This window comes from Oxyura jamaicensis, chromosome 8 (assembly GCF_011077185.1).
Source record: "Oxyura jamaicensis isolate SHBP4307 breed ruddy duck chromosome 8, BPBGC_Ojam_1.0, whole genome shotgun sequence".
NCBI classification, from domain to species: Eukaryota; Metazoa; Chordata; class Aves; order Anseriformes; family Anatidae; genus Oxyura; species Oxyura jamaicensis.
Window position 1 is genome coordinate 17,948,418 of NC_048900.1, and position 72,089 is coordinate 18,020,506.

The following is a 72,089-nucleotide window of genomic DNA, read 5'->3' on the forward strand; positions in this document are numbered from 1 at the left end:
CAGATTTTATGAGCCTCTACTCAAAATAACTTTAGCAATGTCAATACTTGAAAAGAATAATATGATTTTTGATGATAGAAGACACAGGCTGCATGTAACAACCCATCTTGTGCTTTCTCTATTTCTACATTCAGTACACTAGCAAGTCTTGTAGATCTCAGCAGGTTTTAACTTGAAAATTTTTAATGATGTGATTGGTTTCTAGTCACTTTCTCTATATTGCAAGATGGTGTGGAAATAGCTGCTGGAAGAAGAATCTTGGTAATGAGAAAGGTATTAAATTGTGAGAGTTGTACAGGACAATGTCATTTTCTGGGATGATGGAAGTCATGACTCTAAGTGTAAGCTTCTATTCTTGATAAAGGGGGCAAGGAATCCTCAAAAGGATGGTGTCTGCCTTTCTCAGAGAAGATGGTTTTAGAAATGAATTATAGTGCATCATCTGGTTTTGCTGAATAATCTAATGGTGTTTTTAAAAAAGTGTCTCATTAGAGCCTACATTTCCATAAAACAATATGAGATGAGATGAAAGAAATGTTCTTTTTTTCATGTTTTGTTTTAACTATGGCATATGTGCAGAACAAAGGTCAGGTTGCCCTTGGCCATGAACAGAAGTTTGGTTTTGGTTGTATTTGTTAATTCAAACCTTCTTGTAGGGCATGTATGAGAGAGCTCTTGTATTAAAGCCTTAAACAAGGCTTTAAAGACATTTTTGACTGTTAATTTTGATTGGTCAGAAAATGAATCAGAGAGAAGATGGACATGGGATTTCTCTTTTTTTTTTTTTTTTTTTTTTTTTCCCTTTTCTAATATTCTCCTTTATTTCCAATCATGTTCTGCAAGAAAAAGAACATCCTGCCTTGTGACTTCTTCTCACAGATACATCTGTAGCTCATCAGACACTGCTCAGTATTTAATCACTTGGAGGTGGACAAAGAAAATGTCACGAGTAAAATTAATATCTTCTGGCCTAAATGAATTTTAGCTCCATGTCTATGCCAAGTCACAGTGAGAGAAGCCTGTCTAGCTCCAGAGCATCAATCCTTTACTTTCAAGGGTAGCATCATGTGAAATTCTAGCAGTCTGTTAAGGAAATGCCTGTTTTTACATCTTTATCTAAAGTTTCAAAGCAGAAGTCCTGCTACAGACTGAACAGTACTTCTAAAGACATTTCTTTTCCTTTTCTGTCTTTCTAGTCTGGTGAACTAACTTGTTTTTTTAAAAAACATTTCCAGCCTCATGAAAAAAAAATAAAAATCCTGTGCAGCTGAATTATAGGAGGTTCACCTAATGAAAAGTTGCTGCAAGAAAAAACAAACAAACAAACAACAAAAAAAAACATGCAGCTAAGCTCTTTTTTCCAGAAATATTTACAGATACCTGTCAAAGATTGGAATTGTGAGGGAATGAAGAAGGGGAGAGCTAACAGCTCCCACTCCAATACTGCAATTCACTTCATGGCTCAAGAACTCTCATGCAGCTGAAGAGTATCTTTATCCAGCTCAGGGATGGCCCTACTGTCATCCAACTTAATAGGCTATTGAAATATTTTGTAGTAATTTAATGAAAATATTATATATCTTCATATGTGTTTGAAGTATGCATTTAAAAAAAATCCATGCAGTAGTTTCCAAAACATTCTTACTTTTAGGAATATGATTCCCAGATTTCCTGCCAAGACAAAGCATTGCAATAATAGGCCAACAGAGCTATTGGTAAACTGTGCTAAGCCTTTTGCATGAATACTAATTTCTGTTTGACTCAGGCTGCAGAAAAGCATCTGCTTTCTTTGCGATGTCCTGGAATATTTTTCTCTTTAAGCCTGAAGGCCTCTTTTCCCAGAGGAGGGGAGAGAGGGATTTTGTAAACATGTGGCATCTTTAATTCTGTATTTCCTATTTGCTTTAGGTATTTTAACACCTTCTGTAAAATTTTAATGTAGACTCTTTTCCCCTGCAGTTATATACTGTTTTCAGTATGGCTTGGAGATCTTTTCTGCACAAATTAAACAAGAAACACCTTCAAATAAATCTCTAAGTTACTATATCTTCTGATGTAGTGCTGGTATGATGATTTCCTTTGCAGGTCTGCTGTCTACTAAGCCTGTGCTACAGAAGCTGCATCTATCTCTACTGAAGTTTCATGCTCAGTTTCTTGAACAACTTGTTCATGCATTTGTCACTGCATATCTTGAGTCTTTAATCTTTCGAAGTCACTCACCTATGTAACTCTGTTGGGCAGGCTGTCTGAATATGCAAGTACACCCATGTTACCCTGAAAGTCTTCCTTAGCCTTCTGATAGCCACTGACTTTGAATCACAGAATCACAGAATCACAGAATAGTCTAGGTTGGAAGAGACCTCCAAGATCACCGAGTCCAACCTTGGACCTAATGCTAACAAGTCCTCCACTAAACCATATCCCTAAGCTGTACATCTAAATGTCTTTTAAAGACCTCCAGGGATGGTGACTCAACCACTTCCCTGGGCAGCCTATTCCAGTGACTAACAACCCTTTCAGTAAAGAAGTTCTTCCTAATATCCAACCTAAACCTCCCCTGGTGCAACTTTAGCCCCTTCCCCCTCGTGCTGTCACCAGGCACGTGGGAGAATAGACCCACCCCCACCTTGCTACAGCCTCCTTTCAGGTACCTGTAGAGAGCGATAAGGTCGCCCCTGAGCCTCCTCTTCTCCAGGCTAAACAGTCCCAGCTCCCGCAGCCGCTCCTCATAAGACTTGTTCTCCAGACCCTTCACCAGCTTCATAGCCCTTCTCTGGACTCGCTCAAGCACCTCCATGTCCTTCTTGTAGCGAGGGGCCCAAAACTGAACACAGTACTCGAGGTGTGGCCGAGTACAGGGGGACAATCACTTCCCTGGACCTGCTGACCACGCTGTTTCTTATGCAAGACAGAATGCTCCTGGCCTTCTTGGCCACCTGAGCACACTGCTGGCTCATATTTAGCCGACTATCAACCAATACTCCCAGGTCCGTCTCTGCCAGGCAGCTTTCTAACCACACATCTCCCAGCCTGTAGCTCTGTTTGGGGTTGTTGTGCCCTAGGTGCAGGACCCGGCACTTGGCCTTGTTGAACTTCATACCGTTGGCCTCGGCCCATCGGTGCAGCCTATCCAGATCCTCCTGCAGAGCCTTCCTACCCTCGAGCAGATCGACACACGCACCTAACTTGGTGTCATTTGCAAACTTGCTGAGGGCGCACTCGATCCCCTCGTCCAGATCATTGATAAAGATGTTAAAGAGGACTGGTGCCAGTACCGAGCCCTGGGGGACTCCACTAGTGACCGGCCTCCAACTGGATTTGACTCCATTCACCACAACTCTCTGGGCCTGGCCATCCAGCCAGCTCTTAACCCAACAAAGTGTACGCCAGTCCAAGCCATGAGCAGCCAGTTTCCTGAGGAGAATGCTGTGGGGAACGGTGTCAAACACCTTAGTGAAGTCAAGGTAGACCACGTCCACAGACTGTTCTTCCCAATTCCACTGATTTTTTTTCTTGGTCTTGGTCCTTGCTTTTGGTGCTGTGTCCTCTGCCCTCCCTTCTCCTTTCCCCATAGCATCTGCTGCTCTCATTTCCTGGGAAAAGTATCCCTCATTACAATTTGATAATTGCTTCCTCCTACTCCTTTTAAAACACAGTAAAGTGTTAACATTTTTCCAGTCAGATTTTGATTTTCCTTACCTATGCTAGACATTGAGTCTTATATCGCTTGTTTTCTTTTTCCCTACTTTTTCCTTATTCAATAGACTTTGTGGAGCAAACCACTCTACAGCAAATTGAATTTTCTTCCATAGTCCATTTCAACATAGTTAATGTGCATCACTTTTGTTTTCTCAGACCGCATGGGGTTGTCAGACCACAAAGTGAAATCCTCCGTATACTCTGCAATAAATCAAGTTAATTTATCAGCTCAAACCTACAAAACCTGAATTTCCTGCCCCAGTCCCAGGAGAAAAGCCCATAGAAGAACAGGTTAAGTAGCCCCTTGCTAGCAGGAAACCACTACAAACCCAAAGCTAAAAAAGGTGAAGGCTTCTCAAAAGGAGGCAAGTCAAGTGCCCCTGTCTCAACCCTGCCACAGTGTTTGGCATAAAGGACAGCAGTGTTTCTTATACTTAAGTTGCATGTTGAGTATGATTTGTCCATTTTGGATATTATCTTCTTTTTCTCAAATCCATTTACAAATTCCTAGATAGTTTTAAAAATGAGATTTCAGTGTGTTCATTTTTAATGCTGAAGTAAGGGAAAACACTTGCAGTTGCTATGTATGTGTAGCTATTTCTAATGCAACCATTTCACTTGTGTGTAGCACCCAAGATAAAATTCCATGTGGGATTTTAGATTTTCAGTCATGTACAACATTTTTTATTTAGAGTTGATACTGAAAAAATTGCCATTTTCTTTGTGCCTTTTAATTCTGTACGGTTAAAATTTGCATAGGTGCAACCTTCTAAGAAGGCTGACATAAAAGGGTGAAGTCTCAATGAGGTGAACAGGGAATTACATGAATAACTCCTATTATTAATAATGGGACTTGTGTTCCTTTTCCCTATGTACTCTGTTGAAAATTGTATCCCTGAAGAAGTTGACAACAAATATGCTTTCCCTGTTTAAGTTGCAAAGCACACTAACATCAAGGTCACTTGCTCCATTTGACGGAAGAAAAAAAGCACCATATAAAATATGGATAGAGTGTCAATCAAAACTAGTTTTACAGTATACACTATGGTAATGTGAGTCATATTGCTTTTTTATTTTTAAACACAACTAGATATGGTAGTTTGGCAGCACTGTTTTTACAAAGACAGTGCCTTCAAACTCTTTCATAGCAAGACTGGAAATCCTGCCAGGTAAAAAAAAAAAAAAAAAAAAAAAAAAAAAAGTTATTGAAAACCTTTCTTCCCTTATAGGCCCGTTTTGACAGGAAATCTTTGAGAGGCAGCAGCAATGAAGTGCCCAGAGATTTCATCTGTCTTCTTTTGCTTCAGGAAATGCTGAGCACAGGCTCCCCTATTAGGCAAAATACACGAAGTACCAAATCCCCTTAACAATCATCTACAGTCTACTCTTAGGTTGACGGCTTTCTGTGTCCTAGTCTGTCAAACAGGGCCTGTTACTGAGACTTATATTACTGGGACCAATGTGGAAGTTTTTGACAGTACTTTGAAGGAAAAAAAAAAAAACAAAAAAAAACAAAAAAAACATATTGTCAGTGTTTACAAGTTATCTGGGCCAATAAGTTTTGCATGGGCTTAATCAGAATAAAATATATCATACTAGGAAGATGTAAATTCACAGTGATTTTTCCTCTGCTCCATAGTTGTAACATAAAGATTCAGTTTGAAGGCATTTTCTATGATTCCATAAGAGTCAAACTCAGTAAATAATAGCTGCTGCATTGTAATAATCAATAGTATTTTTGTTTGTTTTTGTTAGATGCCAAATCTAAAATTTAAATAATGCTTCACGAATGAAAATGACAGCTTGCAGTAATTCTGCAGGTGTCCAAGCAGATGTACTTCCAAAAATAATTAGACAAAACATGTACAGATTGCAAGAAATATGAAAAAATTGTCATCAAATTTTCATGAGTAAATACTCTGTGTATTTGTTTGGGCATTTTAGCTACTGTAAAACTATTAGCTATAAAGAAACTTTCAAACACGTAAAGAACAATGAATGCACTTAAATTGTAAACCAGATTTAAGCCATAAAAAGCCAGTCTTGTCTTTGAACATGGAGTTGGAAAAGAAAAAAAAAGAAAAAGTAAATAACAAAAAAAGAAATACAGGTGTCTTAAACAAATGTAGTCTTTCTCCAAGTTTTGTTAGAGAGTTTTGTCAACTGTACAAGTAGTAAGGAGCACGTAAAAAGTTTGAAACATGCATTCTGTCCTCAAACTATTATTTAGCACAGTGATTTCCCTGACTTTGCTAGGTGTATTCATGATTTCTATTAGAGTTAGTTAAAAGAGAATGGGAAACAGAGTATCTGTATTTATTTCACATCAGCTGCATACATTTCATTGAGTATGGAAGTGAAAATGGGATGGAAAGCAGATTTTTGAAGTTTCTCTTGCTTGAAATATGCATGGTGTGTATCTTTGCTATTCCTGAAGAAAATGTATTCCAGGAGTAACCTTGGATATTAAACATCCCGCTCCTCTTTTCACCTAATATTTCATTTCAGAGGTCAACACAACAAAAGGTGAATGCCATAGATGGTGGAAAATTAGCAAGTGAATTAGTAAAGATATAAGCCAGAAATGCTTAAAATAGATCATAATAAGGCGTGTATCTCCCTAAATTTCCTAAATGGTTAAATCATTATTATGTAAAATAAGGTATCCTAAGTATAAGGATAGGAAATTAGGTCTCTTGCTCACCGTATGAATACAACCACTTGTCTTACCCTGTTCGAATTTACAATTTTGTTCTTTCAGTTCTGTGTTTATGGCCCAAGGAATCTGTTTCTTTTCCCAGTACAGTGATGCAGCTTTAACAAAAGATGTTGCTGATGTCTTGCCATCAAGCAGCCTATGGTAGATTACATGGCTCTTGGAAAATAGAAGATGTGATTCTGAATATAGTAAAGCAGGAGAAGGAATTTAATCTGGATTTCCAATTTGCTGGGCAAGATCGCTAATCAACAAGCTATCATATGAAGTAGTAGGCAGACCTTCTTCCTACAGCAGTTATCTAACAAGAAAGTTGTGCTTCCATCCCCTCTCTCCTTATGGAGTGTATAAAGAATTTTAACAACTAATCAAGGAACACAGTTAACAAGGGTTTGTGAAAAGCAACCCACACTGTGGATTCCCCTCCTCTTCTCTTCCTCCCACTCCATCAGTTTTTAAAAGCAAAACCATTCTGGAGAGAGTTCTGCTATATTTGAAGTGTACAAAGACATGCCCTTTCAGTAAGGTATGGAGCAAAAGATTTGGTTTAATTTCCTTCCCTAAAGACTGAATACCTCACAGAATTAGGAAATGCATTTGCTTCTGTCCATGGAGGTCACTGAAGCACACATGCGGTACAGTAATTCCCTGGGTGGTGTGGCAAGAGGTGAGATGTGGTGATTGCAGCATTGCTGGGGGAGGCTGCTGGCCATTCAAGTGACAGAAGAAAGGGAGAGCACTGTTTATTCTCCTTTATCTTTCTTTTCATTTCTTACTTGGATTATAGGCAGTAAAGATTTGTTAGTCATTTTGGCCATCCTCCAGCCCATTTCCTACAGCATTTCCCGTGGATTTTTTTCAAGTCTCTGTTATCTTAAGCTATGGAATATCTGACATAGTGCTTGGCAAATTATTCCACAATTTAATCAGCACCGGCTTCAGTACTGCTATGGTATTGGTTTGTGTTGCTTTTTGTAATTTTACTTATTTAGGTCTCAAAACCAGAAACAATTTCTCTTCCTGAACGTTTTACTAAGTAGCATGTGAATATGTTAAATATGTTAATTTTCCAGACATCTTTTTAATAAGTTCTTTCACAAGTACACCTCTGATTTGTTTGACTTCACCCTGGTAAGAAAGCTGTGCATAAAACTGTCAGCATGGCCATATTTATAGCCTTAGTTCTTCCTATCTCTCAGTGGAGCAAACTGCCATCCAAATTGTTCTGTGCAGGAAGTTTCCCATTTCCTCTTTGTTTAAATATACAAAATTAAATAGTTTAAAACATTTAAATGTAAAACTTCACATTCTTTTCCATCAAAGTATATTTGTTTGCCTAAGAGTCTTGGCTTGAGTATTCTAGCTTTTACTTTCTATTCTTTTCATCTTTTTCCATAAGCATCGTAGTTCCTTTTTCTCCAGTCTATTCATTTTCAAGTAAATCCTTTCATGTGATGTGTTTATATGTTTCCATTGTATCTTCTATTTTATATAAACATTTTAAATTAAATATTTGAATTAACTTAAAAACAACAATAACGTAACTTTACTATGCAGATTGCACATTGCAAAACTGATATTTGTGCTTCCTTTTTCATTGTGTCCTGTGATGAGATGGAACATTTTTTAAGACCATGAAAACGATGGGAAAGGTTTCAAACAGTGGAAAAATTAAACAAAGATTTGGGGGTATTTGAACATTTCCCTCTCCTCTCATCCTGTTCCTGGAGATATGTCTGTGATGCTTTTGAAACTGTAGAGATGTGAAACAAATCTTATGGCAGATGCTATCATTCCTAGTTGAGTTGAGTCATTTTCAGCCCACTAACTTAAATGATTTTTGGATTAGACCCTACAGAAAAGGATGTCATCTCTGAGATGTGAAATGGTTCTTCACAACATCCAAGGATAAGTATTGCAAACAGAATTGATTTTGTACAGAATCTTTCTTTTCTCATTACAATGGATTTAGCTAAACTGTCAGAAAATGTCAGATCTTCTATTTGTGCCCCACAGGATTTTTATTTATTTATTTATTTATTTATCAGTATGTTATTCCTTTTTTACAGTTTCTTCCTTGCTGCAAAACCTAGTATTCTGCTAGAATTTTAGGTACGTTCATTAACATCTTTGGCTTCTGCAAAAACCAGCTACCTTCTCATTATTTTCAGATAATACACTATTTACAGAAAACTCCTTTCTGTGTTCTAAAATAGACTTGCAAGTGCATGTTAAAGGGAGAATTTTGCTGTAATCCTCAACATTTCTAAGAGATGAAGTATTCCATCAATTTGATCTGGTGTCCAGGTAAACAAAGTTTACAGATGCCAACTGTTCCTCACTGATGTTAAAATGAATGTGGTGCCAAAAGGGGACTGCTGTTATTCGTTCAGCTGCAGACTTCTCTGCAAACAAAGGTGGGAACCTTTGTCACTGCTCTCTCTATGTTTGTCAGCTATTTATTCTTACTCCCTTCTATCCTACACCTCTCTTGCCACAGCATACAGGGTGTCCTTGTTGCAGAATCCTAAATAATGAAATGCTTTTTGAAACCTGTACTAAAATAGTGCTGATGGCACAGTATCAACTTTGAAGTGGGTGAGCATGGCTTGAAAAAGCAAGAGACTTCAGTCAGTGGTGTGCATATATAATAGCATGTTTTCTGTGCAGAAGCAGCTGTCAGCAGGATAATCCAGGAGGATAATGCAGGTGTAAAAATAGGGGAGTCAGTCCAGACAGAACCTCTCTCTACTTCTCAATCTTATGAAAAATGATTTAGGTTCTCTGAGGTTTTGAAGATGAAAATGTTGCTTTGTTTGCTATGGAGAGATGAGATATTCCTGATGGTGTTTAAAAGCTAGAGGGAAAGAAAAGAATGAAATGAATAGATACATGCAAAATGAATTTTCAGTTCTCTGTCAATGACTGGGAAAGGAGTGAAACTGTACTGTGAAATAATAATTATTTAATTCAAATAATAAATGGTGTTCTGCTTGAAACAATAAATTCTGACAGAAAATTGTGAAATTTTATTTTTAGATTCACATAAATGGCAATCATTTGGGTAAAAGTGATGGGTTCCTTGTGAAACACCACATCCACTGGCTTTTTGATGTTTTTATTGTCTATAATAAGTTGGCATTCAAAAATGGTATGTCATAATGAAATATTGGCAATTCTGTCTCGTGTTGGGTTCTGCTATCCTGGCACAAATTTTATTCTTTCGCTTTCTCTACTCTTTCTGTGGCATAGGCCTCTTTTAATTTGCTTGGTGTGAGATCTGATTAGCCAGCCCCAAGAGTTTTGCTGCTGATTTCAGTGAGACAGGATTTAATCCTTATTTCTGTTATTCAGTTCATGGAATTCTGCCTTCTACCTAATTTTCCTTTATTTTTTGGTAGCAGGCCTACTGTCTCATTAAGCCTTTTTTCCTCCCACTATGTTTTGTAGATGATTGCCTGTATCTTAGTGTTACAGATGAGGATTTACTGATGTTGTTTGTACCCTTCCATTATTACTGTTCAGTATTTCATCTGTGGAAAACTGACTTGAACTGAAATGTTCAATGTGTCAGCTGCTTCTTAATTAAAATAGGTGTTCAAAGCCACCAGGTAACATAAAATATCAGGTAAAGATATTTTATTGTATTGATGTATTAAGACTGTTAGTTCAGCATCAAAAGAAATAATGTCAAGATTCCTCATTCTTACAGGACAACTTCTGGTTGGGATACATCACCTAAAGAAAAGAATCGTAACTATTCTAAAGAAATACTCATTAGTTGCATATCAGTCTGGTGTTTAAGTAGCTTGGGGCACTACTGTATGCAATGTAGAAAGTCTCTCTTCCCAGCACTGTGTTTAGTACCATTCTCAAGTTTTTATAACTGTTAATCTTGTGCTTTGTGACAGTTGAAACTTGTAACCTGAAGAGAAACAAGCTCTGAGCCTGGCTTCTGAGTAGAAACTCTCAGGATGAGGTATTGCTTCACTAGGAACTTGCCCCCAGCAACATTTTTCTTTTCTTTTCTTTTTTTTTCCCACCAAAAATTATTTTTTTTTTCTGATGTACAAGTGAGTAAATCTTCGTGAGACTCTAAAACATAGACACTATACAAGGGTACAGAAGTTTAAAAGAGAAGAATTGGGGTGAATAGTGCAATGTACATGGACTGTCAATCTGAGCAAGCTCACAGATCCCACAAAACCACTGCTTTTGCTTGAGCCTGCAATAGGCATTGCTTACCTTTAATGCTTCTGAATCTGAGGTAAACTCTCTGATGCAGAATATTTGTCAGTCAACTACATAAAGCAGAATCACATTTTCTCCATTGTTTTTTATTTTATTCATAGCTTTTTACAAATTCCCTGAGAAGAAACTGAATTAACTTAAATATGAATGTTTTTATTTATTATCTGGTTGTGCCTTTGTGCCAGATTCCACTTTCCAGGGAAAGTGTATACTGACTTCAAACTCAGGTAACAGTAGATTAGTCAACTGCTATATCAAAAGCCCCAGTAAATTTGTCCTGTACAGATGTCCTTTTTTTTTTTTTTTTTTTACCTGGTTAAAAAAAAAAAACAAATAATGAATAATAATAATAATAATAAAGGCGTTGGAAGACTGCCACATTAAGGTTAGTCTTGAAGAAAGGAAAAAAAAAAGAAAAAACTAATTTGTTATTGAGACAGATTTGCCAATATCATTAAAAATGCTCTCATACATATTTTGCAACAGCAGAAATACATACAAGAGATGTAAAGTACTTTGAAGAAATATAAATACAGGTTATTAGTCTGGATATAGAGGCCAAAAGAGGCGCAGACAATCAGAAGTTTTGCTTTTGCATGATTATCTAGCTAGAGAAATTACTACAGTCAGTAAAGGTAATCCCATGGAGAGATGCAGCTGATGTTACTGCAAAAATTAGGCCTTTTATACAAGCTGTGGTGGGTTGAACTTGGCTGGCTGTCCAGGTGCTCACCCAGCTCCTCTCACTTCCCCTCCTCAACAGGACAGAGGAGAATATAAGATGAAAAAGCTCATGAGGTTAAGATAAAGACAGAGTGAGATAACTTACCAATTACCATCAGAGGCAAAACAGGCTTGACTTGAGGAAAATACATGTAATATATTCCTAATTAAAATAGATTTGGTTAGTGAGAAACAAAGTCAATTTAAAACAATACCTTTCTCCTGGTGTTTACCCATGCTCAAATCCATTTTTTCATTGCTGTCTCCTTTACCCACCCCACATCCAGGGCTGTGCATGGGGGAGCGGTGGAGGAGGATTAAGCTCAGTTCACCACTGCTCCTCTCTGCTGCTCCCTCCTCACACTTTTCCCCCATTCCAGTGTGGGCCCTTCCCATGGCGCTGCAGTGTGGATATCTGCTCTGGTGCGGGCCTCTCCTTGGCTGCACGGGGATTCTCTACACTGGTGCCTGGAGTATCTCCACCCCCTTCCCCTTCTCTTACCTCAGCATTCCCAGGCTGTTTCTTACACCTTCTTCCTCACTCTCCTCTGCAGCATTTTGCTCTTTCTTAAACAAGTTTTCACAGAGGTGCCACCAGCTTTGCTGATGGCTCAGCTGTGTCTTGTGGTGGGCCCACTGCAGAGCCGGCTGGACCCAGCTGTGTCTGGCATCGCCTCACAGAGACCGGCCTGCAGCCCCCTCTGCAGCACCTTGCAATAGACACCTGACACACAGCCATGACAAAAAATAGTTCAAAAAAGCTTCATAAAATATTATGGAGAGAACTCAAAGGTAATTTAAAAACTTTTATATGTCTTAAAAGTTCTAGTTTTTTGTCATATAAATTTACATTCTTTTTACAAGTGCATTAAGAGGGATCTCACTTAAATCTTCCAGTTGTCTAAAGGAGTTTGAAGCCTGTTATTCTCCTGCTACATAGGGTCTGCCCTCCCACAGAACTGTATGCCATTTTTTAAAAAGTGCATTGTATTGGTGTTCAAACACTTATATCTCAAAGGCTATTTTGAAGGTATTGATTCTTTTCATTTCTATATATTGATTTCTGGGAATTGAGACTGTTTTAAATAGAAGGGTGTTTTTGACTCTCAGTTGCAGGTCTTTACACATAGCCTTTGAATCTTAAAAATACCACTACTCTCATTATTTTCAGGGCTAAACCCAAAGAGGTTTGGACATCTCAGTTTTGTTTAAATTCATACTGTCAGTGCCACTTCCAACCTAAAGTTGTGGCTTGCCATGGTGCCTAAATTTCTTCTGGTGGCCATAACTGCTGAACAGCAGTAGGCTGCTTATCCCTTGCTCCCAGGCTAAACCGAGAGAGGATGCATTCCCTTGCCTGCTGTGTCTCTGGGGATGGATTCATTACAAGTTTATAATACACAAAATTCACTGAGGGTTGCCTACCTTCCTTCCTCTTCTGTATTCTTTGAAAGCTGTTGTAGCCTCATCTGTGATGCACAGGACAACAGGACACCCATGTTCAAAACTCTGCTTTGCTCAAACTTAACAAGGACTTCTGTTCATAACTAGCCTGAAGTTCTTTATATTCAGCTGTTGAGGATGCTCATTGTGGAGCTGCAGTCATGAATTCAAGTACCTCCTTCAAATGTGGTGTGAAAGGTATTTTATTCAAGATCTCCCAGGAAATGCTCTACGAATTACATTTCAGAGAATAAATTGAGGGAGCTTTTTCTTTTTCTTTTTTTTTTTTTTTCTTTTTCTTTTTTTTTTTTTTTTAACCTTGTTTTCCTTCACCTAAAACTGTGAGAAAAAAAAAAGGAAAAAAAAAATCAGCATAGCTGCAACCCATTTGTCAGTCAAGCATTCATTATTGTAAATTCTGAGTAGAGTCATGGTTTTGTAATCTGGAGTTAATGGTTTAATTTCATGAGAAGGACCATACTCACTTTTCCATGTTTGCCATCATCTGGTTAAAGTGTCGTCTTTGTCAGGTTTGTGAAGCTCATTCTCGGTTCTCTTTCATGTTTTCTGAATGCTGTGTCCATTTTTAATGCTTAGGCATCTAGATATCACCAATATTGGTATGATTAATGTTATGATACCTATACCATTTTGTGGATTTAATCCTTCCTGCATACTTTTTAAGAATGAAAGCACACAATTATTAGCTAGAATTAAAGAATAATCACATAGAAACTCATCAGTTAGATGCTGAATATGGAATGATTACATCCTGAATCCATGTTTTTTTCAGCTAAGACTTCTGAGTGTAAATGTAAAATTATCTATACCATCTGACTCAGAATATCATAGATCGATGAAAATTGTGAATGCAGGTATATCTACCTTTTCAAAAATAGACAATATTTGAGATTATGTACATTACATTTTTTGAGCTTATGTATATGGATCGTACTAGATTATAAGGTACAGTGATACTAATCAATATTGTGTATGAAAGCAGATGCAAGACTATTATTATTGTTGGTGTGTATTTCAAGAGAATATATTTGATATTTGAGAATTTGATAAATAAGCAAGCGGTCTGTTTTCACATAGTAGGTTCATAGAGGTCTTTCAATATAGATCTATTTCTGATTAAAGGGAAATAATGTTGGTTGCTTTGGGAAACATTCTTGCTCAGAATATTTATTGAACGTGTGGGTCTTACCCATTCTGAGAGGTTGTATAATATATAATATCTATTGATAAAGCTCAGATATGGATTGCTGATTGTGCCTGGGATCCCATTATACAAAGACAATTCAGACATAATATCTTCCAAAAGCATGTAAGTTTCATATCAGAGTAAAATGCTATAAAATTACAAATACAAAATTACCACTGCTCCTAGAATTCCATGAGATGCATCTGAAGTACATGTTTGTATGTGTAACTCTCACGCATATGAGGCATTCAGATTTTCCTGAAGACCAGCATAGACAGTACTCCAGGATGTTGGATCTAACCTTTTTATATTCAAGTCTCTCAAAAAGACACTGAAAATGTCCATTTCTCATCCCACTTCTTGCCTTGTCCTAAGAGCTACCTTTTGCTCTAAATGTCTTGTGTTCTCCAAGTCCAGGTCAAAAATAGCTAAGCTGGTCATGAATAGACATGGAAAACATCCTACAGAGCTGGTTTTTATGGTCTGCTCACCTTACCTGTAATGTGCTGTCATTTTATGATAAGGTGTACTTTATTGGTGGGTTAACATCACTCTTGAGAATTACCATCACTTATCAAATGCCTCTGCTATTTTAAGTGACTATAGCTGTGGTGCTTACAGACTGGAAATTTGAGTTTGCATCCTTCTATTGATGTTCATTCTAAATCTCATATACAAAGAGTGAAAGGGAAAAACAGAGATAAGCCAGTCCTGAGAGAATCTGTGATGTAAATAAGCAGTTTTCCCACTGGGCTTGCTGAGAGTAAGAAACCGCAATATTCAACCACCCAATTTATAGCTGAGTCAGTCAGGCCTTATTTTTGGTGGTACTGAAGTACCCACATAAATGCCATATCATCCTTTTTTCATTACCAAAAGGAAGATATTAGTCAGTTAAATTAGTTGTGTTTTTATTTTCTTTAATATATGCATATTTGATGCCTAATTAGCAAAGAAAACTCCAGAATTATTTTCTTAATAACTTTTACACACACTGCAGGATTAGAGATTGTAACAATTGGAAGCTCAACTTCTGTGCTTAAGTCACCAGAAGTCACAGGTTGCATGTTACCTTTAAGTCTGCAATTTCAACATTAAGTTTTTTTTTTTTTTTTCTTTTTTTGTGACAAAGCACAACAGCTATGATTTTATTGTACTTTGACTGCTTCTTTGATAGCTTAATGAACTGCTTTACTGTAAAGAGATATTCAGTGTCTGTGCTTTGTGTTATAAATAACATCTGTCTAAAACACATAGTTGGTGGTATGGCATATTAAAGACTAAACACTAAACATTCATTAAAAGATGAATCATATTCATTGTGGTCCCCTTCAATAGAACTTATAGCTCTTCCCTGTACAAACCCAAATAATCTGTTTGATGAATAGGACAGAAACTGTCGTAACAAAGTAATTCCCAACTTGGTTATTTTACTAGGAGTTCATTTGCTCTATTTTTCTGTTTTATGTTCTCATCCCAGTGAGATCTTGCCTTGCAATATTCTTGTCCCTGCAGCAACATCTCTTTGAGCAATGCTACTACAGCCAAGAATTCCCTTGCTCTCTTCTCAAAAGGATTGTATAATCCTCTTCCATAATATGACTTTTCTATAGTTGACTATTCCTGTGCTATCACCTACCTATCAAATCTCACTTTACTTACCTTATTTTTGATATACCAAGTGTCACAAATCATGAGCTATAGCAGTGTAAAATCACTCAAGTTATCTTGGTCTCTGTATTCATTCCTGCTTTCATTTTCTAACTAAAACTTTTATTAGATAAGTTTAAAAGTTATAACAGTGGAGAGCCATTTACCAATAATATGCTGTTAGGAATCACGGAAAAGCTGTAACAGTCCACTTTGTAGAGGACTCCACACAGCAAAACATTTTTGGACTACAGTCCTTGGAAACTGACTAGACAGCATCACAAAATGTTTGTATTTGGCTTTTTTTTTTTTTTTTTAATCTTGAAATACCAGAACTATTGGTGCTAGACAAACATTCAGTTAGAAACATGTTTAAATTTAGTCCCCAAATGGTGCTTTCTCCCCTACTCCTTTTCTACTGTCAGTTTAAAAACAGATGAAAAGATTTTTATTTATTAATCTGATTGACTGAGGCCTTGACATGGTTGAAATGTTTGATCTATCATAAATTATTGTTTCCAAATAATAAATTTGATGATATGGAGCTTTAATAGAAACTCTAATAAATCTTTACAGATTGAAGGACTGCCTATTATTGCAAATGTTGCCCCGTAAGTACAACTCTATCTTTTATTTTTAACCACAAAGGATGACACAGCAAGTATTGCTATTAAGTCATAGACTTGAAGTTCTGAAATGAACAGTGAGGAAAAGTGCATAAATCCTCAGCTAGTCTCTGTGCTTAACAGAAATAGGTTGGGAAACAAGCTATAAGTAAGGTGGATGTCCTAGGCAGTCAGGGCAATGTATACTTTGGTCATTGGAAATAAAGTTCTTCCAAAGGAAAATACTTGCCTGTTTAAGATCACCAGGTAACCATGGCAGAAATAGAACTTCAGGTTTTAATGTATTCAGAGTACGAAATGGGCATGATAGCTGAAAATATCAGTGAGAAAAAAAATGGAATAGAATGTTTAATAGTGAGAAAAAATAATTATTTGGCTGTTAATCAGATTTGCTTGGTTGTAAAGTGGCTAAAGAAATGCAAATTGACTGTAGTTTCACAGGAAAAAAGTTCCCATAGAAACTGAAATGTGCATTTCCTACAGTAGGAGACACGGAGGCAAGAAGTGCCAACAAATTTTGGTTTTGGCACTTCAAAATGTAGTGAAACTTAAATATGTATGTAGACTGTGGGCAGTGTGAAACAACTAAGAAATTTCAGATGTCTCTCAGCTGTATCTGTTTTAAGAATCATTGTGTTCTTTTAAGCATTGAGAAGTGAGAATGGACTATCATGTATTAACTTATTTCCCATCAGTGGATATCATGACCATGAGATGGCCCTGCAGTGTGAAAGGACGTATATAGGCTCCACATATTTGCTGCTGACAACAATGACTGTAGGATAAAGAACTCTAGTCAAGAGTAGAGGCAGGGCTGTGATAAATTCAGAGGTGCATCTTCACTTTTCCCAAATTCAACAGTGTTGAGATCTAGGATTCTGCTTTGGGCCTGACTCCAGGATGAAAGGGCTGTCAGAGGTTGTAACAGAAGATGAAACAGATAGTAATAATAAAACGTAAATAAAAAAGAAGAATCTGCTGCTCAATTAGCATGTAAAATACTTAATTTCCCAAAGTTCATGTGTCCCCTCCCTTCTGTATCTCCTATGCTTTGGAGCCTTGACTAAATGCATGTTTTCCCACCACCATCACCACAGCATCCAATTGTCTTGATGTCTTCCCTCCAGCTAAGAGAGTGAACAAGTGTTTTCTTCATTTCACTGCTGTGGTGCTTGGCAGGAGATGCTGCATTTACAAGGCCTGTAGTTTTTGATGGGAATGAATGAGGAGATGAAATCAGTTGAGCAATCATCTGTCATACATCTAGCAGACCATCAGGTACTCTTTTGTTACTCTTTTTTTTTTTTTTTTTTTTTTTTCTGCCTATGAAAATGGCAGGTAGCTATATCTCATTGTACTAATATGACTAATTTTTTAAAGTACAGGGTACTTGGGGTGAGGAACACCATCTTGTGACAGCACTAAAACTGGGAGCTGCCAGCAGGCCTTGTTGCAGTAAGATTTGCAGTCCTGCTCTGATGGGGACAGATTTTCTCTTTACTCCCATTGAGATGAATGCTGTAGCAATTGCATGGTTTTTACTGTGTGCCAGTGCATAGCTAGTGTTTCCATTTGCTTTGCTCTTCATTCTCAATCATATTTTTCTGTTTCTTTTCTGATTTTTTTTTTTTTTTTTTATAGGCAGGTCTAGTATCATTGTCAGTAGTTAAGATTACCTAATAGTTTCTATTATAGGAAATTGTTTTCAATTGCATGTCTATTTGGTAACATTTAAGAGTTCAGGCTGAAATGTTTAATAGAGGCCTCTGTCTCAGAATGCTGGTGACTGAAAGCTACAGATAACGCACTTTCAGCTGCAGTGCTGGGGGGGGGGGAGAGTTTAAGTGCTCCTGAGAGTCACCTGAGAAGATATGGCATCAATGTAGTTTGGAATAAACATACAAAATAGTGATACGTTTGTGTCAAGGAGCACTTTCCTCATCCTAAAAAATAGTATTCATTGAAACTTGGCTCTGAAAAAAATAATCTAGTTCATAGATGTCGTGTAGAGAGTTTTGCGGAATCTCGCTGTTGATTCACTGAAGATTTCTCTCAGCTTGTGGGTGCTGGTCATCAGTACAGACTGTACGTTGAATGTACCGGTCCCCCTCTTGAGAATGGACACAAGCCAATAATGAGGAGGGTAAAAGCCATACAAGTAACCCTTATAGTGGGTTTTTCTAATTTTAATGGACAGTTTTAATTTTTAAGGTTTCATCATTTTTAAAAATGTTTTTGTATTTTCATATATACAAGGAATAAGTTAAACCAAACGTGATATATGAATACTGAGCTTGCAGTCAATGTTTTCTGTTACAGAATGTCTACTGAAAATCTTATTTTCAAGTATTCATGCCCTGTTCACTGGAAAGCAGGATCTGTATTCAGATTTTGCTCATAGCAATATCTTTGATTCATCTTGGACTGAAAGAAACTGATCTCGTCAGGCCTTCCAAACTGGGCCAGGTGGCCAGTTTATATGGGTACTGCAGTTCCTAGCCCAGTTTGTGTGTACAGCAGCACAGATGCCAATTGAGACAAAGAACTTCAGCTGGAGTCTGTGCTGATGTGGCAGATGGAATCAAAATATTTGCTCAAAATGTTCTTTTTAGGGATAGTTTGTGAAGAAGTGTATTTGTTTGCTCCCAACCACTGAAACTTACTTTTTTTTTTTTTTTTTTTTTTTTTTTCCACAGAAAAATGTGTGTGCTCAGAAAGACAAGATTTTGTTTTCCATGGGTGGTTTTCTTTCTTGTTTTAAGTGGTTTCACACAGGGAAATAAGCTGCTTCCTCAGTAGTGGCTGACCTTGGTTTTGCATATTCATTTTGCATCTTGAAGATGATAGAGACCACATTTGCTTTTCTGTATTCTCTGGAACAGACAAGTCATTTATTTTTGTTATGAAAGACTTTACCTTTCTGCCTGCCGTGCCGAGGCAGGATGGGGAGGCCTCATATCCTTTATCTCATTCTAAGGCAAAACTCCCAGTGACTTAAATAGCAAATGCGCAGAGCACACATTTACTTTTACATGATATATCACTCCAATGACTTTACTGAAGATTTGTATCAGATCCCTGCTCTACCCTGTCTCCTACTGCAATTTGTATTACAATACTGTAAAATATTTAGCTATGCGTTGGGGATCTAATGCAAACCTACTTGTGTCATTGATTTGAGTGGACTTGGGAATCAAGCCATGAAGAATAGGTAGCATTTTTATACTGCGGCGGTGTGCTGCCATAAACAAAACATATTTTCCACTCTGGTGAGTCTCGAGATAAATATTAAATAGGTGTTGTGCTCTGGGAGGGACTACATTTGGACCTCCGTTAGGGTAGCAATTAACCACCTTGTTCATTTAAAGATAATCTCTCTAACTTGTCTACCTTTTTCTTAAATCTAATTATAGCTAAAATAATTTTCTCTGTAAAGTCTTGTACAAATATATGTCTTTGAAACATGGTTTCTGAATACTTAAAAGTATTTTATCTGCTAACACTGACATATAGATTCTCTTTCATGTTTGTAAGAGATCTACTGTTGCTCATGTTTGTGTACAAGTGTGGCCACTAACCTTGCCCCACTTTCACAGATTTGTTCATCTCATGAGACACTTTACATGCTGTAAACTGAAAAAAGATACACAATTAAAACTTGTTAAAGATAATTAAACTGAAGTGGAGGGAGAAAAACTGCCTCACTGCTTTGTTCATAATAATAGTCTCTGAACTATAATTAAATTCTTCCTTCCAATAATTGTATACATACAAAGGAATTTTCCAGATAGCAAAACAATACAATGATTAAAAATGATTAAGAAGCTGATTCCAAAAGCAAAGATGAGCCAGGGAGGGTTGGAAAGATTTTAGGTGCCTCTAAATATACTATACCAGCTGGGTACCAGATGGTGTTTGGCTACTTGCACCCAGTAACTGAAAATATCAGAGGAGCAACTACACTATTGCCAGAACCAGTTCCCCTCCCTTAAATAAAAGTGGCACTCTTGGGAATGACTTGGCAACACAGAAAAATTTCTTGACAGTGAGATCTATTAGATTGTGGAATAGTCTCCCAAAGGCAAAAGCAGAAGCCAAATTGCTTGGCATGTTAGAGAGACTGGACGAAATGCTAGAGAACATACCATAGAGACATGCCGCACTAGTGAGGTAGTGACTTACTCTGTTAAATAAAATCTTTAAGAAAAGTTTCTTAAATTCTGTTAAAAAAACAAAACTAACAAACAACAACAAAAAAAGAAATGAATTAGAGAATTCGATGAGAATGTCATTGTTTTCTTGAGGGTAACTTTATAATGTCTAACCCCAGCTTTCATGTTATGCGAGTTTGTATGGGGCATCAAGGAAATATTAAAGAACCAATGTTGGCTGAAAATAATTTTTGTCTGATTTGTCTCTAATCAAAAAATCAATCAGTCATCTCATGGATATAGTGTGCTTCTATGGTTCTGTGCTGTTTTAAAAGATATTTTGCACTAGGGTAATATAGATACTTTCCTCTCAAAATGTTGTCAACGCATCTTGCAGAACCAGTAATCATCACCAATATGTTATACTAGACATGCAGACATCATCAGCTTTTGTGGATAATGAAAAAACTCTCGTAATTTGTTCCTCTTATCTGTGATCAAAAGATAATTAGAAAGAAAGGAAAGATAATTAAAAAGAAATTAACTTAACTTCAAACTCCCATTTCTGTTGGCTGTCTGAGAGTCAAGCCAGAAATAGGAAGTACATTGCTGTATGTAGCAGTTTGCTAGCAAGAAATCATCTCCAAATTGTTAGAAGTGTGATTACATTAATTGTGTCCAAACTGAAAGGTTAAAGAAATCAGTAGAAGCACTGTATTATGGAATACAAAAAAGGGAATGATCTGATTAACTAATGAAGGCTCCAGCCTGTACGGATGTTGTTGAAACTTGTTTGCTATTTCAGACTAGCTGAATCATTATGTCTGAGGAAAGTGTAGCAGGAAAAAAAGGAAAATATTTTTATTTTCTGTTTTGTTATTATTTATTTATTCATTTAAATGAATGAAAAACCTTGGGGACCTTAAGCCTCCGGTGTCATTTGAAAGTAGCATTTTCAATTTGAGCCCCAGCTGCGGACTCTTTTGTTTTTGAACTAAATACAGCTGGGGCTGAAGGCACCCTTGGCAGAGAAAAAACAGTTGTTTTCAGTGATTTGATTCTGTGTACTTCCTCGTTGCCACTACAGACTAATTTTTGCCTGTAAGTAGAATTTAAGTCTAGTGTTTAAAACCATACATCTGTTTTGGGTGGCATCCTGGTAGGCTGCACACAGAGGGTATTGCCTTCTCCACAGACTCTCCTATCTTTTGAAAACTTTGAAGTATCCCCACAGGAGCTCTTCTCAGTATCAGGAAATCTGGAGCTTTAAAAACTCAGCTTACAGTCCAGTGTTACTTTGTAATGACAGACAAAAGGAAGTAGAAGTTCAGTGGAGTCCTTTCCAAGTGTGTTGCTACTCATCACCCAGAGCTTGCTCCTCAGTCTCATTCAGTTCAGAGACAAAAAAGCAGGACAAAATCACAAGATGGTGAAAGCCTATGTTTTTATGTTTATTTGCTTCAGATTTTTTTTTTTTCATTAATAAATATGTGTAGATTATTTAATCACAGTAGCACACAACTCCTTTGTTTTTGTTGGGCATTTGCCAGTCAGCACTTACTAGACGAGCACTGCTCAGGACAGTTTGCACATGTCGTAAGGGTCTGCTGTGCTTCAGATGTTGCTACACTTGGATTTAAGCTCTAAGTCTGAGTCTCACCAACTTTTCCCAAAGCCAGATCACAGAGGGGTATGAGAAACTAGTAATAGATTAGTAAGTCTATTTTGAACTGGCAATTTCAACAATTAATCCCTGTCCACAGCAGCAGCAAATGTTAACTGTATTCTGCTACCAGCATCCCACTGCCGTCACCTCTCTGAAAATGCTAGATGAAGTTTTGGTAGGAGACTGTAAAGCCACAGCAATATAAAGAATAAATATTCAACCAGAGTCAAGTCCTGGTCCCTCTTGGGAAACAGAGTGAACAAAAACCAAATGCTAACCCTGGCCAGCTGAGACTTTTCTTTTGTCTGAGGAGGATGCCAGTGTAATAAGAAGCTGACGTAGAGGTAGCTGCCTATGAGATCCCTCCTCCCCTGCCTCTGTTTGCAGGATGATAAAAATACTCCTCTTATTCTGCAACTCCTGGCTTTGGAAATGCTCTGAGGGTCCCAGAAAAATAAAGAACAGAATTTAGGGAATACTTGAAGATACTCTGAATAGACAACAGCCAAAAATGCTTTTTGCATTGCCATTACTGGCAAGTTGAGAAAATGCACCCCAAATCATTTTCTAACTCACCACTTATCTAGGTTACTGTATATTTACTATAAAATGTACATCAGTAAACAAACAAACCCTGTAGTGTGAACCCAGAGATGGATATATCTAAATTGTTTCTATGCAAAAATGTGTGTACTTAGACACACGTTTTTGAAAATGTGTGTTCCTTTGTTTACTTGTTCTTCCAGGTGGGACTGTTCCCTCATGTTACACAGGTCAGAAGGAAAAAAAGTTGTTTTGCTATAACTATGCTGACTTCTGTAGAGACTGAACTTGGCATTCGACATGTTCCACGGGGGAAGAACATGTCTTTTGCTCCTCCACTTTGCAGACTTCTAATAAATTTGTTATTTTAGGAGCGTATAGAGTCCACGTGTTCCAGTTTGCCTCCTGATGAACTGTACTGTTTTTGGAAACAGAACTTTGCTGAGTTTATTTCTTTTTCTTTCTACTGGCCCATAGAAAGCAACAAAACCCTAATTAAGAATTACTCTTAGCTTTCTAACATATAATACTTATCAGCCTCTTTTAGATATCAAGTGTCAGCAGAATACTTGTCATGTATCCATAAGACTGAAATAATCTCACTGTATATTTCTACAAAATGGACTTCCACTTTCTTTGTAACCCAAACCTGCTTGCAAATTAGCAATCTGTAAACTGCTAAATGTTCGATAATTTAATTTCAGCAGTGATATTTTTCATTAAACTTTTTTTTTTTTTTTTTTTTTTTATATACAGCAAGCATGTGCAACATGCATGAAATAGTGGAGAAAATCTTAATCTTGGGAGCTCAGGAAACAGAGCTGACCCATCTCAATGAACAGCTTTTTTTTTTTTTTTTTTTTTTTTGCGATTGTGTATACTGCACATCCTTTCGGAACACAGTCCCAAATTGTAATGATGTCCCAAATCACAGGATTAATGTGTCTATGAACAGACCTCTTATGCCTCCAGAATGAAGTACTCCTTGCTAATTTCTCTTCAAGACACCAGCTTAATTGCATTTTAAACAAATGGGCTGCTTTGCTGGCCAACTTTTAAATGAGATAACAGCAATGTTCACTCTCCAGCAGTGATGAGTGCCTTGCAGTAGATTCAAAACTCTGTTCAATAACAGGTTTAATCTCACACCAGCAGATTTACTGCAGAATAAACTGCCACTGAGCTCATAATTAGTAAAACAAAAAAACCCAACCTACTAAATATTATTTTCCAAAGCAGCAGGCTATGTTTTAGTGGAAATTTTTAGTCCTATTCTTTGTGTGTTTTATTGATTTTATGTATGATATTGGGAATTCATGCTATGATTTAAGATAATGGTCTTTATCGATCACTTAAGCAGTTGTTTAGCTACATAGTAACAAAATGATGCTCCCATTCATGGAATATGTGATACTGACAGCGGGGAGACCACAGTGCTTCCCTTCTTAATGTTTATTTCTTTTTTCCAAAAGCATATTCGCTGCTGGAAAACAGCAACTGCAAACATTTGTGCTTTAGAAACAATCTTCCCATAATTTTCTTTGTTGCAGCTATTAGTGGCCAATTGTGATTCAGTGATACCCAGTTCAACAAACAGATGTTCCAAAGTATATTCTCTGTAGCATGAAAACAAATATTAATGAGGTAATTGAAACTATTGAAGAAAAGAAAATAGTGAGTATGTAGTTTCTAATGTTTGAAGTCATGCCCTTCAGTGTTTTCTTGTATTTAGTGATGATGTTAATTTTCAGTATCTAATTGTGTTTAAACACAAGAGGAGAAGTTTTCAAAGGGGCTTCATCCCAGGTTTAGGTTTGTGTGTGCCCACTGAATTTCTACTCAGAAAGGATAAAGTCATAGAATGTAATTGAAAAATGTGGTTTCAGATCTTTTTTTTTAAAACAAACAAACAAACAAACAAAAAAAAAAACTCCCAAGTGATATAAAGCAGCTGGAAGGAGAGGGAATGAAATCTAGCCTACAGTATACTTTTCAACTGGTTGGATATTGATTGTTTCCCTCTATTAAAGAGATTTTTTTATTAGAAACTATAATGCATTAGACTAACATCTGAACTATAGGTTAATGATTCCTATTACACTTCCACAGTGCATGTGTACTATTGTGTTAGATAGAATTACCAGTTTAATTAATTTCAAAATTTCTTAAAAAACTATTCAAGCCATAGCACATGCCATAAAGCCTCCTATTCAACAGATCATTTTCCCACAACAAAGATATGTACCAGAGTATCAAAAGGCTAAGTTTAATACATTGCTTTTACACTAGAAATAGCTTATTTCAATAGGATTGTGACATATAATCATTGTGGTAGTGTGTAATATAGTATATACACCACAAGATGTTATCAAATAGAAGCTGTTCGCTGTACTAAAATGAGTATGTAATGATTGCTTTATTTTCTTCCACATTTTGAGACAGATGTGCTCCAGAGGAGTCAGTGCTGTCCTGGGGCTCTGATTGCCCTTATGGGTGGAGCCCAGGTTTCCCTCCAAAGGAAATGAGAGTGCACAAGTGTGGGGCCCAGGTATGCCCCGTTAGAGCTCACAGTGCCCCTAATGGCTAGCACTCAGAGAACCTCACATAATGGGTTTGTTCTACTCTTCAGGCACAGACAGTGGGTTTCATCTCAACCCGTATATAATGTCTCTTTTTTTTTTGATTGCCTTTCATATTTTATAAAATTATATGATGTCCTTACTAACTTTATAATCTTTGGAAAAGAGGGCGGGCCACTGAGGGGGACTATAAGGATGTTGTGAGGCGGTGCAGGGACAAAATTAGAAAGGCCAAAGCTCATCTGGAGCTCAGTCTGGCTACTGCTGTTAAAGACAACTAAAAATGTTTTTATAAATACATCAGTACAAAAAGGAGGACTAAAGAGAACTCCACCCATTACTGGTTGTGAGGGGGAAACTTAGTTACCAGAGATGAGGAAAAAGCTGAGGTGCTTAACGCCTTCTTTGCCTCAGTCTATAGCAGCAAAACCAGTTGTTCTCTGGACGCCCAGTACCCTGAGCTGGTGGAAGGGGATGAGGAGCAGAATGTGGCCCCCACAATCCATGAGGAAATGGTTGGCAACCTGCTACAGCATTTGGATGTAAGCAGGTTAATGGGGCCGGATGGGATACACCCGAGGGTATTGAGAGAACTGGCGGAAGAGCTGGCCAAGCCGCTTTCCATCATTTATCGGCAGTCCTGGCTATCAGGGGAGGTCCCACTTGACTGGTGGCTAGCAAACGTGATGCCCATCTACAAGAAGGGCCAGAGGGTAGACACAGGGAACACTGCCTGTTAATTTGACCTCAGTGCCAGGGAAGCTCATGGAGCAGATTATCATGAGCATCATCATGCGGCAGTTGCAGGGCAGGCAGGCGATCAGGCCCAGTCAGCATGGGTTTATGAAGGGCAGGTCCTGCTTGATGAACCTGATCTTCTATGACAAGGTGACACACTTAGTGGATGAGGGGAAGGCTGTGGATGTGGTCTACCTTGACTTCAGTAAGGCTTTTGACACCTTTCCCCACAGCATTCTCCTCAGGAAAATGGCTGCTCATGGCTTGGACTGGCGTACACTTTGTTGGGTTAAGAGCTGGCTGGATGGCAGGGCCCAGAGAGTTGTGGTGAATGGAGTCAAATCCAGTTGGAGGCCGGTCACTAGTGGAGTCCCCCAGGGCTCGGTACTGGCACCAGTCCTCTTTAACATCTTTATCAATGATCTGGACGAGGGGACTGAGTGCGCCCTCAGCAAGTTTGCAAATGACACCAAGTTAGGTGCGTGTGTCGATCTGCTCGAGGATAGGAAGGCTCTGCAGGAGAATCTGGATAGGCTGGACCGATGGGCCGAGGCCAACGGTATGAAGTTCAACAAGGCCAAGTGCCGGGTCCTGCACCTGGGGCACAACAACCCCAAACAGAGCTACAGGCTGGGAGATGTGTGGTTAGAAAGCTGCCTGGCAGAGACGGACCTGGGAGTATTGGTTGATAGTCGGCTGAATGTGAGCCCCTCACTACAAGAAGGACATGGAGGTGCTTGAGTGAGTCCAGAGAAGGGCTATGAAGCTGGTGAAGGGTCTGGAGAACAAGTCTTATGAGGAGCGGCTGAGGGAGCTGGGACTGTTTAGCCTGGAGAAGAGGAGGCTCAGGGGCGACCTTATTGCACTCTACAGGTACCTGAAAGGAGGCTGTAGCGAGGTGGCGGTTGGTCTATTCTCCCACGTGCCTGGTGACAGGATGAGGGGGAAGGGGCTAAAATTGCACCAGGGGAGGTTTAGGTTGGATATTAGGAAGAACTTCTTTACTGAAAGGGTTGTTAGTTACTGGAATAGGCTGCCCAGGGAAGTGGTTGAGTCACCATCCCTGGAGGTCTTTAAAAGACGTTTAGATGTAGAGCTTAAGGATATGGTTTAGTGGAAGATTTGTTAGCATTAGGTCCAAGGTTGGACTCGGTGATCTTGGAGGTCTCTTCCAACCTAGACTATTCTGTGATTCTGTGAAGTTAAGGTAGGTATTGCGCAAGGCTACAAAAAACATTACACCTTACTCTATGTGAAATACTCCTATTGCTATACATGCAAGTTTTTATAACTAAATATGAAGGATTTTAGTAAAGACCTTCATGAAGGTCTTTGTCTGCTTGTTTGTCAAATCCCATGAAAACAATGATCAATTACAGCAGAAGGTTGACACAGCACCAGTTTTTCTTGATATGAAAAAATCTTTTTTTTTTTTTTTTTCAAAGGAATCTGCACTTAGATATATGAGATAGTGTCAACTCCTCTTCATCTGAACAGTCTTTCTGCAGCTGTAGATCTGCTAATGTACTGTGCATTCATTAGTTGTTGTGCCTCTAGGTTCTGTATGGAACAGTGGCATTGGCTTCCCTAGACTGAAAAAATGGAGGTATTTTTAGTGCCATTTTCAGTTTCCCTCTCTTGGCCAAACATAAGAACTTTTGTTTAAATTAATCCAGAAACCACAGTAGTGGAGGTATAGTGAATTTTAGGGAAGGGGGTTACTAAAAGAGTGGAGAATGTTTGGTGTCCTTCCATTCAGAATAGCACTCCAAATTCTCATATATCAGTTAGTATCAATAGACTTTTTTCATATAAAATTCAAATAGTGTCCACTAGATTATTATCTGGAAGAAGGCTGAGTAGAATATGTGTGTAGAACACAACAGCTCAGTAGTTCATCAAAATACCAGAGGTCTATCAAAACATGTAAAACATGTAAAAATGAACAGCCTGGGCTTTGGTCCTTTATAAGTGTACCTCATGAAAGGCACTAAAGATTTTATGTCTTCACTCTGCATTGCAGTAATACCCATACTAGTCTTGATTTGATTCTGGGTTTTCTGGTGGTTGCTGCTACATTAGTAGACTGATTTATATACATCTTTTGTGTAATTTGGACAGGAGGCAAGGACTCAGGAAATCTGGTTTTATTTCTTGGCTCCAGAACGGGCTTCCTTGATATCTGTAATATTTTTCAGTCGCTGTAAAATAGAACTAAGAATATATTTCCCTACCTGTGGGTTATGAGAATAGACTTGTTACTTAAGGAGAGTCAGAAAAAATCTGTAAAAATCTGATCATAGTATGTAGATATTTTTACTGATAATGTATATGTTCTCTTTTTGTAATATTTCTAAGTGCTAATCTAACATATTGTACTTGAGTGATATTCAGACTCCAGCTAGGGAAAACTACCTGTTTTGGAACTGATAGCTCATTGCCTTTGTCAGTGGAATGTATTTTTTAGACCAACTTGATAATTTCAAGCTAAAGTCCCAAATATTAAAAATGCATTTTTAATGTCTGCTTGTTTTTGCACTGTCAGCACTGTTGCCATGGCTGTATTCTGGGCCTCCCCTATAGTCCAGAAAAAATACATACAAGCTCAAGAGGAAATGATTGAGGTTAATTAATGCTATTTAGTGTGTTTATGGGATCTTCCACAATTTTTAATGTAAAAAAAGGCAAGATTCTGGATGCTATTAAAAATGCCTTTGAAAGATGTAAAAGAAAGAAAGAAGGAAGAGTAGTGTTAAGAAATTAGGAGAGAGATAAGGAGAGTTTCCCAAGAAACAAGATGACTGACTACTGGAGGTATGGGAAACATGAGTAGGAAAGGTATGGAAGGTGAATGACTTGGCAGTAGTTTTAAACAGAAGGTCTGAACTGAAATTAGAGGAGTGGAAAGTATTGATAAAAACTAAATTGTGTTTTTACAAAAAACACTGCATTCCACCATAATATTTCCAATAATACAGATATGATCAATGCAAACATAAACAATATAAAATGTGAACTATACTTTGGAGTACACAATATGAGTGTGAATTTTTAAGAAATTGCTGTTTGCAGCAAGCATGTTTGCTTTAAAAGGACTACATGTGCTAACATCTGCTCAGTCTTTTCTTCATGTAACAGGCCTCTAGCATACTTGCAGTTCTGAAAAAGAAAATTGATGAAGTTCATCCCATTTGCCTCTGAACTCTGATTTAATCTCTCTGCTAGTTATTAACTTGGCCTCAGTTCCATTTTGACCATGCAGATCAGAAACCTTTGCATTCTCTCTGTACCTCGGAGCTGAGGTATCATGAACATTTATTACATTCGCTCCAAGAAAACCTTAAAGAAAACCTGTATCATCGCTCACATATTTTCTGTGTACGGGTTACTGAGGGTGCCATTTCATTAGACATGGTGTTGTAAACCTGTGCAAAAGCCCATTTAGTAGTGGCTGACTGTTGAGCAAATTAATTGGTGGAAGAGATTAATATTTATTCTGTTTTCCCAGCACAGCACAAATGTTAAATATGTTGTGCAAAATCCATTAAGTATCAACAAATACTTTAAGCTACAACAAACTTACCTGTTGTTAACATCATGTTTTATGTTAGAAATAAATCCTTTTTTTTTGTGTATACAATTTTTTTTTAAAAATTCATCCTTAGAGAATAAATATCAAACATAATAGTTTTGAAATATTTCTACAGTTGAAAAAGTGGTTTTGCCAAGGAAAAGTTCCTTTTGTTGATAATTTCACAAGACCTCTCTTGTTCTGTCACAAAAACAAACAAACAAAAAATCAGACAAAGCAACTGCAAGGCTTCATGCTGTCATCTTAAATCTTTTGATAGTTTTTTGATGAAGATATTTGCTAAGGATTTACAATGAATATTCTTCCTATTGTGTTACATGATTCCGTGGATTGAAGCCTCCTCAGAGCTGCATTTTGCTTTGACCAAGAAATATATCTTACATATGAAATTTTCAGTAGCTGAATTGGAAATAAGGTAAAAAAGCATCACAGATGGAATGTTAGGAGATAGGACTCAGCAGCAGGAGATATATTAATGGCTGGTGGATAATTAGCAACCACTTCATGTCTCAATGTCACTTTTGCCATGGGATTGATGCAATGAGCCTGTTAATACTTGTTCACAGTTGGATTTTAGTAGGTATTTTGCTACAGCTGCAGCTGCAACTGCTACAGAGTGCATACATATGCAGTACCGTATATGCCATGTGTATTTGGATTTGGCTGAAATGTTTTGGCTCTGTGTGAGTTTTTGTTTCTCTTATCGTTTGTTATTTGCCATCATGTAGTTGGTATATTTCCACCTTTCCTGCTCATTCTCAGATTTGCTTGGAACAGGCTTGGCTGATAGTATGAGAAGTTTCTAATTGTAGGGGAAAAGAGCCAAATTCCCTGCAAAGAAATCAGCAATTGGAGTGTCAGTGAATATGAATAAGGCTATTGATTCTTTGTGATACGTTCTCCTTTCTCCAGCATTTCTTCTATTAGGAAAACATTCAGAAGATAAAGTGCAAATGATAAGACAAAAAAAAAGAGATTTTGATAAATATAAGGAAAAACATTTGTAGATCCACTAGGAATACTAAACCATTGCAACGGATGGGTGAATTACTCAAGCAATATGTAATAACATACAAAATCTTCACAACAGAAGGTAATATTTGCCTGGTCTGTTAACATAATTGAGCTTAACTCTGGGTTATGTTGCAGAAGCCTATACTTCCACTTCCGATATACCAGAATCTGAATAAGTCTAGTGTGTTTTGCCATTCAAGCACATTCACTTTTTTTTTCTTTTTTTTTTTTTTTTTTTTTTTTGTAAAGAAAGAGTAGGTTAAAAATAAAAACTAAAATACTTATTTAGTATAAAGTTGAACTATTTTTCCCCAATACAAGGTAGAAGCAGCAAAACCCCATAGAACTGAAAGAAAATAAATTAAAAAAATCCTATTAATTGTGTAGTAAATATATTTGGGATATTTTGCAAAGATATTGCAATAAAAATATCTTTGAGTAGAACTGTGAAGAGTACAATTGTAGTCTACAAAGTAACAAATTTCTTCAATTTCTCCGTCTTGAATTCTTTCTGTAAATTTAAAGGTAATGATATATCAATACTTCTTTTTTTGTTTGTTTTAATTTTACATAAACTAGAGAGACAGACACTTATAAACTCAATACAAAAAAAGGTTAAAAAAGCAAGATGTTCAATATGCTGAACAATGACTAGTCTGGCTGCTGATGGTCTTGAGTATCAGCTGCTTATGGCAAATGTTGGTTATCATCAACTAATCAGATTAAGTTAAATCTGTCCTTAAAAAGTGTATTTTTTTTGTCTGTGTTTTGTTATTGTTGCTTGTTTGTTTTTAAGTTGTACAAAAGGTTAGTATAAATGATATACACTCATATATCAGGTTCCATTGTACAGCAGTGTTTCAGAGTCTACATGTATATCCCTTTTCTCAAGAATTTCTAGCTCAACTTAAAAATATCCTTTGGAGTGAAAATTTCAGGGAAGGTCAAAATTCTAAATTCATTTCTCTCCCTTAATTCTAACCACTTAAAAATATGTTAAGCTATTATTTAAAGCTACCTTAGAAGTCTAGGGAGAGTTGTCTTGGATTTCCTATTTTTAATACATTTTTTTCGGTTACCAAGCTTGTTTTCTATAATGAAAACATCCTAAATCAAGGTGGACTGAGTGTAGATTTTTATATATTTATGATCTTTTTAGATGATAGAGAAAAAAACATTTCACATATGTAAGAATACCTCTTTAGCCAAAATTTCATAAGGACTTCTAGTATATAAAGTTATTGAGCATGCAGGGCTCTGTGGATGAAGAGTTCCCCAGGTATACACTGATGGGGGGACTGGAGCTGTTTGTGTCAATGATTTGCAAATAATGGGTCTCTAGGAGAATTTAAAATTGCAGTTTTCACTCCAGACTGTGGTGCTTTGTAGGATGAGCTGAGTTGCTATGAGGCTTGGCACTCTTCAGTGCACCTTAGGCAGCAGTTCTTATACTTCCATTGAGATTGTAACAGCTGGCCATTACAATCAATCAAGTGATATTTCAGGGGTATTTTTTCTTTAATATTAAGGGAAGAAAAGGAAAAATAAAAGATATTGCAATTGTAACTTGTCCCAGAAAAAGGAAAGAATTTAAAGATTTACCTTTGACAATAAAAAGCAGGCACTTGCAAGTAAATCACAAACCAATCATGCATTTATTTGTCTGTGGGACACTGCAGTATTTTCTATTAATATATAAACACTCTTTCAATATTTTTGTATTAATTTTCTGTGGGTGTTATTTATGTGTTACAACAGCCTTCTCTACATATTTGTGCAGAGCACTCAACTATAGAGTGTATGTAAACTTCTGGGTCTGATCAAAACTTCATTAGTCAAATATCATGTAGATTTTCCTAGCTTTAAAACAAACCTTCAAAGTGAAATTAAGGTGTTGAAGAACTGGGTGAAGAGATGGGGATTCTAAAGTGTAGACAGGACAGGCATTGACCTTCAATGTTGGCCAAAAAGTCAACTTAGTGAAGTCTAGAACTATAAGTTTCTGAATTCCTGAGACTGAATAGGAAGCAAGAGAGATGTGATTCACTCCAATGCACAATTCACATAGAGACAGTTTGTGTATAAGATGTTCCCACTTTTCACAAAGTACAGTTTAAATAAGATAAATTATTATTTTTGCGTAGTGATGTGTGACTAGTGTCATAGTGCTTTAATGCTCTACATTGACTGGAACAGCAAATTCTGTATTAACATAATCATATGTTCATTGTATAAACATGTAATTATTCTATATATAATTAAAGAAAGTTATTAATGAAGTATTCTTACTGGGTATTAGCAATTTGCTTATCAGCAACAAAGAAAATCATGAATGCAGTGGTTATAATCACAGTTCTTAATGCAAAGCACATTCTACCTGGGGAGTACCTTGGTAACTACGTATTTAGCTATTTTGTTACTTAATGTCTTCAGGGACATTTAACAACTAAAGCATCTTTATGCTAAACATCGGGACAGGGAAAATTACAGAGAAGCTCTAGTATGATGCATCAACAATGGTAGCAGCATGTTTAGATAGATGGCAATTTCAGTCGGTTGGATGCATATTCTACATGATACCAAATTTTGTATTTGCATTTGTTTTTGAAGTAATGCAATTGACACTAATTTAAATAAGAGTTAAGGAACAGTAGGTTCAGAAAGTAATGCTAACCATTTAAACATCCCTCTGTTAGCAGCTGCTGCTCTTCAGGGTTAATTCTTTACATGTACAACCATGTTGTTTTTGCCATAAATATTAACTGAGGGGGAAAGGAAACTTCCTCCTAGGTGAAAGATCAGTGAAGATGGTATGTTGAAAGAAATGGGATCAAAGCATACTAGGAAGGCTGCATGGAAGAATCTGTTTCCTCTATCAGACAGTAGTGGTCAGTCCTTTGGTAACGATTTTTTTTTTTTTTTTTTTTTTTTCCCACTACTAATGAAATGAATTCTATTCACCTCTTCCTCTTCATTTCCTTTACAGGTCATCACAGATGACCTCCAGGGTGACCAATCTCATCAGAAATCAGGTGAGACAGTTATTCTGACTTTGATTGAAAGCAATGAGAAAAGTTCAAGATGTTTTATGACTTGTGTGATTGAGGCAAAGAATCATGGACAGAGGAGGATTGTATCCTGGATCAAATGAAGTCTGGGAGTTAACTTACTTATTTAGAGGTTTAAAATTGAATGAAGCTCAGAAAGCTATCAGGTACAAGTACCTGTACCTGTTTAGTACAAGTTCTGTTATCTCTGCAGCTTCGTGCAGAGCTCTACATGTCAATTTCTCACAAGAAATATCCCATCATAAGTGATGAAGAAGGTCTTACCAATACAGTGATATGTCATTATCATAAATAACTAAGTAGGGCAGGAAATCAATTTGTTTGGCATATAGTGGCATTATAGTATAATATTTTCCTATGGTGTTAAGAGAAAATGGCTTCAGAGTGAGCATTTATAAACTTAATTTATCTACCAATCTCTGAAATCTCCCCTTCCAAAGGGAAGGATAATAAGGTCATCTTCTAAAAAGTACACTGTAATATTGTAATAATTAACATATTAATGGACATATTTTGCATAGCATCATCTTTTGCTGACCTGATTTTAGGAAAACTACTAAGCAGTGGAGAAAGTAGAAAAAAGTATTCTCCACCCTCTGCCTTAGTACAAGAGTAAGTGTGCTGACCATTTCTTAATAATATATATATTTATTCATTTTTACTTAAAACAGCACAGTAGTCATATATGCAAACTGATTCAGCTACCATCTCCAAACTGCTGAATCCCTGATCTAAAGAATGTCACTTGTGGACTTTTTTTCTATCCTTTCATAATGATATATTTGGTTGCAATAGCGATATCCTCTAAATTAATGGAGTTGACTGAAAGAGCTGTACATGACATTCTTCCCTGTTCTGAGGCATCTTCTGCCACCTGGCCTTTGATGGAGGCCCAGATCCATCATCATCACCTCAGACCTCCTTATAGCTAAATTTCATCTTAGTCCTGTAGTTCATTTACGAGTAGCATCTTTCAGATGATTCTTTGGATGGTTAGGAAAACATTTCAAGTTTTTGTCTAAGCTCATAACCTCTTATATCTCTGATATCTATGATATGGGGTCCTACGCTGTGGTTAAAAAAAAAAAAAAAAAAGAGTGCTTTAACAAATAATTCAGTTAGGAGTTGTGAATATACAGGCTGGTTAAATTCTTACGGGTTTAAACTTATCTTTTTCTTTTTGTCTTGCATAGAACTGTTGACTGTGATAGCATTTGACTTTTTAACTTGTTTTGTTTGTTTTAGACATGCAAAGCTAGATTTAAGAGGTCAGATGGAGGAAGGGCTTAAATTATGAGATTCACCTGGCATAAAAATTCCTAATCTGTGATCCCTAACCTGACACACACAACAGTAATCAGACATTAGCTGCAGTAAGCATCTAAGCTTTTTCCTCTGAGAGAGCTGCCTTTGTTTCTCTGGGTGTGAGGTTTTGGAGATGTTCTCTTTAGCTGTCTCTCTCACATCAGTCAAAGTAGATCGCTCCTTGAGGTGCAAGCTGTCACTATAGCTTACATTATACCTTCAAGCATGGATTCTGCTCTGCAAGCCAGACATGTCGAAGGTAAGTGCTGTAATGATCTTATTCTACTGCAAAGGCTAGATTTTTGGGTTTAAAATTAAAATCCTTGTGACTTCTCTTCCAGTTGATTTTTCCGAAGTTGCTTACCATTTTAATTTGATTTTTATGTTTTTCCCTTAATCTGGGGAAAGCCATCTTTAGGAGCATAAAGGTATCCAGATAGCTGGCAATAAAGTTGCTGTTGTATGACACAGAGGGGAGTCTTAAGCGTATGTTCACACTATTCTTGCATATTCACTCTGCAGCAATATTTGGGGTTTAGTGGTATGAAGATAGGGGTGTGAGGGTGGGGTGACCTATAGCACATAAAGAACGGGTTGAATATTATTCTGTCAAGCCTATGGATGTTTAATGCATGTACATACCCGAAATGTTTGCTAGGAAATAGCATATTGCACTTAGGTATTAAGCCTCTATCTCTCCAGCCTGATCCACTGATTACTGTCCTTTTCATTTTGTCAGTAATATGCAAGCTTTCTTTTAATTCTGCTGTAATTTGCAGGGACTCAAAGCATGCTTGAAATTACTTACCTGACTGCACTTTGTGTGAAGAACTCTATCCTCTCAGCTGTTTTAGATTAACAGTGAATTACAGTTCACTTCAATGCAATTAGACCTAATGAGGTGCGTATGGAGGCTATTGGGCCACCATGTAACCACATTATATGGACTTGCTAGTTGCCGTTTTAATCAATTGGTTTGACCTTTGAATGCAAAGTACTACGAAGCACAAAGAAGTTCATGGCCCAGATACCTATTTACTCAAATGCAGGGAGAGATGATAAAAAATTAGCCTCTGCTCAGGAATAACTGTTTCTCTGGGTAATCTTTACAAAAGAAATCCTGTTTGCAAAAGGCTGGTCATATCATAAGAGCAGTTAAAATATTGGCATCCCTATTTTACTTTCTCCTTCTATGACCTGATTTTAAACTTATGTCTTGCATCGTTGGCTATTTAGGAACCAGGGTTAAATTTCAAGAAACAATTCCATTTTATCAGATTGAGTTGTGGTAATGAAAATCAAACACAACCTCATGTGAGACTGTTGAAAATAGGCAGACTTCATGTAAGGCAGCTTTGTTTAACTGTGTGTGTGCCAAATTCTAATTTACAGAATTGAACTTTCATATGAAGTGGCTGTTCAGGGTGGGGAGTTAAATGTAGAGTTAAAGCTGCGAGAGATGATGTTTTGTTTCTCAGGGAAACTTTCTGAGCATAGCAAAATGAAAAGCAGTAGGACTATTTCTACAGGTTTTACATACATATAAATCTGTTGTTCCCTACATAACCATTGCTCTTCCTTTAGTTTATTCTCTGTTTTGCTTCTTGCTGTAAGCTCCTCCTGTCTGTTAATAGTGGCAGGCAGCTAAGCACCACAAAGCCCCTGGCTGTGTTTTGTGTTTGTCTTAATGGAGAATAATTTAAAAAAAAAAAAAAAAAAAAGAAAATAGTTTGGTGCTTCTTAGAAATTCCAAGTGATTTTTAAGATAATTAGAAATATACCTTTATAAGTTGCCATGAGTTCTTGCCTTGTCTTTATACCACATAATATAGATCAGCCTAAAATGTTTTGTAAATATAGTATTTTTGCTGTTAAAGCCTTCATAAGAATGGCCTTCTGTCTTTGAGAGAAAATATTTGCAAGTAATGGCTAAAATAATTCTCATTAGTCACTTGAAGGAGACTGATAAATCTCCTTGGTATGTTTGAAAATTAGTGTCTTACAATTTTCAGGATAGCTTTTGAACCACACCTCGTGACAGGACGTGAGTCAGATGTGTGTCCTAACAGGAATCTAGATATGAATTCCTGGTTATTAGTCATACTAAGGAACAATGTCTTGATATTTCCTTGAAACTGCAAGCATGTAAACTTCCTTCTTCCTATTGTGCTTAGCTTCTAAACGAGAAATATTTTGTACTTTTATTAAAGTAATATTGTAAGAAATCGTGCTTTATTCTAACTGCATGTAAGGTGACAAGGTAATTAAATAACAAACATTTTATAGAAGGTTCCAAATCAGACAGAAGTCTCTTTATCTCCATGTATGTATACATATATATAAGTAGTGTTAAAACCTGTCTTATACTCACCTAAATGTGTTCAACCCCTTTTTCTGTCTCTAACATGTTAATGATTTTGCACTTTCAAAATAAATACCTAAATACACGGACAACATGTGGAAATCCTATCAGTTAATAACAATAACATGTAATTATCAATGGACTGTATGACCCACTGGTAATTGCTTAATATGTGAAGCTTGTTAGACCTTTTATACCTGTACTTTCATGTCACCCAATCTTCCCACTATTTTGTGTCTACTACAGTAAGAACAAATTATATATTTCAAACATCTGTCCGTACTAATGAAGTCTGCGTGGTGTTAAAATAAAAGTGAGAACATACTGAATTATATAAACTTGGCAAAAAATACTGATAGCCCAAGAAAAAGTATCTTCAGGATCAATGCCAGCTGCTATGCAATGAGTTGAAATGCTCTTCCTCTAAGACATAATTTACATTACAAATGTTTTCAATGATCTGTTCTATGGATCCTTCAGCTGTGCTATGAAGTAACTGATATTGGTGACAGCACCAAAATTGATCTGATCTAAAGTAGCTTTTCCTGTAAAACAGAAGTACATTTCTATTTTATATATGTGGTATGTAAGCTCCTTCCACTGTTTTCCTATTGAGAATTTAAGTGTGAGTGAATGTAGAACAGATATTCCTTCTACATGGACTGAGATGTATGTTTGTAAAGGAGTTGTGTAAATGGGCAACCTGAAATGCACATTGACTTGACTTGTATTTGAACTCCTTTCCTTTTTCTTTGCAAAGGTTCGTTGATGTTAAAGGCCATCTGTTTCCTGTAGTGCAGAAACATGTAGACATTGAGAGAACATAATTTTAATCTGTTCAGTAAACTACAATTTAAATGTTTGTTTCAAGAATCTCAATAGTTTTCAGCACTGGAATTTTGAGTGCAGTGATTTTGTGCTTGTTTGTATATTTAATGTCTGAGTGTTATGATATATCTCATAGTAATGAAGCCTGGCATAGTATTACTATGTCTGTCATGAAACAATTTCAGACTTGTTGAGGATACTCAAATCTCACATACTTTGAGTAAATGAGCTGGATATGATGTGAACCATACTTTACTGAGTAGGAGTACCTTCTTAGTAGAAGGTAAGAAATGTTCAACTTAGGCTCTTCCTACAGTTTAATGGTACAGGTGTATATAAAAACTTGATGGCATAGCTAGCTGTCTCAGTATAGAAGACATGTAAAAGCTAGACCATCTTGAGAATTCAGGTGGTTAACCATTTCTCACATCAGCTGAGTGTTTGTTGCCTTAGTCCTTCAATCTGAAAGGAACTGCTCCTGTATGTAAATATCCTTTTTAAAATTTTGAACTTTCAAGAAACAAACTTCAAATGAAATATTTAATAACTTAATGCAAGTATGATGTTAAACAGGATATTTGTACACATATATATTACTTTCCTGTTGTTTGGTTTAGCTCTGTAGAGTGGACCTAGGGAGGCATAAGAAAGTGGAAAAAAAGGATAGTTTGAAACTAAGTAATTGGAGGAGAAGTTTTGTGATGAAAATGACTACATCAATTTATGGTTGTATTAAAAGAAACCTAAGGGCCAAATCTGGCTTATGAAAGCCATGAAGGAAATACATGACTTTCTAATTCATTATGATGAACAAGAACAGAACCTCCTTTTTTAATCTCCAGAAAACTTAATCAGCTATTAATTATATCTAATGTGTACTCCAGGCTGACAAGCTGTTGCTTTAGTAATTTTTACAACTCGGAAGACTATGGACCCTTTAAGTACTCTAAAAGATATAGATTAGTCTAACTAAGATATCAAAGATACAGGTTTTGTTTAGTTTGTTTTGTTTTATGAAAGTTTCCGTTGCCCATGTAAGTCTCCTTTACATACATAGAGCTTATGTTAAATAGTAACCAGGTGTCATTTTTAAAAAGGAAAAGTTTTAACAAAGTTCTAAAGTAATATAAGGTAATTGCTAGGTCAACTTTCAGTCTCAAAAGATTAAATCTCAAAGATGAGAGAGTTTCTATGATTAAAAGAAGCTGTGACAATACTTTTATTATTTGTATTGTGGTTCCTTTAAGAATATGCAGCAGCCTCATGTTGTTACGTCAAAAATTCTAATCTTGAATGAATAACTCTACATTTATTTTTGAATCTAATATAACTATACAGAAGAAGAAAAATACTCAACTGTAGCATGTATCATAGAAGATTTAAATGTCCACAAATCTTCTTGAGAAGATTCTCTGATTAAAAACAAACAAACAAAAACAAACAAACAAAAACAAACAAACAAAAAAAGTGCATTTAGGCTTCTCATACCTCAGCAGCTTTCACTGTGTTGATTAGCATTAAATAATAGCATTTTAACAATACCGAAGTGAAAAGTAGTCATATAAATGTGCTAATAATTATGTGCCCGTTATTGACACAGTTTTCTTAATCATAATCCTTATCTATTTTTTGAGGCTAAGCTAAATATTTTAAAATAAAACACTGTCCTATGAGACCCTCAGTTACAGTAATTGTATAAGATGTTACCTGTTACTATGCTTAATCATAAATACTAAAACTGATTACTTGTGACATAAAACTATATAATTAAATAATATATCTAATGGATGTACAATTTTTCCAAATAGCTATTGTTCTTGTTCTATTTGTTATGCTGTTTGTTTGTATGTGAAAATAATAACAGAATAATACTTCAGGAACATTTTCAAAACAACAGCATTTTGGCTTCAAACCCAATTAGAACAAAAAGCACAATAACACATTATATTATAAATCTGACATGTAGTTTTCCTTCAGGAGATATTCAGTTTTTAGTTTTAAACAAGTCCCTTAGAAGCTTTAGGGTTCTTAGGATGCCTAGAGTCAATTTTGAACAATTTTGCAACTTACTACAGGGAATCTTAATTCAAATTCAACAAAACACTGAAAGAGGTAGTGCTTTGGAGTACTTAATTTTCTCAAAGGACCATCATCGGTGTGAAGCCTCAGATGGGGAGAAGCAACATGTAAATAAAATGTCAACCTGAAAACATGGCAAATAACAATAACTCATTTTAGATGGGAAGAAAAAAATGTATCTTTTCACATTATCAAGAAATATAACAATAGTCACTGTGATAAAAAGCAATCTTACACATTGTTTCGCTATTAGAGTATGAGATTAGTTTTTTTTTCCTGTGTTAGAAGTTGTTAGTTGCAAATATAGGAACTAATTATGGGATTGTCATTTGAGAGAAACAGAAATTCTACTAAACTTGGGCTTCAAGTTTTCCTTCTCTGGATATGTTCTTTCTTTAGTACCTCTGAAGAAGTTACTCAATAACAGGCAAATAATTTTCTTTTTTTTTTGTTGTTGTTGTTTTGTTTTTGTTTTGTTGTTTTAGTTTTTTTTAGCATTGGTTGCTAATGATGAGATGTCTTACTGCTTATGTTTTATTATGATGTTTCTCATCTATGACAAACTATATGACAGCTCTTAAGCTGGAAAACCACAAATGATCTTATTGAGTGCTTTCCTGATGATTTTAGGCAGGAAAAAAAATAAATTCATGTCGCTTGTGGAGTCTGTCAGTATTACAGTATTTGGCTCTATGCTCATAATTAACAAATTATTTCACACTAAAATTAACAGTAGAACCACCTCAATAAATGCATCTAGAAAACCAAAGACCATATTTTTATTAATATTAAACAGTCCTTCTCTTTTGTGAATGCTTGTCTTTAATACCACTCTCCAAATGGTATGTGCGTATCTCACTCTCTTCTGTTAGCAGATTAAGGTTTCAGAGATTATCACATTAATTATGGTAATATAGTTACATAATAGAATAACATTTGATGTAGATAAAAAATGGAAATAATTTATTTATCAGAATCTACCAAAAAAAAAAGACATTCTAAAAAATTCTAAAATGCTTTTTTTATTATCATCTTAAGACAGTCTATGGTAAGATACAATTGTGACACACTGTAAGCTCATAGGAGTATTTAGATTATGTTAGTATTGTTTTTTTTTAGCTGTTTACTCCAATTACTATTATGCATCCAATACTGTCTTTGTATATTAGTCATAATTACAAAGCTTTTAGACACTATTACTAAGACTCTTAAATGCCCTTTTCTTATTGTTGAGTGATATCCCTACAAGTTAACAAAGGAATTACAATATAAACTAAATATTTGATTTTATTTATGTTTAAAATGTTTAAAATAATTCAATAGTATCAAGGATCCTGTACTCACATACATCCCATCTTTCATGCATTTTAAATCTAATGTTATCTTTTTTTTTTCTACTTTATTTAATCTGATGAAGTGGGAATAACAATGAAATATGCAGGATTTTGACTTCCAGTGCTCTGGAAGAGCAGGAATAAGAGGAATGAAGACGTTATCAGATAAGCTTATGTTGTGTATAGTCAATGAAACAGTGTTGTGATTTTCTTTTGAGAACTATGCACCAGTGCTTTTTTGTTGTTAATTTTTGTTTTGTTTTGTTCCCCACCCCCCCCCCCCCCCCCCATTTGGCAATTAGTATATCTAGAGGTCCTTGCCAAATGATTCTTGATTACTTACAAAAAATATATATCTTTAAGTTTACATATCCTTTATCTGGTATAAAAAATAAAAGCTATTACTATTAATTAAATAATTTGTATATTTCTGGAAGGAATAAACTGATATTTTAGAATCAAACTGTTAATACTAATGGCTTTCTCTGCCAGTATATAACAGAACATGTACATAAACAAGGCCACTCATATGTACAGCGCAAGGTATTGCTCCTGGCAAGCCTTAGCAGGAAAAATGATAACGCTTGTATCTCATCACCACAGCACAGCGTGGTGAGGTCAAAACATTTGTCCCATGTTACTTTCCCTATCTTCTTCAGTTTGACACACTGCACTAAAAAGATATAGACCTGCTGTCACAATCCCAGTAGATCAAGTTGTTGGTGTCAAATATTTTCAGCCCCTTCAGGGCAAAAGCACTATGCTGGCAGCCTCACCAGAGAGCCAGATGAGCCCTCAGTACATCATATAGTCACTTTATTACCTCTGTCTAGTGCTGACTGAATAACGTCAATTGTAGAAAAGGTGACTGTGCACAGTTACTTCACCATTTTTTCCTTCCCTAAGGAGGTATGGCAGAGTGGACAGGCTTGTATACTGAGAGTAGTTGTCATGCTGGTCTGCCAGTTGTTTTCTGTAACGCTATTCATTCTTTGCCTTTCTGCAAACACCTAGAAAAATAGTAATCCCTCCCATCCTTTTCAAAATTCATTGATATATTATACAATACACTAAATAATATGAACAAAAATAATGAGTTTTCTTGTGTAGCTCCTCACAGCTGCATTTTAATGGTAGCATTTCTTACAGTGCTAATTGATGCCAGGTAGTCTGAGTTCTCTCTTCATCTTGCCCATTTTCTGGGAATTATCTTGTGTATTTCTTATAATGCAAGAGGTTGGTACAGCTATCTCTGTCACTTCCTTTCTATGATCACCATTGAGAGCATTTTGTACCACTCTGACTTTTGATATTTTACAATAATCAAAGAGATTAAATTGCTTTTCATTCCAAATTACAATCTGGCTTTAATTTATGTGGAAATACACTGATAGTTACTTATCTTGATTATCAGTTTGCAGTGTATCTTGGAGTGAGAAAAATATTGCTCTAATATAAAGGAAAAGTTGAACAGCACAACATAGAATAATGCAATGGGTTGGGTTGGAAGGGACCTTTAAATATTATCTAGTCTAATCACCCTGCCGTGAGCAGAGATCAGATTTCATTAGATCAGGTCTAACATGACTACCATAAAACAGTTTAGACAGAGCTTCAGTACCTCACTAAATAAAATTAATTTTAAAAATGGTTAGGATTAATTTGAAATATATATACAGATCTGGCTCACATTCACCAAGGCACTAAGCTTCATTTTGAAGGTGTTTTTTTTTTTTTTTTTTTTTTTTTTTTTACTCTAAGCCTAATATAGATATCCAAAGCAATATAATCTTTTAAAACCTAATTTAATAGTAGCAATCTTAAAACAAAACCATGACGAAAACAGTACTGAACCAAAACTCAGAAGTCTTTTCTGCCAATAACTAGATAATACATGTAGTTTGTAGAAGATTGCATCACAGTAAGAAATTTATGGTGACAACACACTTTTGTTAGTCTTAACTTTCATTCAGTGAAAAGCTTCACAGTGGTGAAGAGGTGTTTATTGATTTTTTTTTTTTTTTAATATTTATTTAAAAATGAAACATCCCATTCTTTTGTTCTCTCAATAATGGTGTAAATATATTGTGGAATTGAAATCGTTACTATTAGTAATAATGGGGTAGAGAAACTAAAGTTGATTGTATGGTGTCCAGTCCAGAAGGTGTTAATTAGGTACCTGTAGTACTTCCTTTTTTCCTCCTGCCATTCTGTGTATCCCAGTGACTCATTCTTCTAGATAACAGAGTTGATGGAGTTTACTTCAGAGAGACAGTTTTATAAAAACACACACGAATGTACAGCTTTCCAAGCCAAGGGGAAAATGTCCTTTCTGAAACAAATCAACACCTTAACATTTCTCAGAACTGAGAGGAGATGATGGGAGTATGGCAAGCGATCTTTGTTTTTTGTTTCATTTGAAGGGGAAATAATTCCATTTTTAATATTAAAAACAACAGCAACAACAGAAAAAAAAATGGTTACATTTCTCGTTTTAACAGCTCTTCTGATAGGTCCTCATCATCTGTCATAGGAACTTGTATAGTTTAAGAGAAAGAAATCCAGGTTTTGTTGATACATGTTTTCATGTTAAAATTGGTTTTCTTTTGCTGCCATTGAGCTCTTTAGTTGGAACTTTGGAATCTGAAATCTCTTAATGGCAAATGAGGCTAGGGGGTGGAAACCTAAATACTCCTAAAGACATGGTACCACAGACAGGGATTTTACATTAGTTTGAGTTTGCTGATTTTGCTGGAGTAATCTAAAGCCAAAACAGGCCCGTGGGCAACAGTTATAAGAGTTTTCTAGTAGCTTTCATTCATTCATTGTTTTCATTATTTTTGCTATTAGAATTGGTGACCAGTAAAAACAGGTTAAGATTTACATTGGAATGAAAATAACCTATTGTTATGTAGATGATGCTTATGAAAAGTTTCCTCATATTAAATCCAGTATTAAGAAAAAATATTAACACACAAAGTTTGTAGGAGTTACAAATAATTGGACACTGTTAACTTTGCTCTCAGTGGAATTGATTTTTATTAATAACCCTGTCAACACAAAGAAACTTTACTATCAAAGCTTTAGTTTCTTTGTAATTCTATTCTTTATTAAGAACTAGTTAAACGTTTGAGGTGCTAGCCTGTGTAATCAGACTGCCTGTCGTGCTCCATTTATTTCTGGACCTGCATGCTACTGGAGAAATGGAGAATGATGATCTCCTGCAGTAACATTCAGAGAGTCTGTGAACTCTGTGGAGAAGGGTACCTATTTGAGCCCCTCGCTTTTGATGATAGACTTGTGTTTTTCTGTTTGGTGGCCATTAGCCAGCTAACTACTTTGGTAACAAGATCATCATATAAAATATTTTACTATATATATTTATAGCTGACTTAGTTTCTGAAGGGCAGATCTGTAACTGAAGTAGACAGAGGAACCTTTCTGGAGACTACAATGAAGAAAAGGATGGAATGTGAGAAGAAGGGATCTTATTGTATTTCAGGGATCAAGTATCTAAAAGATATATGTTGTTAGGTGCCTAAGGTCCTTACAAGGTCAAATTTTCAGATGGGGCCCATGAATACTTGAGGGTTTTGATCATATTTCAGATCCCTCAAAGGCACCTGGGAAAGACAGTATTATACATAACAGATCGTGGAATGGATGCCCATATAAAGATCTTTGGGCTTTTAAATGTAATGCTAATTAATATTTAGATTAACATTGGCAAGAGTTTTGCTTTATCTGAACATTCTGAAAAACAAAGTATTACTCCTATACTCTTGAGTCATGATTGCCATGAAATGAAGAATGATGGACAGAGGTCTGTTGAATCTAGATTTAAAGAAAGGAGGAGACAGGAAAGGTGCAGAATGAAATAATATGGCTATGATAAGCACAAAGGACAATTTCCTTATTTTTGACATCTCATTGAGTTCTGGTGTACAAGAAGTCTTGATACTGACTTTGTACACCTACACACACACACACAGCAAAAAAAGGGGAAGGCACTATGCTTTTGTATATTATCCATCCAGTAGCAGTTATGTTTAACCTTCAAGAAAGTCTAACAGCTGCAGTGAAGTAAAGAGCAGAAAAATAATCAAACAAACAACAACAAACTGAAGGCACAATTAGAGTGGTACAAAATATTAGCTAGAATAAAAGTGCTTATAATATAGCAACATATTTTTTGTTGTTGTTCTTGGAAGTGGACACAGAAAGTTTGCTAATGTCTTCTGTAGGTATGTTTCTGTCTGGTACAGTGTCCACGCAAGTGGAGTTGTTGAATAAATCAGTGTACCATATATATATATATATATGTATAATTGGGTAAGGAAACAATCAGAAGTACACTGTAAAATTCATACAAGGAACCAGGCTGTAAAGAATATGCAGAGCCAGTTTAAAGTTACAGAAAGTAGTATAGATTTTTTCTTTTTTTTTTTTTTTTTTTTTTTTTTTCTGTGAAAAACAGTGGTTCTGTACAGACATGTAACCTAAAAGACAAGTAACACTGCCTCTCAGTTTAATTTCATATGAAAGCAACACAGTATGTAGATCACTTAATTCGTCTAAACATTCTGGCAGCTCTCATCAAAAGGCCAGGATAAACTTTACTAGTTTGGCTCATTAAATTGAAAATGGGCTTGGAAAAGGTCATAGGGAATTAGAGGTTACAGAACCAATAATCAAAGCAATTAGCTATAACTTGAGTCTTCTGAGCTGCCTAAAAGAGAAATCAGACCTGACCTTGTCAGAGAGGATATTAAAATTATGTACCAAGAAGTAACACAGAAAGGCTATTACAACCATGTAGAGCATTGCAGAACTGTGGGTTTTTTCCTTTTTTTTTTTCCTTTAAGAGTTAACATGATGCTATTTCTGGACTAAGCTTTCTATCTGTTTTAAAAGTTCCTGATTCACTGTGAGGATTCGTATGTTTTCTTCTATTGTAATAGTACAGACATCAAAGTCTCAGGATGTGATCCTTCTCAATTACTATATTGTAAATCAGCAATCATTGAACTTAATTGAGTTCTTTCAGTGTAAAAGTGATGTGAGAGTAGAAACAGGCTGTTAATGTCCAGATGAATTTTGATTAAAATAATATTCTGTGAAATCTGAAAACTTAAGTATACCAAGTGGTTAAATGCTTTTTCTTTTAATGCATGTTCACATAAAATTCTTCTTTGTTCCTGTAGCAGTTATCAATTTCTCTGAATTTTCATAGAATCATATACTGTCCTGAGTTGGAAGAAACCCACAAGGATCATCAAGTCCAACTCCTGGCTGCATGCGTGATCACCCAAAAATCAGACCACATGTCAGAGTGGTGTCCAAATGCTTCTTGAATTTTAATATTTTTTTATTTGTCCTGAGGAAAAAGGCTTCCCATTTAGAGTTTCCTAAAAGATTTTGGAGTTTATTCATTTTTATTTATTTATTTATTTTAAAGTTGCTGGCACATACCAGATAAAAGTCTGTTCAAGATATGAAGTTAGAATAATATTTAGAATCATAGAATATCCCAAGTTGGAAGGGACCCATCGAGTCCAGCTCCTGGGTCCCTAGAGGACCACCAAATTATTTGTTTCGCATTAACATCCTGAAGATTATTACTGAGCTTCCACGTTAGTCTACTTGGCGCAGTAATATCCTTCTCCTGAGTTCTCTGCATCTCACATTGGCTGATATTTCCTATGGTGTTCAACAGGTCTATCAATAACTTTAAAAACACATTTCAAGACCGCTCTGTTAACCACTGTGACTAGTTTATATTTTCACATGTGGCAAGCTTTAAGTCATGTTTTGCATTACTTGTGATTGCTGTAGTCTGAGCAAGATGGATACCAGACGTTGTAGCTACTCTCTCAGTTGAGATTATTAGGCGCCATTGGCTTCAGTGTAGAGCAAAGAGGCTATGTAACTCATATCAGCTCAGTACTTAGCTACTTTCCCTTACAGTTCTTGCGGAACTATAATGTAGCATGTGAAAGTGTTCAGTTGTTGAGAAAAGCATTGTACTATACTGTAATGCAAAGAAGGATCAGGGTTGGAAGCTTTCCTAAAGATCCAAGAACAGGTATGTTTTGAAGTTCACTTAAAAAATCACAGGTAAAATATTTAAGAAATGCAATAACTTTTATCAGAGGAAAACAAACAAACAAAAAAACTAGGGAAATACCATAAGTTTACAGTGAACTGGAATGACTCTAAGGCTGATTAAATTAAATGCAATGCAGTAGTCACAGATGGAAACTTTAGTTTGAAAATGGCCATCACATTGTGAAAGATGAACTGAATTGATGAAGAAAGTAGGGAAGTGGAAGGCAAATATTGCACTGCACATGTGCAGCACTTGTTGCGAATTAGACCATATTGAACAGAGCTGCTCAGAAAGCTGGAAAGAAAACTGAATAATGGCATGCAAAGACAAAAGGTTTGCCACAAGGCAACATTTGTGATAAGTGCTTTCAAAGTGCTAAACTATCGTTTTGGATGTCATAGGAGAGAGCAGTTGATGAGTTGAAGGTGACAAAGAGTCACTTCTACAAGCCCATAAACAACATGGAAAATACAGAATTTTCAGAATCAGCAGTCTACCAAAATTGTAACACATCATCGTGGTATGTTGAGTAATCATGGAAAAAATCACATCCCTGGACTAAGCTTAATAGCAATGATACATTTATAAACTTCCTAAAGCCTAGTAAAATATTTCATTTCAGGACCTAATGTGCTTGTGATCTTACTGTGCTACTCATGTTACAGATAAAAGGAGATCTCAATGGTTTACAAAGCTGAATTTCCCCCACAGTCCAAATAATGATATTAAGCAGAAAAAATATTTGTAACAGTCTGAACTGTGATTGCATTATGCTGACTAATGTAGATTGATATATGGGGAGATTATTGGTTGAAATTTTGTAAAGCAAATGTAAAGATTTTTAATAAAAGATTTATCCTCTAATTGACATATTTCTATACTACCTTTCTCTGGAGGTTAAATGTTCTTCATTTCTAACTTTTAAAAATCAGGTTATGTTCTATTCTTCACTTTTTTATAATAAACAAAGATTAACTAGCTAGCAAAGCAAACTTATGTAAGAGAAACAAATTACATTAGACCGCAGTAGCTGACTTAAGAACAAAATATAATTTCAAATATTTTTTTTTTGTACTGTCAGAATCGACAAAAATTGGTGGTATTTATGTGCTTATGACAACTTTTCCCTGTGGACTATATAGACCTCATTTTAAAAGCATTATGGCTCACTAAAATCTAATTCAAAGCCTTAATATTTGTCCTCTGAGTTATTTTAGATCTGGGTAATAGAAATTATCTTCATCTTTAAAGAAAAAAATCTATTTTATTTAAAGCTCACAACTTATACCATATTTCTAAATGCACTGCTCTAAATTTTAAGCAGAAATATCATATGTGACCATCTCTGACAGTAGAGTTAAAAACAAATAAATCACAAAATACTTTCAAAATTTTAATATTGAAATGTATCAAGGAACAGTTTCCTAGTTTATGTATTATAATTTTATATCTCTTTTTTGAGCAAACTGTAGACAGATGTCTTAGCAGGAAGCAGATGCTCTAGGGAGAGATTTATAGTGAAAGCAAAGGTACCTGTAAAAAAAAAAAATCTTTTATAGAATTAAATTAAAGGTAAAATAGAGAATTACATATGTAAGTGAAGGTAAGAGATGTCATTTTTAACATGCACTGTAAGTATACTAGTATCTGTAGGAGGGCTTTGGATAGGCAATGTTTCCAGGAAAGAAGTATAGTTTGGGACTATAGTAAGTGTTGAAGTGTGAGGAATGATTAACTTTTTGTGAAAATTTTGAGTTAGAAGTTTGTAGAAGACATGAATGAGGGTAATTCACCAGCTGTTGTCCACTGTCAAACTTCCTTCGTGGATAGTATTTATTTAAATAATGTCTCTTAAGTCATCATTCTTAATTGGGAAAAAGTCTGAGGAGACTTTCTGTGCTCTCCTCTAGGTTCAGCTACATGACTACAAAGGGCTAGGAACAAGATAAGACTACATTTCTTTCCTCTTTCCCTTAGAGGTTCTGCAAATGTCCTTTGTTATCAGATGTGATGAAAATGAGGTTTCTGGACCTTCCTCATTTTTTAAGTTATCTGGAGAAATCACCTTTTGCTGATATTGATCTTGAGATGAACTCATATCCAAAATGACATTATAGATGATAAAGTTTTGTTTAGCTGGTAAAACACACTTCAAAGATTAAGACGGTTTTCTGTCCCCACCCCAAAAGGAGGGAGGAAAAAAAAATGGAGAGGAATCCTTTGCTTTGTATAAAATATCAGTGTAGTTGTAAAGTGCCTGGCACTGTATATGTATAATAGAGTAGTATTAGAAAATTAAATTTCCAAGTAAAAAACCCCAGACATTTTTTGGAAGACCTAACTATGTTACATGTTTACATATAAAAAGAAGTCTAATGAAATATCAGGTTTTAAAATCATACCTACAATCATACATACAAATATTTTTTTTCAGTGATTAAGTTCTAGCCATTGCTGCAAAATTCTGAAATTAAAAAAAAAAAAGTTTTATTTTCCATTAGTCACACTTTCTGTACTGACATTTTGATCACCTTCATGTGTAGAACTCATGTGTAGATGTGTAGAACTCATTATCCTGATCATCTGAATATTGCCCAAGATTTTTTCTGAATGAGAAGGGACAGTTTTATTTACTTGTTTGTCTGCTTATTTATTTATTTTTTAATATATGTGTTTTCAGAAGACTACTGAATATTAAAAAAGTAAAATTTCATTTTGTTACTTTAATATGATATTAACTAATAGAACACCAATATTATTCTAGCAGAAATTTATCTAAAATTAATATTTTAAAGTAACATTGCATCTTATCAATAATTATGCAAAGTACTAGCCATATGATCTTGTTCTGACTTGGAACCCAGTCAATGTTTTTGATCACCATTAAGTCCTACTCAAAAGGATGAAAAAAAATCACTGAACAGTTTCTAGTACTAAGATCGTGGCAATTTAAACAGAACTAAAATATGAGAAATAATTTGCCCATTTGTACCAAAAAAATAAAAATAAATAAAATGAAAAGGAAACTTGTTTGGTATATTTTTCAGTGTGCTGGTGTGCTTAAGTGGAAGAAAGGAATGTAGATTTATACACCTGCCATGGACCATTGTGTGATATTGCTTGGAAAATGACATTAGGAGTCAGCTTCATTTTGAACTTCCATAAGGATGGTAGGAAGTGTTAAAAGCATACAATGAAATAGGAGGTGTTCTAGTCATTCTTTGATTATCAAAATTATATATAGCTGGAAAAGGTTCATCTGAAAATGACCTTTGAGGAAGTAACACATGCTGCCAGGGAGGGAGGAGTCAGATCTTAATTACAACAAAAATGAAGTTAAAAGTAAGAATGTGAAAGAGTGTAGTAAGCTTGGGTTTGATTAGCTCCAAAGATTGATTAAAGACAGGTGAAGAGAAAATCTCTAAAAATCTCTAGACCTGAGAAAACAAACAAAGCTTTTTTTTTTTTTTTTTTTTTTTTTTTAAGTAGGATGGTGTTATTGCAGTTATAAAAGATATAATATCTAACATGGTCAGCTTCATAAAAAGCATTGTTGTAGAGAGGAATTTCATAAAAAATGATGGTCAAGTTACAAGAATATGCACTTAAGTGTCTACATCCCTTGTGAGAAATACTGTACTATGACTATCTCTAGCCTGTGAATAGTTTTATGTAATTAAAAAATAATTATCTCACAACTGTATTGGCTTCTGAAGTTTGAATTAGGATATCAAAATTTGGGAGAGGGATGCTTAAAGGAGTCATCTTGAAAAAATTACCTCTTGGTGAAGCTGGAAGTTACCAAGCATTAGTCATGATCAGTTTTCTGATAATGTACCTTCATTAAGTTTGAAAGGTAAATCGATTTTAAGATCAGGGTAACTTATTGATAAATTGAACCAGTTCACACTTTGAGATTGCATTATTATAATATGTTGTATATGACATACTGCACAGGTCAGGACAAAGGTAAAAGCAAAGTTTCTAGCCATTTTCTGAAGTAGCCTGGTTACTTTATATTGAACAGGTTCCACAAGTCTGGAGGGGGGGAAAAGAATAAATATTATCTAACTCTGCCCAATAATGGCACGTGACAGATGGGATTTATGAATCTCATGACTTGGTCTTTATTGATCAGAAGCTGATCATAACAATTGAGATAATAAAAATAGAGTTAAAGCCATTCACAAATAATGCTTGGACATAATAAAGAGTGGCTTTATTGATTTGTAATGTCAGCTGTGTTTGAAAGAGACATACCATGTGCTCAGTATATGAAAATAGCAGAAATAAAAATCAAAAGAAATCTCTACAACCCTTTCAGCCAATAAAGTTTTAAATGTGTTTGTAAAGAATTGAGCGGGCTTACTGCAGCACATCCATGTGTGTTTCATAATATCCCATTGTCTACATGAACAACACAAATAACCAGTTAAAATCTATTAAGTAAGTTTTTGCTAGTAACTTGTTTAAAACTGTTTTACTATTTTACCAATATTTTTCTGGCTATTTTAAGTATGTTTCCAATAGGAGAAAACAATGAAAATTATTTTTCTGTCAATGTCTTTTCTATGTAACCTGCCATGGATGCACAACATTCCAATATGAAAACAATCATAACCAGATTTGGCATGCCTTCATCTTACAAAAGTATTTTTTAAGTATTTTATATGGCTCTTGTAAATCTCCTGCATCACATCATGTCAAATTCTGGTCATAGGCCAAAGAGCCTTTGGCTTCATACACTATTTTAAGGTAGCATGCCAAAATTTCATATTTGAGAAATCAAAGAAATAATGCAGTGTAGATATATGATGTGGAAAGTAAGACTTGATGTTGTTACAAAGGATTTTAATGTGGAACCTACAGCCTTTGGAGTCTGGCATATGAAAAAGATGTTTATGTTCATTTACTATGTAATCCTTAAGAATATGGACATTGTTTCATTCACTACTGGATTAAGAGTAGTTGTCTCCTACAGTACATGTTCATGTTAAACTCATACCCTACTGCCATTAGGTGAGATGGGTTTCCTCATCTGTTTTACCAAAATGGATTTCTCACAGATGTGGAAGCTCACAGTTCTCATATCTAGGCTTTTTGCAAGGTATATGTATGAACATTGATCATAGTTACTCCACTGATCAATTCAATGTAAGTTTTGAGAACTTGTAGGGGTTTGTTTGTTTGTAAGTGATTGACAGTTTTCTGAATTGCAAAACTGTTTAATTATAATAGGGGTAATGCAAACTAATTTAAGGAAGAAAATAAACTAGAAACTATACTGCCTAAAACTTACTACTTCTTTTATTAGCTATCTCTTTAAGAATCTTTCCACTGGAACTTATCTTTGTTCTAGTCTACCCCCAATCTTCCTCTTCTTTTTTAGAAAATGGTTTGTAAATGTTTAAGATGGTCTGTTCCTATTTGTTCCTTGTCAGTTATGTAGCTTTGGAAAAGAGCAAAAGAATGGGACTTCTCAGTGTCAAGATTGTTTACTAAACTTTTATCTCCTTCTTGGTCAAAATTTGTTGTAGATTGAAACTTTTCTCATTTCCTATTTGAGAGTCAGCAATTAATCTAGAACTTCATTCTATAACTCTGTTACATCATTTGACCAAGAACATAAATTAGTACAGATCAGCATTTCTGAATTGTTAATTCTCATGTGTTAGCCTTGGCTAGCCGCCAAATACACCCTCCCCTCCCCCAGAAGCTTGTCCCCTCTCCCATGGGAGGGTGAGAAAACAGAACACTTATGGATCAAGATAATGTCAATTTAACTTGGGAAAAAAAAGCTTCATGTACAAGCAAAGGAAAAAAAGCTTGCATTTGCTACTACCTATTTGCAGGTCACTTTCCATCCACTTCCTGGGATGCAGGGCCTCAGCATGTGTAACAGTTGCTTCAGAGTCAAATACCATAACCAAAAATTTCCTTCCTTCCTCCTTCTTTCCTTGAGCATTTATTACTGAGCACATCATATATCCCATAATATATCCCTCTGGTCAATTTGTGTCAGCAATCCCAGCTACATCCCCTCCAAGCTCTTGCCCATCAACAGCCTGCTTGGTGGGGAAAAAGAGAGCACTGATGCTGTGCAAGTACTCTTCAGCAATTTTTGAACAATCAGTACTTTTTTAGCCAGAAATCCAAAGCGCAGTAACATAGCACTGCTATGAAGAAAGTTTACTCCATCTCAACCAGACTCAGTACATTAATATTGACCAAATATTCTTCACAAAGATTAACAAAACCATGCATAGTAAAGTACTTCTAATGATGAACTCTTTTCTGGCAAATCCTACCAGGTCGGGCTTCTTGCATTAGGAAAAAATCTTGGCATGCCAGAGCAAAAGGAAAGTAGGCAGTGTGCTTATCAATATATCTCACCTACTCTCTTTGCCTTCATTGTTATTGACTCATCTGTCACATGGCTATTTAAAAAGGATATATTTAATAAAATAATTTATTTAGGAAATAATACGTTTAGTTGCTAAGAAACATGAAGGTTTTGAAAAGCAAAAAGAAATGAGATAGGACAGGCTTTAAGCACTGGCTTTTAACAGCAACTTCCATGTTCATTCTGAAAGAGTTAAAGTACTTTGTAGTGTGAAATGTGCAGTTGTTGTGATATTGTTATTCTATGTGAAATCTAGGTTAGATTTGATAATTGCATAAGTAATTAATTTTTTATCTTTTTTTTTTTTTTTTTTTACAACACAATTAAGATATACTGCTTAAAGTTTAGAAAGCAACTATGTAAATGTATAAGATGCATGCAATGAGGGAAGCCCTGAATGGCCTCTCAAAAGAAAACCTCAGAATAGTTTGCACTTACAAACACTGAATTTCTAACATCCATAATAATCTGAGACTGTGTATATGCAAGTGTTGATCTAAAGACTACATCTGAGAAATCTTGCATTAGTATACACCATAAAATACAGCTGATACATCTAATAAAGTTGTAGAGTTGCAATAACACAATCAAGATTTGAAGATGGGGTCTTATGGAATGCAGATGTTCCTCTTGTAGTGGGTTAGTGGTTTAAACCACTAATCAAAGGACTTCAGCAAATAATGCTATAAGTAACTGAGAAGCCTGTCTGCCCTGACCATCTGGATAGACTTTCACATTCTGTGTTGGATGGGCACGCGCCACTCTTCAGAAAATGCTTTGCTAGACTAGTTAAGGTGATATTCTTCAGAAATAGTGATGTGACATGTATCCAATTTGAGAGTATTCAAGAAAAAAAGGGTGCTTAGCAAGTGCTTGTAAATTAGACAAAATGTGTATTTCTACTATTCCTATTAACGTAGCACATTTCTTCAAACATAATGGTTTTCATTTCTAGATCCTAAACAAAATAATGAATTTGTCCCCAAGAGCACTTTATCAGTCTGGGGAGGAATGTATGAAAGTCTTTGCAACAGGACTCCGATTACCAGAACAAAAAATGTGATTGCTTGAAAATTTTTCAATCTCTCTTTGCTAGAGACTATAATTTTGAGTGGAAACCAGCTACTTGAAACATCCTGTAGTTGTCAACTTAAGCCAAAACAATATCTTTGTAAATTCCAAGCAGGTTGTAGAAAAACATATGTCTCAGCAAATACAACAAATCTTCACAGCAGAAATCATACATGTAAACCAGATCTCCATCTGAAGTGGTAACAAAGATTATGAAGGCAGCCCTTGCATAGGCATCTCACAGTTTAAAGAAAGAAATTGCAGTTGAAAACTAAAAGATTAAAGAACCACAATAAAAAAAAAATCCAGAGTTATAGCATTTATAATTACAAGCAGTTTCCAGATGCAAAAGTGCTCAGCTGTTTCTACTATGAGCTCACAATTCAAGCTATATCTTTCATTGATCTACAGATCCCCTTCAGGTTGAATTTTGTGTATAATTCTGCCTAAGTATTAAAAGTCCAGTCACCTTCACTGGGACAGCTCAGACGTGGAAGGCAGCAATATATAGCTTATATATATAATATAATAATATATAGTTTACAGCATCAAGTGTATCTTTCTTCTCAAATTTATATATTTTAAATCTGTTCTCATCTATTATATGTGATGTCCATGATGATTAATAAAATACATAAAAATAAAATAAACAAGTAAAAAAATACAGTAAACAAATAAACCTCTAATTTTGATGATAGCAAAACATTTGACATACATTTGAAATTCCACTGGTAAAAACAAACAAATGCACACACAAAAAGACAAAACTATCCGAATAGATACCTTCATATTATTTATTTTGTAATGAATGAGAACTTGCTGCTGACTGCAACAATGATCTCCTAGTTATTTTTAATATCCAGTGAAGGGAAAGAACGACACGACTCCAGGCTGGTGTGTAGCTGAAGCACGTTATTGTCTAACCCCTCTACTTATATAGGCTTAGCGTATCTACATGCTTTTATCACACAACTTGGCAAGGTTTGCTCATTAGCCGTTATTATTGTTCACAAGGCGATTGCACAGCAGCCATATCTCCTTTTCGTGTACTGATGAGCAACAGGCCGGACTGCACCTCTTGTTTTTTGATCTTCTTGTCTCCCAATTATACCTCCTTTATCTTCAGGCTACGTGACTTTCGCCTCATTCTGCATTTTCCCTTTCTCACTTCATCTCTGTGTCTAACATACTTCACATACTTTCTGACCTATTTCCCACAATCCAGGACATAGAAAAAGGGAAGAATGTATGATTGGCTGTGTAAAGTAAACTGGTTCTTTCTGGACAACCAGGGGTTCCCAAATTGAGGAATAACCCAAAATCATGATTTGAACTTGAGAAAGTTTGATCACTCATGACCATCTTACTAATAAGTTATTTAAAAACAACAGATGCAATTGTATAGTTCAGTGAGACACAAAGATATTAATATCCTTCTTAGTGCATCTGATTTAATCTCCTCCTTTGATTAGAAATTACAAAGGAGAGGGATACAGAAGGGAGGGAAAAGAGACCAGGAAAAGGAAAGAAATATCTAAGTTACAGGTGAGTGTTGATAGGGATGAGTGATGTGGTCAGTTATAAATGTAGTTTGAAAATTACAGGAACCATCAGAGTATTGAAGTTCTGAGAGAAATTTCTAAAAAGAGTACCATCATCCAAAATGTCTAGAAAGATTTTATGCTACGGTGACTTCAGTGATTAGGCACCAGGCTCAAAGATCCAAACAGTCCATTTAATCTTCTGATCTGTTATTGTAATAGTATAAGACATACAGAGTGCCTTTCTTCAAGAAGAGGCATAATGTAAGAAAACATCTAGTTTATGTTCTATCGTTTCACATTATAAAGGTACATGGTACAGCATACTGAAGTGCTTCTCACAAAGGCAAAGGAATGTATATTTCACTTAGAATTCTTAGTCTTTGGCACTTAATGGCAGACAACCAGACACAACCGCTTAGAATGTACCTATGTGCATGTGTTCCTATGAATATCTGTATGTACTTCAGTATTTCATTAGTTACAGCTTACTTCACTAAAGATGTCTGTCTCCTAACTTAGTATTTGGTTTACATCTACTTCATTTCTATAAAGCATTATCCAGTAGATTACTACTAGACTCCAAAATGTTAATATCTCTACTTAGAATTTTACTGTCTCATTTTTTACTGCCAAACTCCCAAAATAAAGAATAGAATTCATACAGTAATTCAATAGTAAAGTTAACCTAGTTTGAAAAATCTTCCTGTCAGCCTTAACTGGGACTGGCCAAAGGCCAAGTGTTTGTCAGATGAGTTTTGGCAGTGGCTTAAAAAATAAATCTATTTCTGTTTCTCTTTTTATTTTTATTTATTTTTATATCAAGCAGACCTTTTTCACATTTCTTTTGACACAGATTCAAACTACTAAGTGGCGTTTTGTAGGATTGTAGAATTCCATGAAAGATATCTTCTCAAAAACATTTCAGCAACCATAAAAAGATAAAGGGTTGCTGAATTGAGAATACATGATTGAGTTTAATTCTTGGTTTCTGTTTTTCAGTCTGTTGTCATGCTAGTTAGTGCCCATTTTGCATTTGGGTTTTATGCACCCCCCTAAATGATGATGCAGGTTTATAAAAGATGTGTTTGGCTGTTTTGTTTGTTTGGTTGGTTTTGTTTTTATGGGATTAAAATAATGAAGAACTCCTGCTTCCTCTTCAGGATAGGCATTCTTACTTTTCTGGTGAAATCCTAGATAATTCAAAGAGGAAACATTCTGTCCAGTTGCAGGAGATTGTCCCTTTTTGCATCAGTACCATGTTTGAGACGATGGAAAAAACGTTTTATGAAGTTTCACAAATACACAATTTTACTGCTTGACAACAGAGAAAGAAAAAGGGCTTGCCTGTCAGGAACGCTGTCTGCTGGAAAGAAAATAGCCAACTGATAACTGCCTAAAAATTGGTCAATTAAAGTTGAATGGCCAATGAACAGTTATGGTGGAATAAGTCTAATTTTAGGACAAAGCATAAGCATATGTGAACACTGTCAGTTAAGAGATTTATTCTTTATTTCAGCAGAGAGAACTGGAAATTAAATCTGTCACTGAAGTTGCTAAACCATACAGTATAAAAACTATTCTCATCTAATAAATTGTACAAAATGGAACTCAAATAAAGTTTGAATCTCAAAAAGGTTATTTCCTTTAGGAATATGATCTGTTACTTTTGTGTTAGTTAGTTGACCAATATCCACTCAAATTGGAAAAACCAAGAGTGACCGGTATTAAAAGCTGTCCTTATTTCTGCCAATATATATTCAAGTCTGAACTCTTAGCAATGAAGTGAAGCGTGTGACTTATGTCGGGCACCTATATTCTCATTAACAAAAGTGCTAAGGACAAAACTAGAGACATTAATTATTTTTTGTAAATTTTGGAAAAATACAAATGAATAAAGAATGTCTTTGACAGGGTAATATGACTCATTTTAAAAATATAATTACTTTCCTAAGGTTGCATTATTTCTGATGCTTTTTGAAATTATTAGTGCTAGTGATAAAACAGAATTGCATTCCCATGTAAAATGCTAAGAATTGTGAAAATCCCTTCATTTTAGAGCTTTCGTAGTTTCGTATGAAAACTGTTTTGATTGTAATCAAACAGTGTTATCTAATAAACATATTTTTAGTTGTATATTTTCTTTACAGGTCTATTGTTTAGGTCATGCGTGATGATTAATTTAGTAGTAGACAACAGATGAACCACACTTATCTTTTTAGCCAATATTTAAGTTTTGATTTTTTTTTCTTGGTATTCAAAGGTCCATTGATGTCAGTTGGGAGTCTTTCACATTATGTTTTGGATCAGGTTGCTAATTTTTGGGGGAAATTCTTTCTAGATGGTAATTTAAACAAAGGTGATCAAAAGTGATGAAGAAGTACCAGAAAATTCATGAGACAATTTTTTTTTTTTTTTTACCACACAATTTGTAACCACTTTATTTTAAATCCCTAGGATTTAGACATTCATGTGGGTTGCCGGATTAGGTATCTGTATACCCCTTTGGTTATAACAGGATGTCTGGAATATTTGAAGTCTATAGGAAAGAAAAAAAATAAAAAAATATTACTAAGGCATAAGTGTTAGTTTAAAGTTTTGCTTGAACTCAAGGTATCAATACAGTAGTTTAGATCTGGGTTTGCCTTCTGAATACTTGTTTTAATGCTGCTTAAAGAGGTCTGCTTATTCTTGGCCTAGACTCTTGCATTGGAAGTTCATTACAGGAAACTAAATGAGGAAGCCCCTTGCTGTTAAATTCAGTCTTAAAAATATGAACATTTAATTTAGAGCACTGTTATTTTATTTTTATTTTTATTTTTTATTTTTTGCAGAGATTTTATTGGAGAAAGATAATGGATTCTGTGATTCTGTGATTTTTAGATCCTGTCTTTTAAAAATACTCTTATTTCTGCACTGTTTCTCAGTGGCTCTGGAGAAGGAGTCTCAGAGAACCATCAAAGGGGAAGCAGACAAGCAAATTTTGAAAAGACAGGTCTGTCCAGAAAGTCTGTGGTCTAAATGAAATCTGTATGTTGAGATATACTGCTTCCTCCAGCCTTCTCCAATAAAATCTCTGCAAATCAGCTTTCACTTAATGTATGATGTATGTGCCCCTCAGGAGAGCTTATAAATGGGAACATGAGCTAGATTCACCAGTAGAGTATAAACAAGCATTTTTAAGCAAAGTCTAATATTAAATAGTACCTTTAAATAATCTGTTTTTAGGATGGATTTTTTTTTTCTTTTTTTTTTCTTTTTTTTCTTTTTGGTTTGTTTGTTTGCTTGTTTTTAATTTAAATTAAAAAGACAGTGAAAGATCTAGCTTGCCAAATGGGATTTTACTGTCTCTCACAGCTCTAACCATTACTATACCACACTATACCACAAATAATACTTAGCATGCTGAAAGTACATCACTGTGCCTGGTGGATATTTGTTCACATCACACAGTTTGGCTCAATTCAACACACTTGGCAGTCTCTAGACAAGAAAGGCTAAGATCTGGAATAGCAGGAGGGTTGCAGATCAAGACAGTTGCTCACTGGTGAAGTTTTGTTGGGAAGTTTGCACAGTGCCTGTCTACATTATGCTTGGCTCTAGTGTTGTCAGTCCTTCATTTTCATGAGTATGAAACTCATCCCAAATGTAAAGTATATATATTATGTGTGAATGTCCATATTATATTTGATGGACATTTTCTAGTAGAGTGTCAGATACTGAAATACTTATATAGCCCCAGAGAATGGATTACTTATGATGCAAGGTGCCTGATATTTGTCATGGCATTTCATGGGATTTATTTATTTAAATTTCATTTTATTTATTTATTTATTGTTGATGCGGCTCAAGTAGCTGATGTAGTCTTTTACATTTATAGCTGAAGCTATGGAAATTTATAGCATAATTAGGTACAATTCAATATATAAATGCAATGTGGATTTCTACTTTGTCAATGTACCAGAAAACAATTGTTTTATCTTAGTGCTTTAAAGAGAATGAATGCTTTAAAAAGAGCTTCACTAAAAGCTAAAAGGATACATCTAAAATCACCTGTGTTTTTTTGTTTGTTTGTTTGTTTTTTTGTTTTTAATATTTTTATTTTTAAAAAGTTTCTCGAAAGCTAATAATTTTGCAAGACAAATATTAGACTGTTGTGGTAACTGACAAGATACATCTACCATCAGCTATAATGATACCTATAGCCTGACATCATGACTGATATATCCTGAAGAAATGATAACTCTTTTTACCAAATATGAAAAACTAAATAGGCAATGCACATCTTACCACAAGAAACTGTTTTGTCCTCATTGTTTTATATAATTATCCTGTATCTACCTGAAAATAGAAGTTGGATTTTTGTGTGCTTATCAGTTAGAGACAATATTTATACTGAAACCGACTGACAGTATTTCTATTCAGAGGAAAATGTCCTATTGAGCTTCCCTGAAATGCTTGTTGTGGCATTTATTCACACTCAGTTAGCACCGCTGAGGATTAATAGTTTTGTTTCAATAAACTAATGCAACCTTAGTATAAAAAGATATAAATTCAGTATGATTATAACATGTACCTGGATATTTTAATTTTTCTAAACTGAATATGACACTCCATATTTATAATGATCAATATTTAAACTACCTCTGGAATTCTCAGAATGCTACTTGGCTGTTTTGTTAGTGGATGTTATTTTGTTCAGCAATCTAGTTGCTAGCAAGCCCTGTTAACCCTCATGACAGATAAAGGGAAAAATCTGTATTTTAACACAGTAATGGAGTAGAAAACACACCAGTTACTTATAACAAATATAAGAGGTATAGCTAATGATTTTACTCAACTAGACTAAGTCCAAGCAAGATTGAATAAACACTTTTGATATATTTTTGTCAATTGCTTGTTTATTTAAGGTTCTTTTCTTTACAAAGCAACTTTTTATGTAGGTGAGAAAACGGCAAAGAACATTGTTAACAGTTGTGTCACAAAATTTTAAAATTTTCAGAACCATTGAAGGAATACTTCAAGTGTGTCTCCAAAGAGCTTTTCAGACTTACCTTATTGTACCTTTACATCTTACACAAAGTACTCTTTGTATAAGAGATTCTTCTTGCTCTCCACTCCATTATTGCCAGTCCTTTTTACTTGTATCCATTGCATCTTATTCAGATGTTTTCAATAGATTAAATAACTTTGTAGATATCACTCTTTCTTCTTCACAAATATATTATTTCTGTGCATCTGTTTTCTCTTTTCTACTGAGTGTAGGCTTAATTTCATATCTATTTTGAAATAGCTAAAATCCTTGAGTCCTGCTATGAGCTTAGATTTCCCTCATTCAAACCTCGGCAGTTTTTATAACAGCTTTTTATCACTAACATTATTTGCTTAGGCTATGACTTACAACATTCACATATTCCTCGAGATTTATACATATATATATGTGTGTGTGTGTGTGTATATATATATATATACACACACTTTTTATAAGCAAGGTAAGGTCTGAGTTGCATTGCAGATAAAAGTTCTGTTGGAATCAAGCGAGCATATTTTGACTCCTTTCTTTCCCAGGTCAGCTGGTGCCATGTTCCCTTTCATCACAGACCGTGCCTATGTTAACATGTAGTGCAGCACAATAGTGCAGATGCAGTTCTGGAAGGTTAAGATAACTCTTATCCTTTCAACAGTTTTCCTTTTCTGCATGCCTGTTGTCTGTCTATGAACTTGATTCAACAAACGCTGTCTGGAATATATTGGTCTCCTTTGGTTTTGTCTCACTAACAAAATAAATCACTGTATTTGATGTTCATTCTGATATCTGACTGGTTATTCTAGAACTGATTGTCATAGCATTTTGCTAATAATTTCCCTTTGTTTTGACCTGTTAGTTTGTAAATTTTATGATATTCTTTCTAGTCATTGGCCATAGGCATGGTGTCACAGAATCATAGAATCACTGAAGTTGGCAGAGACTGCCGGGGATCATCTTGTCCAAGAGCCCTGCTCAAAGTAGGGCCAGCTAGAGCAGCTTGCCCAGAGCCACATCCAGTTGACTTCTGAATAATGCCAGTGTCTCTGGGTGACCTGTTGTGGCATTTGATCACCTTACAGGGTGTGTGTGTGGGGATATCTTATGTTTTGATGGAATTTCCTGTATTTCATTTTGTGCCTATTGCCTCATGTTCTTTCACTGTGTACTACTTTACACTGTGTATGGAAAGACTGGCTCCATTTTCTTTACTCTTTCCTATCAGGTGCACACTGAGAGGATCCCTCCTGAGTCTATACCTTCTAAGGGATCAAGGTGAGGCTGACTGGTCTGTTGTTCTTTGGATCCTTCTTCCTGCCACCATGAATATAGGAGTGATGTTTTCTTTCTTCTAGTCCTCAGGAACCTACTGCAATTGTCATGACCTCTCAATTATTGAGAGTGGCTTCAGAGTGATATTGGCCAGCTCCTTCAGTGCTTGTGGGTGCATTGCATCAGGTTCTATGGACTTCTGTATGTCTAATTTATTTAGGTGTTTCCATGAAACAACTGCCCCAGTTGCTATTCTTCTTTTTCCTGCTTATGTAGACATAGAAGCCTTCTTGTTGTTGTTCTCATCCTTCCCCTGATTTATCTCCTGATGAGCTTTGGTTTTCCTGACCCATTCCCGTATGCCCAAACAGTGTCTCTGTATGCCTCCTGGGTGACATGACCCTGATTCTGCCTCTTGTATGCCTCCTTTTTATGTCTGAGTTTTGTCAGATCTAGCTTGTTTGTCCATACAAGCTTCCTTTGCTTGATTTCCTGTATCCATAGGGATTAAACATTCTTGAGCTTGGAAGAGTTGCTCTTTGAAAATCAACCAGCTCTTCTGTGCTCCTCTTCTCTCCAGGACCATCTCCATGAGATTCTTCCAAGCAGACTGTTGAACAGACTTAAGCCTGCTCCTGAAGTTCAGGATTGTGATCGTGTAGTTTGCCTTGTTCCCTCCTCTTGAGATCTTGAGCTCTGCCATCTTATCGTTACTGTAGTCAAGGCTTCTCTCAACCTTGTGCATGCTTGTGCAGCTCTTCTTTCTTTGTAAATATGAGGTCCAGCAGAGCACCTTCCTTCACCAGCTCCTCAACTGCTCTTGTCAGGAAATTATCATCAATGCACTCCGGAAACCACCTGGATTGATTGTGCTCTGCTGTGCTGCCCTTCCAGCAGCTTTAGGGGTGGTTGAAGTCCCTCAGGACCAGGACCTGTGAACATGAACCTTCTTCCAATTGCCTGTAGAAGGCCTAATCTACTTCTACCTGACGAGGCACTCTAACAGACACCACCACATCACCCACATTAGTCTGACCTCTAATCTTGACATATAAACTCTCAGCTTGCTCATCATCCATCCCCAGGCAGAGGTCTATGCATTCCCAATGTTCTCTGAAATCAAGGGCAGTTTTCCCTCCTCACCCTGCAGGCTTGTCCTTCTTAAAGAACATCTGCTGTACCACTCCAGTTGTGCGATATTCCATCACATCTCTGTGATCCCAACGAAATCTCAGCACAGTAACCCCACATAGACATCTAATTCCTCCTGTTTATTCACCAAGGCATGGGAGTTAGTGTATAGGTACAGAGAGGCACCTAGTTATGCTGGTTTCCCAGAAAAGGTAGGTGAGCTTTTCAGATAGTGCTGTCCTATAGGGGCTTCCTTATTTGTGTGTCTTTGCATGATATTGGCTCCCTTCAGCCCTGTTTTATTGGCTATGAGGTTTTTATAATTATAAACATCAGAATTTTAGGCTGTAAATAAAGTAGTGTTGATCTAGCTTTGGGTACCAAAATTACTTTAGTCCCAACAGCACAGAGCTTTTCTAATTTTAAATTAGTCTATCTGCTCTTAGAATCAGTAATAATATGGCCTAAGGAGAACTGCATGTATAAATTTTCTTCCTCACTAGAAAGGTCAATATGGCTTGCTAGAAGGAATCAATGGAAAAAAATAGAATGTTCCATTAATATAAAATAAAGAAATATCATGTGCAATAAAATAAAAGAATGAATTTTTAGTGTTTGAAACTCACATCTCAAAAATAGGCTTATGAAGAGAAGCTTACTTCTAAGATAATATTTTCACTGCAGTAGACCAAGGGGGAAAAAGATGTAAGAAACACAGGCCTGTGCATATAAAACAATGAAATACTCTTATTTATTTATTTATTTATCATCTTTAGTTGCTGTAAGAAAAGGCATTACCATATGTAAGAGAATGTTTCTTGGAGGATGAGACATCCAGAACTCAGGTACATTTAGGAGGATAGTGACTTATCACATACGACAGACAGTGGGCTGCTTTGCTTTGAGCTCACGTGTTTGATAAGGTAGAGCTCAAAATTATGACATTTGAGAAGTATCAAGCTGCACAAGGGATATGTGATAATACACACTGAAAGGCAAACTTGTCCCTTCAGCATTATTCCAGTGCGTGCCTACTGAAACTTATTTAATTATCGTACTCTGTTTTTCAGATTAGTGATTGCTTTGTTAATATTCTAGGATCCTGTATGCAATACCTTACTAATATGTCCTGAATGATGCCTGAAATAACTTTATTAACCTATGTTATACTAGCATTTTCAACATATGAGAGCAACAAAAAAGCAGATACATGTTTCACCTTGTTTTCTAGACAGCTATTTGCTGGCGTGCTGTATCAGCTCTCATTAGCAAAGGATGCTTCTCTTCTTCCAGTCTGAAAGCTCAACCCCTAATGTTTCTTCAAACATCTTATAATAAGAATAGGCCTAATGTTCCTTATTCATATTATCACTTGGTGTTTTAGTGTATGAGATTTGAATGCTAGGAATTGTGATTTTCCTAATTGCTCAGTTTGTGGAAAAGCATTTTTAACACTCCTCAGCTATAATTTTAGCTACCTTTTCTGTAATTTAAATAGGTTTTATTTAATTTGTGTTTTCTGGAGTATTATCTTGTTAGGAAAAGTATGTTGTGAAGTGCATTCAGTTAGCTTAGTTATGAATATAAAGTGGAATATCTATTGCAAAAGAACAATTCTTCTGGATACTGTGCATTTTGTTTTATGGCAAAGCAGCAATAGTAACTAGATATGAAGCAAATGCTGACAGAAATGATCAGGTAGGGACCAAATCTTGATTACATTGTTACCATAAGTTCTTTTTAAAGCTTTCCATTTCAGTTGACTTGCTCTGAATTTGCAGTGATGTAGCTGAAATCCAAATTTATCCCTAGAAATCTGTCTATTCTCTGATGCTTGAAGTTGTGGTCTAGAGATGCTCATCTTTTAACTGAAACACAAGAAGCACAATTTAATTGCAATTTTATGCACAAAGAGCAATAATTTTCTTCCTGACTGACAGGTTCTAAATGGTTGTCACTTGTAAAGTACATAACTATCACTTTCAGGTAATTTTGTTTGAGTTATGTGAGCATTGCAGTTTCTTGTGAAAGTTCCACAGAAAAATGTTATTTGCTTTAACAAAGAAACAACATGTAGCTCTATCATGGTGGGGAAAGGAACATCAAACAATGTGACACTGCTAAGTTCAATCTATTAGGTGAACCAAGTGAGGACTAGGTGATATTAAGGAATGCTTTTCTCTCAAGCACACACACACAGATGCACGTACTTATTGTCACCTGAGGTTCACCCCAATTACTGGTGCCAGCAGTCACAACAGTCAAGCCCTAGGGAAGGCAATGCTCCCTCTGATGACTTTCAGAGCTAGGCCCTGGAATGGTGGCCTGGTTCCACTTTGGGGAGAGTCCTTCGCTCCTACACAGACATAAATGTTACAGTGCCCCTCTGTTCTGCTTCTCTGTTGCCACTAGTCTCATAACCAAATGTTGGCATAGGACACGAGTCAGATCCATCCATGATGACATCATTCTGTCCCTTTTCCAGCCATTTCAGGTGTTATTTTCCTTTCCACGGTCTGTATAAAGGCCCACTGCAGTCAGTTCCTGCATCCAGTAGGTGATGGCTTACCAGACTCTGCCCTTTTCTGCATTGTACTCAGCCCTTCTCACAGCAAGAGAAAAATACCTCCACCCCCACTGTCAAAACTCAAATACTGCATTAGTGAATTAAGTCATTCATGACTGAGCATGTCATACACTTCCTAATGGTTAAAAATGGTTAAAAATGTATTTATAGCTGGATTTCTTGGTCTGTGATGTAAAACTTCAACATGCTTCAAGATCATGTCTCTATTTGTCATGAGAAGTAGAATAAAATTACTAGAATAAATTCTTCAGTTTCTCATGGGGAACCACAATCATAATGCCTAACTTGCAAGAATAGAAAAGATGATGACATCATGATTAACTTCACTACAAGAAATAGTTATGAAAAGTGATGCCACCCAGTTAATTATATAAAAAAAAAAAAAGTGTGATAGAATGACCTTTCCACTGTAATTATCTGGAGACACTAATATATTCTGGTATTTTTCTGAATATTTCTGAAACTGCTGCTTAACTGTGGAGTATAGAAGTTCTGGTTTATTTTTCTTTTTTTCCCTTTCCTTTTTTTTTTTTTTTCCTGTACCCAATAGTCCTAGCTGTAAGCAGACAATTATCTTAGACAATCAGGAGAGCCAGCCAAACATGTTAGTCAACTATAGCCAACATATATTAATAATAGAATGTATGTAAATAAATTTAATTTCCAATAATGTTTCATCAGTAAAATGATTCAGTCCTTTCAAACATAAAAGCGCAAGATGCTCTAGAATTTTTTGAGTAGTGGAGGGTTTCATTTCATGTCATTTTATCATTTTTTTCGCTCCTTTATTTCTACAAGGGTGAGATAGGCTGACAAAAAGACCTTGGTTGGGAGGTCTATCACTTCTCTTCAACAACAGCAAACACACTATACATTGGTAGTGCTTAATATTTAGTATTGACTGCAATATAGTATAGTTATTGAAATATTTCTGTTTTTCATCACACAATGCTTCCTTGATCTGGATGTATAATGTATCTAAAATTACTGAGTGAAAAATGGAGATGTGAAGTTTCAGTATGAGGATTAAAAGGGCTGTATTATTGTTAAGGAGATTTATTTCTGGTTTTGTTTTGGATTTATTAACTACAAATTCTGTGTCAAAATGTGCTGTCCAGTATGTAGATTTAAATTAGAATTTATGTGACTTGTAAATGTATGTCCTCCTTTACTCTATAAGTTCAGGTTGGAACTTTACAAAGTCCGCTACTGAAAAACTTTCAGATACCAGGTAGCATATTTAACAGACTTGTACCAGCTTCTTGCAGCATTTTTTGCCAAATATAAATGTATTTGCACAAAAATGGCAAAAAGAAAGGTCACTACAGTAAATATTTAGTATGTTAGATAATAAATAGTTCAAGAAAAAATCAGAAATGTTATTTCATGTTTCTCAGATGACATTGCCACCAATTAATTAATTCTCATTTGGAAATAATAATTAACATAAAAAATAATAGGATCCTGACATTGCTTGTCAGGATTCTCAGCTAAGTAAATGGTCCTATATGCAATGATAGAATTTCAATTTTTTCTTATTTTTTTTTCTGCCTTCAAAGTGCAACCAAAGGTACACTGTAGTAGCACCTTTTATTGAAGTCTCTATTTTCCAGCACCAATTGGATACATTAGTTAAAATACAGCCTTGGATATACTGTAATTCTGTAAAACAGAAGTATAGCAAGACTTTGTTACGAGTATCTTATTTTTAAGAATGGAATTTCATGTTTGTATTTATGTGGAGAATTGTAATTAGACCCTTCAAGTCTGTTCTAGTGTAGCTAGCTGAAAAATAAGAAAGAAAGGAAATTTCTCAATGCCTTCCACCTTCAAATGTTAACATGGACAATATTTTCTCTTCTTTTCCTTTGTATGAAAGGAATGTAGAAAGACAACGTTGAAGTCATATAGTGATTACGGGGATTTGAAAGTAGCAGAAGACAACTTGTAAGATTTTTTGTGCCCATTTCACTGTTCTTAGTTCAGGTTATATGAACACAGTTGTGAAATGGCTGTGTAAATTAAGGTCCAGATGCAGTGGATTAAACCCTGTGCAAGTAATTTTCCTGATAGGAACAATCGCTTCGACTTTATTCAGTCAAGTAATGAGCCTGTTTTAAAATTCACTAAAGAAAATGGGAATCTTAGGGTTTCCAGCACTAGGCAAAAAATAATTATTGGCATGAAAAGGGAAGTCAAGAAGAATTGCTTTTATGTATTAAAAATATGAGACTTTTTTGGAAGTAAGAGTTCATGGTACGTTCTTGTACTTCATAGTATGCAATATACTGAAAGGTTTAATCCTCTGACATTATACATCTACCAGGATGGGATCTCTTTGTTATTACTTATTTTATCATGTAGGTCATCTATAGATAATACAGGGAGTAGGAGCTCACATGTAGGTGGGGTTGTAGAACTGTTTGACACAGCCACCCTTTCAAAAAGGTCACTGACTGCATAAGGCAGACAAAAAAAAAAAAAAAAAAAAAAAAAAAAAAGATATCTTCATTTGATCAATGAAGAACAGAGGCATAAAGAAGACAAGCTGAAGCTAGAATTTCAAGCATGATGCCAAACTGATATATTCTAATTTCCCAGTATCAAGTGCTTTGGGTAAAAATATTTATAATGTGACTGACTCTTAAACCTTTTCACTTGAAATTGCATGTCTTCTCTCAGAGAACATGCCATTTCCCAATGATAATTTTATAATGTGAATTCAGAAAAATCTCTATGACTTCTTTGTAAAACAGGCTATAGTCAGCAATTAGATACACCAACAATGTTCAGGTTATTTTGTATATAGATACAACAGTAATCTTTTAACTTTTATCCAGATCTGCCTTCTACTTTAATGAAAGAGATATGTACATCTTTATTGAGTTACATTTTTCCAGTGATTAAAATCCTTTTTTGAATTCTTACTGTTCAAAGCAGCAAATTTGAATAGATCTGTCATTCCCAAGTCAACAGATTTTGAGGATATTGACTTTCTGTTGAACTTTTAAGGGAGATTAATATTGTTTCATTTCCTGTGAGATGGTTATCTACACAAATGGCCTCCTTGTTGCATCTAGCATGGACATTCAGAGTATCAGAGTTTAAGTTTATCAGAATTTCTGAAGCTGTGATGAAAGAGATGCCATCTGTCTAAGAAACAGTTGTTTTTCAGAGCAAAACTCTCTAGCTAGTCTATTTTGTTCAAAATGATTGGGATAAAGATCTACCTTCCTTTATGTTAAGACATTTGAACCGAATTTCCCCAAATGAGTGAAGTTCTCTCAAGCCTAAGAATAGTAGTGTGCTGTGAGCTGAACTTGAAAACACTGCTGTGGTGAGGAAAAAACTAAGTTGTTGTTGTTGTTTAGATTTGTATGTCCCATTACTTGTGCATTTGCTTTATTTCAGACTTCGGTAACATACATAAGAATAAATATCCCCTACCCTGAAGAGGAAGGTTTGGTTGTTGTTGTTTGGTTGTTGTTTTTAATTCATGAATAAACAAGTCAATACTCTGAAAGCTCAATAAAGAGGACTTGACTAAAAGAATCTAAGTAGTGTCATCTTAATGATTCATTGTTCTTGGCTAGTGCAGCAATTTTAACCCTTGAATTGCTTATGTTAGGAACCTGGTTATGAGATTTTTTAAAAAATAAATTATTGTGCATTTGGTTTTGATAGACTTCTGGGACAGGCTACCTAATACAGTATGCACTCCAAGTATATTTGGAAGTTTGGGATTATTTGTTTGTTGCTGTTTTGATGTTAAAAAGAGATTCATAATATCCACAGCCAAAATTACCTATTACATAAGGTTAACTATTACTCTTTATATTTTCATCCTAAATTTAGAAGAAGGGTAATGTAAAAAGGATGGAGACAAGAAGTTTATATCTTCAACTATGCCTGTTGAGCATGCTAGAGGTGATAAAGGTCAATGACAAGACTTTAAGAAAAGTTTAACTTCTGACCAATATAGCAATAGGAAGCGTAATGTAAGGATATGTACCAAGTATGACTATGTACCAAGTATGTAATGAAATTGTTAAAGGAAAAGGTAGACAGAATGTAATCTAAGCTTTCTCGTTCATCACAGTAGTTATTGTTAATTTCAGCATTAAAGTTGTTAATAATATGAATGTCCTTCACTACTTGTCAGATTGCTTTTAAATGTTTCATTATTTTTGACCCTATGTTTTTTAAAGTATGTAATCAGTAACATATATTTCTCATGCAGACAGTGAGTTGGTATTTTGATGTAGTGTGTATGTTAAACACATACCCATGTTTGTCTGAAACGATGAAAGGCCTTGAAGCTGTTCACCAGTTTGAATTAATTTTTTTAAGGCTATTGGTTCTGTAATTCTAAGTTTAAATTTATACTTCAAAATGCTTCCTGTTACTGCTTTCTGGTAAACTCAAATATAGAACTCGGGGATCTTGGGACAATCTTAGATAGCACACTTGGGTCTCTCTTCCTTGTAGAAGTGCATGCTTAAAAATACTTGGTAGAAGTACATGCTTATTGTGGGGATGGGGGGCATCAGCACAAGAAAGATGTGGACCAGTTAGAGCAAGTCCAGAGGAGGGCTACAAACGTTAGAGGGCTGGAGCATCTCTTCTATAAAGAAAGGCTGAGAGAGCTGGGTCTGTTCAGCCTGGAGAAGAGAAGTCTCTGGGGAGACCTCATTGTGGCCTTTCGATACTTAGAGGGGTCTTATAAAAAAAAAAAAAAAGATATGGATAAGGACACTTTATTTGGGTAGAAAATGATAGGACAAGGGGGAATGGTCTTAAACCAAAAGAAGATAGATTTTTAGACATTAAAAGGAAATTCTTTGCTGTAAGGGTAATGAGGCACTGGAACAGGTTGCCAAGAGAAGTTGTAGATGCCCCATCCCTGGACGTGTTCAAGGACAATATGATCTAGTGGGTGGCATCCCTGCCTATGGCAGGGGAGTTGGAGTTAGATGGTCTTTAAGGTCCCTTCCAACCCAAGCCCTTCTATTCTATGATTCTAAAGCCGACTGGCTCTGGATTTGCTCCCTCCTGCTGATGGTCCAACAGGGATTATAAAAACAAGGGAAGTAACCCATGAGTGTGTAAAGGTGTGTGTTTATCTGGTACCCCTGAAATCCGAAGCATGTGAAATTCAGTCCACTTCTGTAAGGGAAATACCATCTTCTTGCTTTTAAGATACTTGCAGAGAAAGTTACTGCTTTTGTGGCACACTGTTTGAGAAGAAAGCATCAAAAGAGAAAGAAGCAAGTATTACAATACACAACACAACCTGACATAAAAATTTATATCCATTAACTGAGTCATTGCCTTTCCTTCTCATAAGGTGATGAGAGTGATGCCATTGACATTAT

At 35.7% G+C, this 72,089-nt stretch overlaps 1 long non-coding RNA gene across 1 annotated transcript; it reads left to right on the plus strand.

Moving 5' to 3' along the window:
- The first annotated feature begins 11,913 nt into the window (after positions 1 to 11,913).
- Positions 11,914 to 36,540, plus strand: LOC118171114. The gene is made up of 4 exons (XR_004753043.1): positions 11,914 to 12,181; positions 33,585 to 33,731; positions 35,136 to 35,230; positions 35,751 to 36,540. It is a non-coding gene; the product is annotated as an uncharacterized LOC118171114 (long non-coding RNA).
- Positions 36,541 to 72,089: the final 35,549 nt, after the last annotated feature.